Below are 72,089 nucleotides of genomic sequence, written 5' to 3'. Positions count from 1 at the left end.
ATCCTATTTTGCTTCATATCTGGTTGTGCCTCGTGATTCTTTGAGTGCTCATGTGTATGTGTCCACACCTGTGGGAGATTCTATTATTATAGTCTCCCTTGCCGGGATGTTGTTGCTCTTAATGTTATCTCCCTTGCCAGGATGTTGATGTTTTTTATATTGTTTCCCTTGCCGGGATAAGATTGTTGTACTATTGTTCCCTTGCAAGGATTTTATAGAGATTTTATTTATTTCCTTGCCCTTATAGTTTGTGATTGTTGCTTGGGTGAGGAAGAGTGTTAAAGCACGAAGGGTGATGTCGTGCATTGTTTTAGTGAGAGAGTGTTAAAGCACAAAGGGTGATGTCGTGCATGATATTTGTGAGAGAGTGTTAATGCAAGAAAGATGATGCCGTGCCGCACGATGTACCATTCCGTGCCTTTATATGAGCGATTATGCACGAAGGATCATTCCGTGCCATGATTATGTGAGGTAAAAGCACAAAGGGTGATGCCGTGCCGATTATATTGATATTTGGTGAGGATGAGAGTAAAAGCACGACGGGTGATGCCGTGCACTTGTTTGATTTCCTGGTATTTGTTGATATTTGAGTTACGGGTTCTTTATGGTTATCTATTTGTTACCTGTTGTTACTTAAGATATCCCCACAACATGTCTCCTTTCCCCCTTCTTACTTTCAAATAGTGGATTTCTGCTTTTATTTTCCACTGTATATGATTTAACTGCACAGGTTTATTTGGTAGTCTGGTCCTAGCCTCGTTACTACTTCGCCGAGGTTAGGCTAGGCACTTACCAGCATATGGGGTCGGTTGTGCTGATACTACACTCTGCACTCTTTTGTGCATATCCCAGTGCTGTAGCTTTTTGGACCGTAATGAGGTTGCTACTTCTAGTTCACCAGGCGACCCGAGGTAGTTCTGCAGGCGTCCGCAGGCCTTGGCGTCTCCTTCTACCTTTTATTCTGTTTCTTTCATGTATTTCCAGAGACAGTGTTGTATTACTTTTTCAGACCTTTATTTGTAGTACTCCTAGACCGTCTGTGAAGTTGTGACACCAGTCTTGGGTAGTTTTTGTATGGATTGGTATTGGCAGCTTTAATGATATATTATGTTTAGTCTTCCGCTTACTAAATTTTGCTGTGTTATTTAATGTTGGCTATAAATTGTTAAAGGGTTAAATGGGAAAAAAGTAAATAATTCAAATGGTTGGCTTGCCTGGCTTTCATTAGTAGGCGCCATCAAGACTCCCGAGGGTGGGAAATCCGGATCGTGACAAGTTGGTATCAGAGCTCTAGGTTACTTAGGTCTCACAATTCAAAGACAAGCTTGGTAGAGTCTGAGGGATCGGTACGGAGACGTCTGTATTTATCCCCTAGAGGTTACAGAGTTAGGAAATAACTTCACATATATTCTTTCCTGTCGTGCGGTTTGGTTTCTCAATGCTAATTGAATTTCTACTCTATTCTTTCGCAAATGCCGAGAACACACGCTTTCTCATCCACTGATCAACAGCCCGAGCCCCCAGAAGTAGCTCCCATGAGGGGCAGAGGGCGAGGTCGAGGCCGTGGACAGGGGCAGAGCTCAACCCGGGGCAGAGCTCAACCCGTGGCGGAGCCTCAGGTTGAGTTTGACGAGGAGGTTCCGACCCAGCCAGTTCCAGCAGGACCAGCTCAGGTTCTAGAGGGGTTCATTGCTACCCCAGTACTCCAGGATGATCTGGTCCGTCTAGTGGGCCTTATGGAGAGCGTCACCCAGGCAGGCTTGCTTCCAGTAGCACCAGCCGTCTCTCAGGCTGGAGGAGGAGCCCATACTCCTGCTACCCGCACTCCGGAGCAGATGGCTCCCTAGTTTCAGACTCCAGCAGCTCAGCTAGTTGGAGCAGTTCAGCCGGGTGTGGTAGCTCAGACCGGCGGTGATGGAGCAGCTATGTCTGTCGATGCCTTGTGGAGATTCGACAGGTTCACCAAGCTCTTCACTACCACTTTCAGCGGTGCATCTTCTGAGGATCCCCAGGATTATTTAGACAGTTGTCATGAGGTTCTCAGGAACATGGGGATAGTGGAGACCAACGGGGTCGACTTTGCTGCTTTCCGCTTATCTGGATCCGCCAAGACATGGTGGAGAGATTATTGTTTGGCCAGACCAGTTGGGTCACCAGCTCTGACATGGGACCAGTTTTCTCAGCTATTCTTGGAGAAGTTTCTTCCTGTCACTTAGAAGGAGAACTACCGGAGGCGGTTCGAGCGTCTCCAGCAAGGTTCTATGACTGTTACCCAGTACGAGAGCAGGTTTATTGATTTGGCCCGTCATGCTCTTCTTATACTTCCCACTGAGAGAGAGTGGGTGAGGAGGTTCATTGAGGGACTCATTCAGCCTATTCGACTTCAGATGGCTAAGGAGACGGGGAGTGAGATTTCCTTTCAAGAGGCGGCCAATGTGGCTAGGAGAGTTAAGATGGTTTTATCATAGGGGGGTGGTCATGGTCCTGACAAGAGGCCTCGTCATTCAGGCAGATTCAGTGGTGCCTCGTCTAAAGGCAGAGATTCTTTTGGTAGAGGCCATCCTCCTAGGCCTTTTCAGTCAGCACTTCGGGCTTCTCACGGTGTTCCAGGTGGCCGTGGTTCCCACATGCAGTATCCTGATCAGCAGTCCTATAGTGCACCACTAGCTCCTATCAGTGCACCGCCGCTTCAGAGTTTCCAGGGTGGTTATTCAGGTCGTCAGGGCCAGCAGTCATAGCAGCCGAGGGCTTGTTATACCTGTGGTGATACGGGTCATATTGCTAGATTTTGCCCTCGAGCATCGAGCAGCTCCCAGCATCAGGGTTCCTGTGCCATGGTTCAGGCACCTAGTGTTCCACAGCCCGCTCAGCCATCTAGGGGTAGAGGTAGAGGTGCTAGAGGTGAAGGTAGAGGTACTAGAGGTGGAGGTCAGGCCGCTAGAGGTGGAGGTCAGGCCGCTAGAGGTGGAGGCCAGCCAGCAGGAGGCCGTCCCAGAGATGTGATTCAGAGTGGTGGGGCCCAGCCCCAATGTTATGCTCTTCCAGCCTGGCCTGAGGCTGAGGCTTCCGATGCAGTCATCACAGGTACTGTTCTAGTTTGTAGTAGGGATGCTTCAGTGCTATTTGACCCAGGGTCTATATACTCCTATATGTCTTCTTATTTTGCACCGTATTTGATCATGCCTAGTGATTCTTTGAGTGCTCCTGTTTATATGTCTTCACCGGTGGGTGATTCTATTGTGGTAGATCGTGTTCATCGTTCTTGCGTAGTTGTGATTGGGCGTCTTGAGACGTGTAAATTTGTTACTGTTGGACATGGTTGATTTTGATATCATATTGGGGATGGACTGGTTATCACCTTACCACGATATCTTGGACTGTCATGCCAAGACTGTGACCTTAGCCTTACCGGGTTTACCTCGTCTAGATTGGAGAGGGACTCCTGATCATTCTACCCATAGGGTTATCTCATATATGAAGGCTCGGCGTATGGTTGATAAGGGATGTTTGGCCTATTTGGCGTATGTTCATGATTCTAGTGCCGAGGTTCCTTCTATGGATTCTGTGCCTATAGTTCGTGAGTTTCCTGAGGTATTTCCTTCAGACCTGCCGGGTATGCCACCCCACAGGGACATTGACTTCTGCATTGATTTGGCTCCGGGCACCCAGCCCATTTCTATTCCGCCGTATCGTATGGCCCCGCCTGAGTTGAAAGAGTTGAAGGAGCAGTTGCAAGACTTGCTTGAAAAAGGCTTCATTACACCTAGTGTCTCGCCTTGGGGTGCGCCGGTATTGTTCTTTAAGAAGAAGGACGGATCGATGAGAATGTGTATAGATTACCGGCAATTGAACAAGGTCACAATCAAGAATAAGTACCCATTGCCGAGGATTGATGATTTGTTTGACCAGCTTCAGGGTGCCCAAGTGTTTTCTAAGATCGACTTGAGATTTCGCTACCATCAGTTGAGGATTAGGGCATCCGATGTCCTTAAGATAGCTTTCCGCACTCAGTACGGGCATTATGAGTTCTTGGTGATGTCATTCAGATTGACAAATGCCCCAGCAACTTTCATGGATAGGCCTTACTTGGATTCGTTCGTGATAGTCTTCATTGATGATATTTTGATTTATTCCCGCAGCCGGGATGAGCATGAGCAGCATCTGAGAGTGGTTCTTCAGACTCTGAGAGATAGTTAGTTGTATGCTAAGTTTTCAAAGTGTGAGTTCTGGTTGAGTTCGGTTGTTTTCTTGGGTCATGTTGTTTCAGCTGAGGGTATCAGGTAGATCCGAAGAAGATAGAGGCAGTCAAGAACTGGCCTCGACCCACATCAGCTACAGAGATCCGGAGTTTCTTGGGTTTGGCAGGCTATTACCGCCGGTTTGTGGAGGGGTTTTCATCTATTGCAGCCCCGATGACCAGGTTAACCCATAAGGGTGCCCAGTTCAAGTGGTCGGACGAGTGTGAGGCAAGCTTTCAGAAGCTTAAGACAGCCTTGACTACGGCATCGGTGTTGGTTTTGCCCACAGGTTCAGGGCCATATACAGTTTATTGTGATGCATCTCGTATTGGACTTGGTGCGATGTTGATGCAGGATGGCAAGGTCATTGCCTATGCTTCACGGCAGTTGAAGATACATGAGAAGAATTATCCAGTTCATGATTTGGAGTTAGCAGCCATTGTTCACGCGCTGAAGATTTGGAGGCACTATTTATATGGCGTGTCATGTGAGGTGTTCACGGATCACAAGAGTTTGCAATACTTGTTCAAGCAAAAGGAGCTAAACTTGAGGCAGAGAAGGTGGTTGGAGCCATTGAAAAACTATGATATCACCATCTTATATCATCCGCGGAAGGCCAATGTGGTAGACGATGCCTTGAGTAGGAAGTCAGCTAGTATGGGCAGTCTTGCGTATATTCCGGTCGGTGAGAGACCGCTTGCTTTGGATATTCAGGCTTTGGCCAATCAGTTCGTGAGGTTGGATGTCTCTGAGCCCAGCCGTGTGTTAGCTTGCACAGTCGCTCGTTCTTCATTATTGGAGCGCATTCTAGATCGGCAGTATGATGATCCCCATTTGTGTGTCCTAAAGGACACGGTGCAGCACGGTGGTGCCAAGCAGGTCATAGTGGGAGATGATGGAGTTTTGAGGATGCAGGGTCGTATTTGTGTGCCTAATGTGGATGGACTTCAAGAGTTGATTATTGAGGAGGCCCATAGTTCCCGGTACTCTATTCATCCGGGCGCCGCTAAGATGTATCAAGATTTACGGCAGCATTATTGGTGGAGGAGGATGAAGATGGATATTGTTGCGTATGGAGCTCGGTGTTTGAATTGTCAGCAGGTTAAGTACGAGCATCAGAGACCTGGTGGTTTGTTTCAGAGGATTGAGCTTCCCGAGTGGAAGTGGGAGCGTATCACTATGGATTTTGTTGTTGGACTCCCACGGACTCGGAGGAAGTTCGATGCAGTGTGGGTTATTGTTGATAGGCTGACCAAGTCAGCGCATTTCATTCCTGTGGCAGTCTTCTATTCTTCTGAGAGGTTAGCCGAGATCTATATCCGGGAGATTGTTTGTCTCCATGGAGTGCTCGTGTCTATCATTTCTGATCGAGGTACGCAGTTTACCTCGTATTTCTGGAGGGCAGTTCAGCGTGAGTTGGGCACACGGGTTGAGTTGAGCACATCATTCCATCCTCAGACGGACGGGCAGTCCGAGCGTACTATTCAGATTTTGGAGGATATGCTCCGAGCTTGTGTTATTGACTTTGGAGGCTCGTGGGATCAGTTTTTGCCTTTAGCGGAGTTTGCCTACAACAACAGTTACCAGTCGAGCATTCAGATAGCTCCTTAGGAGGCTTTATATGGTAGGCGGTGTCAGTCGCCGGTTGGATGGTTTGAGCCTGGAGAGGCTCGGTTGTTGGGTACAGATCTAGTACAGGATGCCTTGGACAAGGTCAGGATCATTCAGGATAGGCTTCATGCAGCTCAGTCCAGGCAGAAGAGTTATGTCGACCATAAGGTTCGTGATTTGGCATTCATGGTCGGTGAGCGGGTGTTGCTTCGGGTGTTGCATATGAAGGGCGTGATGAGATTTGGGAAGAAGGGCAAGCTTAGCCCTAAATTTATTGGCCCGTTTGAGATTCTTGATAGAGTGGGAGAGGCGGCTTACAGACTTGTGTTGCCGCCGAGCTTATCAGTCGTGCATCCAGTGTTTCATGTGTCCATGCTTCGGAAGTATCACGGCGATCCATCCCAATTCAGCACTGTCCAGTTGGACAAGGACTTGTCCTATGAGGATGTGCTGGTAGCTATTCTAGACCGCCAGGTTCGTAAGTTGATATCAAAGAGTTTCCTTTCTGTTCGTGTTCAGTGGAGAGGTCAGCCTGCTAAGGCATCGACCTGGGATTCCAAGTCCGATATGCGGAGCCGATATCCCCATCTTTTCTCCGACTCAGGTACTTCTTTTCTGTGTTCGTTCGAGGACAAACGATTGTTTTAGAGGTGGAGGATGTGATGACCCAAAAGGTCATCGCTTGGTTTATAAGTAAATTCTGTGTTCCGAAGCCTTAGAAACCTCCTTACCTCACCTCGATTTGCGTGCGTGGTCCGGACGCATATCCGGAAAGCTTTTACGTGAAAATATGAGAAATAGAAATTTCTAGAGTTAAAATTTGATTATGGTTGACTTTGGTCAACATTTTGAGCAAACGGACCCTGATCTGTGTTCCGATGATCCCCGGAGGTCTGCATTAAAATATAGGACTTGGGCGTATGCCCGGAAATGAATTCCGAGGTCCCAAGCCTTAGAAATCAATTTTTGAAAAAAATTGTTTTGCTAAATTATTTATGAAATAAAGAAAAGAATTAATGTTTGAAACCATTGGTATCGGGCCCGTATTTTGGTTCCGGAGCCCGGTACAAACTTGTTATAGTATTTAAATGATAACTGTGAAATTTGGTGGAAAATGGAGTTTATTTGACGTGATTTGGACGTTCAGTTGAGAAATAATGGGCTTTAAGTGTTCTTGAGAAAAATGATGAGTTTTGATGATTAATTCATAGTTATTGATGTTATTTTGGTGATTTGATTGCACGAGCAAGTCCGTATGATGTTCTTAGGGTGGTGTGCATGTTTGGTTTGGAGCCCGAGGGCTCGGGTGAGTTTTGGATAGGCCACGGAGTGAATTTAGACTTAGAACATAGTTGTTGCAGGTTCAGAGAAGTTGCAGATCTCTGAACCAGATCATGCGGTCCGCAGTGGTTTCTTGCGGCCGCGGTGGGGACTTCGCGACCGCGGAGGGAATTATGCGGTCCGTGGTGGGGCAAGGCCTTACCTTTGCGGCCGCGCTCGATTTCTTGCGGTCCGCGGTGGAGCTCCGCGACCGCAATCCTATTTTGTGCGGTCCACGGTAAGGGTCTGAGATGAGTATATAAACGGGACTTTTCAGTTATTTTACCATTTTCAGAAACCTAAAACATAAAGGGCGACTTTCAAGCACTCTTTGTTTCCCCAAAACACAAGTAAGTGATTTTAAACTCCTTCCTTTCACTTCTTAACTTCTTTTTACAAGATTTCATCCTATAATCTAGGGTTTTCATGGTGGAATTGGGAATTTTGGGTAAAACCTAAGAATATTGAAATTTGAGGATTTAGACCTCAAATTGAGGTAATTCCAAGACCAATTATATGTCCGGGCTCGGGGGTGAATGGGTAATCGGGTTTTGGTCCGAATTTCGATTTGGACCAAGCGGGCCCGGGGTCTATTTTTGACTTTTTGGGGAAAACTTTATAAAACCTATTTTCATGCATTAGAATTGATTCATTTAGCATTTATTGATATAGTTAAGTGATTTGTGGTTAGATACAAGCGAATTGGTGGTGGAATCAAGAGGTAAAGCGGTAGTTGAGGCTTGAATTGTGTAATGACCCGGCCGGTCGTTTTTGGAATTTACGCCCTGATCCCCTATTAACTGCTTCCCCCAAGTTTATTTCTGCTATTTCGATTTGCTGGGATGTTCGGTTTTGAGTTTCGGAGAGCTTTGGAACACTTAGTTCCTAAATGAGAGCTTAAGTGTTGGAAAGTTGACCGTAGTCGGAACTTTGTGAAGACGGCCTCGGAATGGAAATCTGATGGTTCCGTTAGCTCCGTTCGGTGATTTCGGGTTTAGGGGCGTGGTCGGATTGTGTTTTGGAGGTCCGTAGCTAATTTAGGCTTGAAATGCCGAAAGGTCGAATTTTGAAGTTTCCAGTTCGATAGTGAGATCTTGATCTGAGGGTCGGAATGGAATTCCGAGAGTTTCAGTAGTTTCGTTATGTCATTTGGGATGTGTGTGCAAAATTTCAGATCATTCGGACGTGGTTTGGTTGGGTTTTTGATCAAAAGCGAAATTCGGAAGATTTTAGAAACTTAGGCTTGAATCCGATGTGTTTTGGTTATTTTGATATTGTTTGAAGTGTTTTGAAGATTGGTACAAGTTTGAATGAGGTATTAGGTGATGTTTGTGCTTTTGGTTGAGGTCCCGGGGGCCTCGGGGTGATTTCGGGTGGTTAACGAGAAATTTAGGAAAATGTTGCAGCTGCTGTATTTTTGCTGCTTCTGGTATTTTCGCATCTGCGGTTTGGGAACCGCAGATGCGGCGCCACAGAAGTGGCTAAGAAGACCGCAGAAGCGGATTTTTGGTTTTCCTTCAGGTTCCGCAGATGCGAAAGGAATACCGTAGAAGCGGTGGCGCATTTGCGGAAGGGAAACCGCATATGCGGTTTCTGGTCATTTAAATGAAAGTCGCAGATGCGACGCAATTTTTCGCAGAAGCGGGACCGCAGATGCGGCCCCAGGGCCGCAAATGCGGGAATCGCTGGGCAGAACCTATAATTAGTTGCCTTTGCGAAATTGAGGCATTCTTTCACCATTTTCATCCGGGTTTGAAGCTTTTGAGAGAGATTTTTGAGGAAAACAAAGGGGAATCGCTTGGAGGTAACGTCCTTGACTTGATAACTCGTTTCTATGTGATTAAAGACCTAATTAGTGATGAGAAATTTGGGGAAAATGGGTAATTAGGGCTTGAGTTTAAGAGGCCTTTAAATGAGGATTTGAGGGGTCATTTGGACTTCGATTTCAGTGTTCTTAGTATGTATGAATTCGTGAGAGTATGAGGATTCCGAAAATATAAATTTTACCCGATTCCGAGATGTGGGCCTGAGGGGCATTTTGGTCATTTTACCTAATTTCGTGTATTAGCTTAGAATTTAATTATACAATCAGTTATTTGAAGTGTTATTTACATTATGAAACTTCATTGAATAGATTTGGGCCATTTGGAGTCGGATACTCATGCTAGAGGCGTGGTTTCGGGTTGACTTGCACTTGTTCGAGGTAAGTGGCTTGTCTAACCTTGTGTGGGGGACCTTTCCCCTTAGGATTTATATTATGGTAACTGAAATGCCTCGTACGTGAGGTGACGAGCGCGTACTTGTGCTAATTGTTGGAAATCCGGTTTTTCATTAAAAATAGCCTTGAATTGTGTTCTTCCTTTTCTTGCTTACACTGTTTGAACATTAAACCTGCTGTAGCTTAGAGAAACATGTCTACTTGACTAAATTGCTCTATTTTCCTTAACGGCCTTAATTGTATTACGTGAACCATGCTAGGTTAGGATTACCTGCTTCACTTTGATATGAAATTGATTGGATTGAATTCTTGTTGTTGCTGTTTATTTACTTTGGGATTACGGAATGGTATTCCGGGAGATCCCCCCCCCCCCCCCCCCGCACTTTTACTTTGGGACTACGGGACGGTATCCCGGGAGCTCCCCTGTATGTTTACTTTGGGACTACGAAATTGCATTCCGGGAGATCCCCCTGCACATTTATGAGTTGGAAAGTTATGTGCATATGCCAAGCAGCATTTATATACTGTTTCTTTCAGTTATTCGGCTTTTGATTATTTATTTTGCAAGATTAGTTGTTTTCCGCATTTGTTAGGCTTACCTAGTCGTAAAGACTAGGTGCTGTCACGATAGTTCACGGAGGGCGAACTGGTGTCGTGACAAATTGTGTTCGTGGCTTCGAGGTAAGTGTTTGGTCTAACCTTAGCTTGAGGGATTAGGAGTCGTGTCCTATTTGCTATGTGATAATTGTTGAGTACGACGTATAGGCATGGTGACGAGTATCTATACGTTGGTGTGATACATGCCCGTGAGTCTTATACTATGATTGATGTGACTCCATTTTATATTGTTCATGCCTTATGTGATATTCCTAATGTTGAACAAGGCTTGTGGAAGTAGATTGGGTAATTGAACATTTAAGAGCGTTGGCTCAAGTTGTGAAATGATTTATGGAATTATTGTTGGCAATTGAACGTTATAGAGCATTGGCTCAAGTTGCGAAATGAGTTGTGAAGAAAATGTGAAAAAAGAAGAGGATTATGATATAGTCTCCCTTTCCGGGATGTTGTTGCTCTTAATGTTATCTCCCTTGTCGGGATGTTGATGTTTTTGATATTGTTTCCCTTGCTGGGATAAGATTGTTGTACTATTGTTCCCTTGCAAGGATTTTATTGAGATTTTATTTATTTCCTTGCCCTTATTGTTTGTGATTGTTGCTTGGGTGAGGAAGAGTGTTAAAGCACGAAGGGTGATGCCGTGCATTGTTTTGGTAAGAGAGTGTTAAAGCACGAAGGGTGATACCGTACATGATATTTGTGAGAGAGTGTTAATGCACGAAGGGTGATGTCGTGTCGCACGATGTACCATTCCGTGCCTTTATATGAGCTATTATGCACGAAGATCACTCCGTACCATGATTATGTGAGGTAAAAGTATGAAGGGTGATGCCGTGCCGATTATATTGATATTTGGTGAGGATGAGAGTAAAAGCACGACGGGTGATGCCGTGCACTTGTTTGATTTCCTGGTATTTGTTGATATTTGAGTTACGGGTTCTTTATGGTTATCTATTTGTTACCTGTTGTTACTTAAGATATCCCCACAACATGTCTCCTTTCCCCCTTCTTACTTTCAAATAGTGGATTTCTGCTTTTATTTTCCACTGTATATGATTTAACTGCACAGGTTTATTTGGTAGTATGGTCCTAGCCTCGTCACTACTTCGCCGAGGTTAGGCTAGGCACTTACCAGCATATGGGGTCGGTTGTGCTGATACTACACTCTGCACTCTTTTGTGCAGATCCCAGTGCTGTAGCTTTCGAACCGCAGTGAGGTTGCTACTTCTAGTTCACCAGGCGACCCGAGGTAGTCCTGCAGGCGTCCGCAGGCCTTGGCGTCTCCTTCTACCTTTAGTTCTGTTTCTTTCATGTATTTCCAGAGACAGTGTTGTATTACTTTTTCAAACCTTTATTTGTAGTACTCCTAGACCGTCTGTGAAGTTGTGACACCAGCCTTGGGTAGTTTACGTATGGATTGGTATTGGCAGCTTTAATGATGTATTATGTTTAGTCTTCCGATTATTAAATTTCACTGTGTTATTTAATGTTGGCTATAAATTGTTAAAGGGTTAAATGGGAAAAAGGTAAATAATTCAAATGGTTGGCTTGCCTGTCTTTCATTAGTAGGCGCCATCACGACTCCCGAGGGTGGGAAATCCGTGTTGTGACATTCATATCCTAAAATTTCAATTTATAAACTAAAAGTTCAATTCATAAACTAAAAGTTCAATTCATATCCAAAAGGTCCAATTCATATCCTAAAAGTTCAATTCATAAACTAAAAGTTCAATTCATATTCAAAAGTTCAATTCATAAACTAAAAATTCAATTCATATCCAAATGGTCCAATTCATATCCTAAAAGTTCAATTCGATTCACAAGAATAAATCCTAAACCCTAGATTCTAACTAAACTATTCAAGACAATACAAAGTTAATAATTCAATTCTAACTAAACTATTCAAGAATAATAAAACTAATTAACAAAACTAATTAAAACAAGACCTAAACCCTAGTCCTCAATAAAATACAATGTTCAAATAACTGAAACACTAATTGAAACAATAAAATACAATGTTCAAATAATTGAAACAAAACCTAGAAATAACAAATAAATGGGTTGTAATTCAAACATAGAATTTTTAGGCGGAGAAGGAGAGTGGCGGCAGTACAGTGGCAGTGGGCGGCGACGGCAGGCGACGGGCGGTGGCGACGCAGGGTGGGGAATGGGGTTTGCGTGAGGGAAATAGAGAAAGAGAGGGAAGGTATTGAGGGAGGAGTTAGGGTAAATTTGGGGAAGAAAGTAAGAGAAATGAGGGGGAAGGGGGGACCCGTTATTTCATTCTGTATTTCAGAATTACCGACCAACGTTGGTCGCTATTTCTAAAAAAAAAAACTAAATTCTTTTTTGGTTTTTAAATATTATAAGCTATAAAAAAAATTATTATTAGCTATAAATATTTGTTTTACTTAACTATAATTATTATAAATAATTACAAACTATAAGCATAATCTTTACAAAAAATTATATTAACTAGGTAATTACTTTTAACAGATTATAATAGCATCTATGTAAGTAAATTTTCTAACTTATATTTAAGTATATGAGTAATTTCACACACACACATACACTATATTGTAATTGATGATCAATCTTATACATTACTATGTACGAATAATATAATATTATTCTATTTTAGGTCGAGACGTTTTATTTTTTATATTAATCGATATAGGTCAAAACGTTTTGTTTTTAATATTCATCGATGCATCTGAATAAGTTATAAGTCGATGAATCAATTTACAAACATATATATTTGATGATAAATTATATATACTAATTAGGATTTTCACAAGTCTATCAATCCCTAAAAGAACCCGACCCTGGCAGGACTAATCAAACGAGGTAAGAACTAGTCAATACAAGCTCAAGAGTTCATATTCTAACTATTAAAGTAATTTCCCAACCCTAAATACAAGTTTCCTAAAATTTATCCCCGGGCCCACGTGCCCGGATTCCGGAAATTTTTGAAGAAAGTTGTTACCCATAAGCTAAGGATCAAGAATATATGATTTTTACTCCAATCCACAACAAATTTCGTGGTTAGATCTTGTTTTTATCAAACCCTAGGTTTTCACCTAAACCCTTGGATTTCCCTAATTTTTATATGTTAATCTACCCATAATCTATGAATTTAACTCATGTTGTATAGAAATTACTTACCTCAAAGTTCTAGGTGGAAACCCTCTTCCAAAAGCTCCAAAAATTGCCTAAGAGGATGAAGTGAAATGAAATAATGGCCTAAATCCCGCATTAAAAGAATTGGACACGGCCCTCTGATGTCGTATTTGCTACACCAGGTTCGCAAATGCGACAAAAGCCTCGCAAATGCGAAGCCTGGGCTTCAGCTGTTGGGATCGCAAATGCGACCACAAAGTCGCAAATGCGACGTCTGCTGGGATCGCAAATGCGGCAAAAGTGTCACAAATGCGAACACTGCCTGGGTCGGGCTTCATCCCAATTGCGAAGCCATCATCGCAAATGCGAGGTTCGCATTTGCGAACAATGTCTCACATTTGCGAGACATGCAACTGGTGCCAAGAACAGCAGAAAATCTGATGTGCTTTCAACTCCTCCCACACGTCCGAAACTCACCCGATCCCTCGGGGCTCCACACCGAATAGTCACACAAGTCTAACAACATCATACAAACTTTCTCGCGCGATCGGAATGCCGAAATAACATCAAAAACCACGAATTGGACGCCAAAACACATGAATTTACTCATGAACTCTAAGAACTTCTAAAAGACTTCCGCGCGTCCGATTCCTATCAAATCAACTCGGAATGACGTAAATCCAAACCCGATATCAAATAGTCCACCCTCGGTCAAACTTTCCAAAAACTTCAAGTTCTAACTTTTCGCCAAATGACTCCGCAACGACCTACAGACTTCCGAATCCACTTCTAGACGCGCTCCTAAGTCCAGAATCTTCATATGGAGCTATTCACAGGCTCAGATTCCCAAACGGACGCCTAGAATGTAAAAATCCACTTCAACCCAAACTTATGGAATTTGCTCAAATTTCCAACTTTCACTATTAGGCGCCGAAACGCCCCTGGTCATCCAAAACCCAATCAGATCATACGCCCGATTTCGAAATCATCATACGAACCTATTGGAACCGTCAAATCCTAATTCCGAGGTTGTTTACTCAAAATGTTAATCGAAGTCAAACTTGGCCTTTTATGCCGACCTTAAGGAACCAAGTATTCCGATTTCAACCCAAACTCTTCCTAATCCCGAACCAACCATTTCCGCAAGTTATAAATCAGTAAAAGCAAGTATGTGAAGTCTTTTTAGGGGAACATGGTTCTAGAAAGCAAAACGACCAGTCGGATCGTTACAAGCTACTCAACCAACCTCTGATGGAGATTTGATTCTCTATTTTTTTTAGAGGTTTATAACCTTATTATGATGGATTATTCGTGTATGCCATTTTTTGACCAGGTCGCATCTCTCTTATCTATCTTTATTGCCTATTAGTTTATAAGTTTGGAGTAGATGAATGTTCTCTAGCAGAACTTTAGTCAAGCTTATCTCGCCATTCAAGATTCTAATACCTTAAAAACTTATTGCAACTTCAAAGGTCTCATCAAGTATTAAATCAACATCACGGTGATAAGTACGAAATATTGATCTTCATGGCCTCGTCTTTTTAAGTTTGGAGTAGATCGATGGATGCTATATAGAAGAAATTTACTCAATCATATCTAATTGTTTAAGATTCTAATAACCTAAAAGTTGATGAAAACTTCAAAAGGTATCAAGCCTCAATCAACATCACAGAGGTAAGTTAGGAAGAGGATCTGGGTAAGGTGCACATATAGGGAAGGACTCCATCGCCAAATATTCACTACAGCCTCCCGTACTCCTCCTTGAACCTACATATTTTTCTCAAGCAAGTAAGATGGCATATTAAAGACATCATATGCAAGAGGAATAAATTGCATTCATTTTGTAATGCTTTCATCTAACTTGTACTTTGGTATCTTCCTCGGGGTGCTAAGCACCTTGTCGGGTGTAGGTGATCACTCCAAGTTGAAACTTAATGTCGATGGTTCCATGGAACGCTACAAAACGAGAGTTGCATCAAAGGATTTCAATCAAGAAGTTGGAGTGGACAATTAAGACTTAGTGCTGTTAAACCTACCACAATAAGAATTGTCCTCACTTTTTTTAGAAATGAAGAAGGGTCCATGTGGAAGCATTGACAAGACGAAAAAATCGATTGTGGTACTAACTTGTGGTTTAAGCTATAACAATGTGGGGAATTCTGAAAGGAGCAAAGGGAGATTATGGCAGGTGACACTAGAAGAGACACAATTATCAAAATCAGTAGGGAAGAAAATTTCGAGTTAGAACAAAACTTGGAGCTATTTTTCCATGGTTTGAGGAGGCATCAATGAAATGTGTTTAAATATGATATTATGATGATGAAAAGTGAGTCGTGAAGAGAATATAAATAGAAAAAGTTGAGAGATTAAAGAAATTTAGAGATACAAGTTATGATCCATAGCCCTATGGTGTTAGTTCAACAAAAAAGTATTACAATGCAGGATGTGTGTAAGGCACATGTCAAGAGTTTGAGTTTGAGTATGAATGAAGGATGATGTTTGGTGTTTAAGTGAATAATGATAGAAAAAAAGGGAGGCATCTAAACTAGGTAAAAGAGAAACGAACACATTTCTTATCTCAATTGGGTGAGAAGGAATTTTCTCTAAATTTCTCCTACTCAACTAGTATCACCCATTTATCCCAATTTATGTGAGAGTGTTTGACATGACACAAAGTTTAAAAGACAAAAATAATTTCTACACTTACCGATGGAATACTATTTTGTAAACTATAGTAGAAGGAGGTGAGCGATTAATTTCTGATCGGCCAGGAAATTGAAGCTGCTAAATGTTTGACGTAATATATAACACTTACATATAATTGGTCTTTAATTGACTTGATTTCACAATTTTTTTGCTATCCGTGGAAAACAACTCAAATAAAAATTAAGATGAATTATGTTAATATGCTATTTAAAAAAAATATGTACATCTTTTTAGATCATGTAAAAACGAATATGTCACAATTTTTTATAGTTAACCTTTTAAAAATAATACTGTAATCTATTCGTTCCAAAAAGGATAAACTTATTACTATTTGATGAGTCAAACAAAATTTTTTGATCATATTTTTCACATAGTTTTTAAATATTTTAAATTATTAACTATTGTGACTTATAGTACTTTTTGTATAGTTTTTAAATATATAAAATTTTATTTTCAAAAACATAAAAAATTCATGTCTGAATTTACACTGAAAATTAGTAACTTTTACTATCGTAACTCGAAAAGGTTCAAACAAATTGAAATTGAGGGAATATGAAAACTGTACTAGTTAAAAAATATACACTTCATCTGTTTTCTTTTTTGTTTTAGCAGTCTATATTTATAATTACGATCTTTTGAGTAAATTCTTAAATATATATATAAAAATTAGATTAAAATAAAATCAATACTCGCCTGATAGTTACAGACTCACAGTAAAGCATAAGAACACGGGCTTTCTCAATAAAATAAATAATCACCAGTTGGGCTACCTTGAAACAAACAGCAGCAGTCCCCAGAGAATCAAAAGGAATCCTCAAACAGGTTTCCTGAATCAAAATACACAAACCAAATCTAGTGAGGGCACCCCCACCACGCCCCGCCCCAATTTCTCTAGCCCCTGCCCCACTCTCTAGTCTCTACTCCGGGTTCACGCAGATATTTTTCATCCCCTCTCTATTCATTGTTCTCTCCTCTCTTTCCGTCTCCCTGAACTTAACTGGTGGGTAAATATATTCTCCCGTTTCTCTTTCTGCTGAAAAAGCCATTGAAATGACTTATTTTTCTTTCAATTCTCAGTGCATCTTCATTCATCTTCTCCTCAAATTGTCCGATTAGCTTTTCGATCACTCACAACACTATGAAATTGCAATTTTTTTGGCCATTAATGGCGGTGGTTCATTCACCGCTTTTCTGTTTTGTTTCTAAGTAATATAGAAAAAATCTTTTTTTAGTATCATATGCTAAACGCAATTTTCATCTTTGCTTATAGACTGACTACGTTTTGCGATACTTTTGCTATACGTTTCATGTTTTCTTTTCATCATAGGAGTATAATTTTGTTCAACTTGCTGATCAGAATCGTTTTTCGTTTTGCTTTTTCAATTTTCTTTTGGAACTTTTCTCAGATCATAAGTTTTTAGAAGATACAATATGTACTCACTCCCAGCATTGCGGAAATGCCGTTGCTTCGTGTTTCAGGTGCGTAATGCTGTTTCTATCATATTTATTACATATTTAAATTAAATATATGTTTCAATTAGTTTATTCTTTCTTCTTTGCAATTTTTTTGGTTCACAAAGCTTTTCCTTGCCGAGTTATTGGGTTTCGTTTCTTTAATTACGAGGTCCATAAGCATCTTATGTTGGTTTTAGTGTCACATTTGATGTACTGTTGCTAATTAATTTCGCTCTAGTATTTCATAGAAAGAATCACTTTAATGTTTCTCGGTTGAATCTGTGGTGGCTCCATATTTGTTATTGCATGTACCCTTTTTTTTTTGGGTTTCTGCTGCATTTTTTCTTTTGTGGCACTAATTCATCACAAGAAATAGATACTAGTAGTAACTTTTACCTTATGGCATGTGAAATATGCTTCCTGCCTGTGTGATATACTCTTAGTGCCGCTGTCTTATGGCTTCTCCTGGGAACTGTGTTATGATCTGCATTACGTTTTGCCTTCCTGTTAATGTTGTCATGAATTATGGTGTTATTGATCTAAAGTGTATCCATGCTACATCATTTAAAATACAGACCATTTTACCAGTATAATGGCCTACAGTAGAAGTTGAACTGAAATACCACTTGGCAATCTAAATAAAATCTAGTAACACCATGTTAATTTTTACCCATTACTCTAGGAAAATAATGTTCAACATTAACTAGCTTTGTTCCTCTAGAATTGCTTAGAGATCATATTCAAAGCGATTTTCCTCGTGAAATGGCTTGGCTACCTAACCTACTTTTTTGTATTTAAACACATGTACTAACATTAATTAAGGATTTTTGAAAGAAAATTAGGGTTTTCATTTTACAGTTCGAGGAGAGACCAATAAACTCATATTCCCTCCGTTCTACTTTATATTATCCTATTTTCGTTTTAGTCAATTCCAAAAAGACTGACCTCTTTCTAAATTAAATGTGACTTCTCATTTTGCCCTTTCTTAGAAGCTTTTGTAGCCACAAAAACGTTCCGGCATATTTAAGATCAAAAGTTTCAAAAGTATTATAGCCACACAAATGTTATGACATATTTACGATCAGAAGTTTAAAAAATCTTCTTTTCTTTCTTAAGTTCTGCGGTTGAAAAGGAGGAAGTATTTGACATGAGCCTATGAAAACAGAAGTGAGTAGTTGAGGAGCATATGGGAGAATTGAAGGGGCAAGTGAAAAAGGTTAAAGAGAGTAAAGTATGTAGAATGCAATATAAGTTATGATCCAAAAAGTATAAGTTTTTTATGCTAATTATGAAAATATTAGTTATGGATCCATGTGGGATGCATAGGGATGGGCTAATAGGAGAAGGAAGAGATAGATAGAGTCGGGTGAGAGGAGTGAATGCCTCAAGTATAAGGGGCATTATCAAGGTGGGGTTAAAGGAGAGATGTATGATTAGTGTGCTTGCAAGAAATAAAAACGAAAAAAATACCAAAGTTAATTATCATAAGTGTGTGAAAACATAAGAGTGAGAAGTGAAATGATATGCCTAGGAGGAGATAAGAAGGGATTGTGGTGTTATAAGACATGTCGATGTTGAAGTTTCGAGATGTGAGGAAGGAGATTCCACAATTTTTGTAATCTTTGAAAGTGTGGATAGTTCATTCGAGTGAGATTGATGGGTTGGCAAGTGAGGGGTCAAAATGGAGTTTTGAGAGGAGATCTCATTGGTGATGCTAGGATGGGGTAATGTGAGATAAATCGGGATTTCAATGCAATAAGACTCCCGGAGTAAAGAGAGGAATGTGAGGCCAGTATTTAAATTCCAACATAGGCAAAAATAGTAGGTGATTATTCTCCTATACATGTGCTTATAGGAGATGACTGAATGGCAGTTACTTGATGGATTAGTCGAGTGCATGCGAACTGGCTCGAACATTAACGTTTTAAAAGAAAAGAAAGAGGTGGTATGCCATTCCTTGGGCAATGGGAAATTCCCGATGTAATCAACTCTCTCCCATTTGTTGACTTTCCCATGGCAGCTGTTAAATTTATCTGGTCCACAACTGAAGAGTCAATCAAGGCTCGACAAGTTTCTCATACAACCGTCTGGGATGGGATGTTGCTAATATTCATCCAAATCGCTTCTTGTATGCTAATATTAAACCCTATATTGATTTTGTAGATTGTAGCAGAATAAGGAGTACCCTTCCTAACAATTAGAAGCGATCGGTGCTGGATGGATGGAGGTAGTACCATATCCAAAGGGATCCTCTTTTTGTCTGGCGAAGGAGTTGAAGCGGCCTAACAAATTATTTAAGGTGGACCAGAGAAGTACTTTAGAGGATAAAAATATAACAAGGGAACTGATGAATGAATTTGGACAATTGGAGAGTAAAGAGAGAGGGGGCTTAATTAAGAGGGAAAAATTAGGAAGTATGAGGTAAAAGAGTAATTAGCTAACATGACACTGACAGTCACTCAAGCATTAAATGGAGATAAAATATGAAGATATTGTGGTTGAAGAAGGGTGATTATTCTTTTTATCTGTTAGCAATTGCTAGTCGGATGAGGAATTTTATGGTCACAATAAAGGTGAAATAGGAAGAATATGGAGAAAAAGGAAGTAAGAGGAGTTATTGAGTGAAGATAATGTGGACATAAAACTCTAAAGAGAGTGGATTTTAGCAACATACGGAAAGAAGAGGCAATCAGTTGGAGAGGGAGTTCTTATTGTTGGACGTTTGGGGGATGTTGTTACTGTTCATGGAAGTGCTCATCAAAGCTAAAAATAGAGTTGTGATTGGGGGTTATCTAAGATCCTTGTAGCTAGCATGGAAGGCTGGACCAATGAAGGGATGTTTCATCTTCTTTTGCGGACAGTACTCTTGCATATTATGACCTCGAGGCGCATCAACTCCGCTACTTGAAAAGCACATAATTATCTAGGTAGCTTTTAGTCTGAAGATAGACATGAAAGAGTGTGAGATAAGTCTAGTGGGTAAGGAAGATAACACAGAGCAACCAAATGAGATCCTATTGTATGGTTGGTTCCCCTTCTGTCGACTAAATGCAGCTTATTATCTAGTTCTTATAGCCTTTCCATGGTGTAAATGGTAAAGTTACATGGGTATTGCTCGGTATTCTTTCTCCTTATCTTTATAGGATTAAAGCTTTGATTTGATGTGCTATTTTTTCTTTTTCATTGGACAGTTCTTTTTGGTCCTGATTATGTTGAACTGTCATATTTTCCTATCGTTAAACGTAGTCTTATCTTGAAATGGATTTTTACCATACATTTGGTGGCTAATGGGGTGTATTAGCATTTTGCTAAATGACAAGGCAGTTAGTACTTAGTTCTATTTGAGCTGGGCTGGATTCCATTCCATGGATAGTCCCGGATGTGATCGAAATCTTTAGTGCATTTGTTTAATCATATCCTTGAATAAAGTGCATCATACATGTTCCTAGTGATTTTAATTGAATAATTCCTCTGCTCTAGAGTACAACGGCTAAAGTACCTAATTCTTTGTGTGGATTTAAACATAGATTCTTCAAGTCTTTGAAATGAAATTTACATAGTTGGAAACTGCATAAAAGGTACTATAGGTCACAAAAGTTAATAATTCAATATATTTGAAAGGTTTTAAAAAAAAAGGGGGTTGTGGTCAAAGAACTCCCAAAATAGTAAAGTGGACCTTCCCCCCCCCCCCCCAAAAAAAAAAAGAAAAAGAAAAATGTGATAGAGAAAGTAATAGGTTTTAGAGGGATAGAAGAAATAAATTAGATACATTTTTTAGTTTTTACTGATATAATTTAGTTACAGTCATGCAACAAAAACTGACTTTTTACCACATATTCAATATAATAGATTTCATATCTTAACTGTGAAATATGATTCAAGAATAACCAAAATGGTTATGATAGACATCAAGATGACAAGATCATAATGCTATTGCTATACATTGTTTGTTTTATGCTTTTGAACAAATGAACGTGCATCAATGCACGTGCGGAGCTAGGGTGGCGAAAGGGGGTTCCCTTCGCCGGAAAATTACACTGCATATATATGGTCAAATTTTTTATGTAGATATATTAGGTATCGAATCCCCTTGGCCTCTCTGCATGTCTACTTTTTTGTTTTTTGAATCCCCTTGGCGGAAATCCTAGCTTCGCCACTTGTATTCGTAGCTCATACCAACATATCACCATAATACATTTTCTTTTCTCTTTCTTTTCTTTTTGTAGAGTATTTCTGCCTCTATTCGTTTGAGTCTGTGCCTCTTATATCAATATGGTTCAAGTCCCAACTCCTCCCCAATTGTACTTCACTCCCTTCTTTTTTCTGCCAATCTCCTTTTCTGTGGAAAAGGAGAGCTCGTTCACAATAAGCGTCAAGTTTTGGGAAGTAATAAGCTGGGCTAGCTTTCGGTCTCTGGTTCAACTACCTTGAGTAATGCCAATTTTTTGGAATGGTTGAAGTGGGTTAAAACATATATAAAGTTTAAAAAAATTTCTGAAGCTCATAAAGAAAGGGGAAACAAAGCTTGGTGATTTGACCTCATACTAAATTGTAATGGCGCCTCAAATTGAAACTTAAGGCAGTACAAATGAAGTTCAGGAATAAGGTTACTACACTATTTCCTTGCCTGTACCGTTAATAGAATAACATATTAATGTTATGGTCGTAACAGTGCATACTAGTATATGTACCTTTCTGTAGTTTTATTTACTTTTAGACCCTCTAAATAAGATTGCACATTTGTTATGTTGCTAAATTCTCATGATGACCTAAAAATTTTCATGATGACCTTCAGTTAAACCATGATAGAACTGAAAATGAAGGATTCAAGGGGCTTAACTTAGCTTACTATATAATATATATATAATTAAAAAAGGACAATTTGAAAGAACCTCAATATTGGCATCTCCAAGAGAGAACCATGCCATCTTACTGAAATATGGTGTATAGATCCTTGCTCTGTTCAAGGTCTATCCTTGTCCTGCCTGTCAGGGAATTCTTAATTTGTTGCTACATTGATGTAAAGTGTTATTTAGTTGAGATACTGCAGTAACACTAGATGGTCCATTCTTTTTCCTTGAGTCGTGTCAGTTTCCTCTGAATTTGTTCGATTCTGCATCTTTATGAACCTTACTAAACTAGCTGTCTTCATTTTTATCCAACTGCTAAGCCGATATGAAACCTTATCTATGCCTCTTTTGTTTCTATTTGTCTGGAACTGAGAATCTTTGGCTAAAAGAGATTGTTTAATTATGTTTTGTGTTCTCAGCGTTTGAAATTGCTGCTGCTGCCATTGACCTTTGGTTGTAATAAGTTTTCCAACCATTTTTGGTATTGGCATTGTAAAAGATGCTCAATCGTGCTGATTATTCCACTAAAAACTAAGAAGAAACTTCTCCTTTTTGTTTATTTTACACAATTTTCTGCAATTTCCCGAGCAGGTGGGATCATATTCTTTGGTAACATTGCATGCTTGCAGTTTTGCTGTTTGAAGAGAAATTCAAATTTCTAGTTTTAATTCCTTTACCTTGTATTGTAGTACCTGTACACACTAAATTTTGATAAGCTCCGTGTGAAGTTTTTGCTTCTTTTTTTTTCCAATTCCCTAGTTTCTTATTCACTACTCAATATTCCTTCATTCACGTTCATGTAAACTACATCCAGATAGCAGTTGAATAGTCTTTTGTGGTTAAGACTCTACACCTTTTAGATGACTGTCTTCTGCCTATATGTATTTCCTGAAGTAATACAGAAGACTTCTGTCTGAGATGAACTTTATGATCAGACAGTTCATGACCTAAGCACGAATGCTTTCTTGTTAATTTAAGTGTGCAATCCGTTGCTGTGCAAATAGATAATTTGGTGAGACTTTGTCTGGTGTAGTATAGAAATTGTTGTTGATTGCGCATGCCATTCATGTCGGTTTAGCATTGGGATCCTTGTGATCCAGAAATAACTTGTTTAAGAAGCATTTACTATATTTCTTATTTAAAAAAAAAGCTCTTACTGTATTTGGCAGCAAAGAATGTAGTACTCAAAATTGTGAAGCATGTTTCATATATTGTTTCCTGATATAATTCTTTCTATACATATTTAGTCTTCAAGCTCAAGATCATTCATTCTGAAATTCCTGGGAAGAGCATTACTAATGTAAATTCGTAACGTGTATTTTTCTTTTCCAGTTGAATGCTGAAATTTGACATTGGTTTGTAATGAACTTAGTTTGTCCTTTCTGAAGACTATTGCATGCAAAGCATATTGATGCAACTTTGAGGTATGTCTTAATGTATTAAGTTGCTTAGCTCAGATCTGTACCGTTTGCATGTGGTGTGTTTCTCAAGGAATTTCTATGAGAAGCTACTGTTTTGTAAAACCTTTTCTGCTTACATCTCTTCGCTATTGCTCCTGTTTTAAGTTGTCAACTATTTACAATTATTTCAAAAGTGTCAAATCAATTATAATCCTAGCATATATGCATACACATCATAAGCATCAAGTGTCAGAAAGATAAAGAACTTAGAGATACTGTGCCAATGTATTCTTTTATTTGTTGTTATTTTGACTTAAGTAGCTGTGCTAAGGATTACCTCACACTTGTCAAACTTGCTGACATTAACCATATGAAGGGAAGATTTTTTCCTGACATCCCTGGTTCTATACCACTACTACCATTACTAATTAAAACATAGCTTTCTAAGCACGGACTGCTTCTTCAACATGAGAACTCAAAACTCTACGAGTCTGGATTTCCCGCTAATGCAGCTGTAGCCTGCAGCATGTTCCAGTTAGATGATAGTCAATGATCAAGGTAGTGAGCTACCATTATGCTTCCAGATAAAGTATATGAATAAGAAATTACCCCAATTCGGTAGTTCCTGATGTGTCATAGTTTTGTTGCTGTGGCTGGCTAAGCTGGAGATGTACAGGAGCGTGGGGGTCTTCATTAATGCTTAAACTGTTCGGAGCAAGGGCATTTCCGCCCACTCCATTTGCATCTCTATTTCCATAAACCTGAAGTTCAACACAAAATGTACACACAATTTGCTAGAGTTCTAAGTAGAATGGTGAAACTTTTTTACATGGTATATGAATACGGAAGGAAATAATTGTTCTTGAAGCGCAGTGAAAGCTCTTAGTGATGTACATGGATACCTTTTTATACAATTCCATATTTTCTTGACGAATTAGGTTCACCTTCTTATATAGTTCCATGTTTTCTTGATGGATGAGGTTTCCCTGCAAGGAAAAAAAGTAAATTTAGCTTCTTTAATAGTTATCCTTTTTAGAACAAATTGAAAATAGAAGTCACTGCATTTTATGTTGATTGACCTTTCGGTTTAGTTCTTGTATCTCATCAATCAGAATTTCATCCTGTAGCAATGAAGGTTGAGTTAGTTCTTTCTTAGTTCATATAAGATGGTGCACATTTGATGGATCTGGAAGTTCGTACTTTTCTCACACGAACACCACGGAGACTCATTTCCAGTTGGTTCTCCAAGTTCTGTAAATCTTTGACGCTCAGACCAGAAAGCTCTTCACCCATCATTTGTCTATAGTGCATAAATAAACTGTTAACAAACATGCGACTTCAACAGAAAAATTGATACCTGACTGACTAATTTAGATATACATCCCATTTCTAACAACCGTTACTTCTCGCTTCTTGTTTTTTTTTTTTTTTTTTTAATGTTAAACAGCTTGAGGGTTTGGGCTTTTGCAGAAATCGATAACACCATTTGAGATGGGCTTATTATTGGCTTTTGCACTCCAACATTGAGAGGTTTCTGAGTTTATCTAGTGTAAACACCTCTACAGAATCGTTCAGTAAATTGCATGATTCACTGCAGTATATTTTGCAAAATGTAGTATGCTTTAGAAGCCCATGCTAATACTTCTAATCATAAGAGACAAGAGATACTGAGTGCTGCTTGATACTTTAACGCCTTGATGTGAGGGATAATGGTAAAGATATTGTAAGGATTATGCTCACGGAATGCCTCATCATTTTGATTGGAATACCACTAACCTCAAATAATCTGAGTGTCCTTTCTGTTAGCACTTACAGATATAACCTTCTTATGGAGGATCTAGAGCGGATATCTCTGTATCATCTGCTATTTTGAAAACTGAAAATGCTACCAGCTATCTAGTGGCACTTCCTAGCAAGGTGGCTGATAATTTAACCCTTAATTTCTTGCACAACAAAAGCTTTTTTAGGGAAATTGGTGATTATCCTAGGGTTTGCCTAAAGCAATAAAAAACAGAAATGAGAAAAAGGAACGACAAGTTAACTTTTTTAACAATAAAAAAGCAAGTCAACTATTTCATTAGCTTAACTATAAACTAAATGAAATGACAACAAACATTTAGAATTAGTCAACTATTAACTAATTCAAATGAAAACTTGACTTCTGGGCTCCAAAATGACGAAATAAGTTGAAATGGAAAGGTCTTCAACATATAATTTAGGAGGCAAAGTACTAATAGAACTATAGGATTGAAAGATAGATAGAAATGACAGGAAAGAAGAGTACAACAACAACATACAACATACGCAGTGTAGTCCCACAAGTGGGGTCTAGGGAGGGTAATGTGCACGCAGACCTTACCCCTACCTTTAAGAAGGCATAGAGGTTGTTTCCGGTAGACCGTCGGCTCATGAAAGATAAAGAGAAGGTGCAATAACAAGCAAACCAATCGGAAAGCCGAAGCGAAAATACAAAACTAATACTAGGTAATGCAATCAGATAGCCAAAGCGAAGGTAATAAGTAATAACAGAAGTCTTGGAAGACGAAAATACACGGAAGGCACTAAATGATGTACTAGAGCTACCGTAACAAACAAGGACAACGTTTGACTACCTAACCTTTTACCTTTATTTTCAACCTCTACGCCTTCCTATCCATGGTCATGTCTTCAGTAAGCTGGAGCAACGCCATACCTTGCCTAATTAACTATTCCAATACTTCTTCGGCCTGCCTATACCTTTTTGTTGGCCCTCCAATGGCAACCTCTCACACCTCCTCATCGGTGCACCTGTGTCTCTCCTCTTCACATGCCCGAATCATCTAAGTCTCGCGTCCCGCTTCTTATCTTCCACAGGGGCCACGCCCACCTTGTCCTGGATAACCTTATTTCTAATTATATCTAACCTGTATGCCCGTGCATCCATCTCAACATCCTCATTTCAGTCACCTTCATCTTTTGGACATGAGACATCTTGACTGGCCAACACTCCGCTCTTTACAACATAATCGGTCTGACCGCCGCTTTATAGAACTTATCTTTAAGTCTTGGTGGCACATTTTTATCATACAAAACACCGGAAGCGAGCCTCCATTTCATCCACCCCTCCCCCCCCCCCCCAAACCCCAATACGATGTGTGACATCCTCGTTGATCTCCCCATTCCCTTGTATAACTGACCAAAGGTACCTGAAACTTTCTCTCCTAGGATGACTTGTTAATCAAGCCTCACGTCTTCGTCCACTGCCTGAGTTGCACCACTGAACTTGCACTCCAAGTATTCTGCTTTGGCTCTGCTCAACTTGAAACCTTTAGACTCCAGGGTCTGCCTCCAAATCTCTAACCTCTCGTTTACACCACCTCGCGTTTTGTATACAATGTCATCTGCAAATAACATGCATCACGACACCTCCTTTGAATGTGGCCCGTCAGTGCGTCAATCGCCAGGTTAAATAGAAATGGGCTGACCCCTGGTGCAACTCCATCACAACTGGGAAGTGTTCCGAGTCCCCTCCCAGTGTCCTCACACGAGTTTTAGCTCCATCACACATGTCCTTAATAGCCCTAATGTATGCAACAGGAATATGTCTAGTCTCCAAACATCTCCACAGAACCTCCCTCAGCACTTTATCGTAAGCCTTCTCTAAGTCTATGAACACCATATGTAAACAGAGGAAAGAAGAACAGGTAATTTTTTTTTTTTTGCTCGGAATGTGTTTTTAGGAATAGGAACGGAGGAAGGAAGAGGTAGTTAAGTTCGTTAAAACACAATGTTCTGTCCAAAAGTGGGTGAAACAAAGAAAAACAGGAAATGCCGTAGTGAAACTTTTGTAGCATTAAAAGAAGTCTCAGGATTATGAACAAAATAAACTATTAAAGGAATTAGTGTCAATTAATACACATTCTTTTTGTATTTCCTCACTCCACCAATTTGAAGACAGAAAAATAACACTCTGCTCTCCTTTTCTTTCTTTTTCTCTACATCATCTCCATTCTTCTCTTTTCCCTTTTCTCAATCCAAAGATCAGTGTTAAATAGTTTAAGTAGAGTAATGGAGGAAATAATTCATTTAGCCTAGTTACTTTGTTGATGAATTCAATAATATACTGATATTATGGGCAGATTCCCATATGTATCCAAATCCCCGGAAAGAGCATTTGGTCATCAATACTGTTTGAGATACCATACATTCTCTAAAAACAACACATCCCTTATGTAAATACCATAACCTGTCCAAGTTTTAATGGGTTTGGGCTAGAACAATTTTGAAAATGGACTGTTTTGGGCTAGCCCAAGTAACCCATCAAAAATCATCAGCCCAAATGGACCCATGATGATGCCCAACCTTGATCTTAGAGTTTTACCTTGACCCATGTTTTGGAAAATATTTTCTAATTTTCCTATGTTTGGTTAGTTTAAGTGTTTGAAAAACATTTTCTTTATGTATTTATTTTTCTCCAATTGGAGGAAAATGTTTTCCCTATCAAGAGAAGGAAAAATATTTTCCAAAACTCTTTTTCAACCTTCCCCATCTCCACCAACCCTCACCACCCCGCCCCACCCGAATCCCCACTCTCACCCAACCCTACCCCTACCCCTACCCCCGACCCCACCCAAAATATATGAAATATTATTTAGAGTACTTTTTTTCATGATGTAGATAAAGTAATTGCTTTCATTTCAATAAAATGAATATTTTCTTTTCGTGACGTAGAAAAAGTATTTTACAAAATGAATACTTTCTTTTCATGATGTCAAATGATTTATTTAACTAATTGTTGTTGACAAAAATTATCATCAAACATGAAAAAATCTGAAAACAAAGAAGAAACACATTATCACAACAGAAAAAACAACAAATAAAATTTATTCAATAAAATAAAGGACGGGTACTGAGCTATTTTTTTAGGTATCACAATAAAATAAAGAAAGTACTCATTTTATTGAAATGAAAGAAAATATTTTTTCTACAACATGAAAAGAAAATATTATTTTTGTTGAAATAAAAGAAAATACTTTTTCTGCATCATGAAAAGCAAATACTCTTTTTGTTGAAACAAAAGAAAAATACTTTTTTTACAACATAAAAAGAAAGTACTCTTTTTGTGAAAAATAAAGTACTTTTTCTACATCCTGAAAAGAAAGCTTTTATTTTATTGAAAGGAAAGAAAATACTTTTCTACATCATAAAAAGAAAAGGCAGAATAGCCTAATAGACACTCATACTTGCATCGTTTTGACATCCCGGTCCTTCTACTTTACGAGTTTTCATCTAGACACCTCTACTTGATTAAAGTCAACTCTTTAAACGTCTCTGACCGTTGACCGAGCTTATGTGGCTTTGATATGGTTGAGATGGACAAATTGTGTGTAATTCACACGTGCAAAGAGAGTGATACTGCTAATTTTGATTATTACAAAAGGGTTAAAATCAAAAAAGAAGAAGAAGAAGAAATAGTTGAGAAATTAATCAAAAATAAATTTTGACAACCCAATCTCCTCCCCCATTTTCTGTTCTTCCTCAATTTCTCTCCCCCCCCCCCCATGTCGTTCCAAACCCCTTGTCCCCCTCCCTCTTTTTTCCTCGACACCACCAAAAACAATGGCTAAGGCTTCAAAACTCCAAAATCAGATAGAAATATATTATCTTTCTCTGTATTTTATCAAATTTTTTTATTTCTTGTTTCATTTTCTATATAATAAAATCCAATTGATTTCTCCATTTAACTTCTAGAAGTACCTTTGTATTCTTCTTCCTTTTTCTGTCAACTCAAAACCAAACTTTACTAAAAACAATGACGGAGGCAACGAAATTCCAATTAATTAGTTCTTCAGGTGATTTCGAAATGTTGGAGGTCCGTTTTGGGTTTTCCTTTTTCTTTTTTTCAAGGGAGGAAGATGAGATGGGGGATTTTATGGTGATTCCGACGGGTGGTTTTTAGAGGAAGGTGGTGGCTAATTTTTTTTTTTGTGTGGTTACCAGTGGTAACATTGGGGAGAAGTTAATGGGTGAGGATGTACTTATGGATGAAGAAGCGTTCTGGTGAGATTTGGAAGGACGATCTTCGGTGGGGGTTATGGAATGGTTCACGTGGTTCACGGTAGTGAGAAAAGAATGAGGTGTACTACGGTATGGTTCTTTGTTGGTGAAGGAGTCGTTTGGGATTTTTCTTCTTTTCTGTATAAAGAAAATATTTGCTGAGAAAATAAATGATGTGGCATAGTCTTTTTCTGATGTGGATGCTAATGTGTTATCCACTCGGCGCGATTGAGGGACACACTCGGTTAGATATGTTTAAAGGATTGACTTTGATCAAGTGGAGGTGTCTAGATGAAAACTCGTAAAGTATGAGGACCGGGATGTCAAAACGATGCAAGTATGAGTGTCTATTAGGCTATTATGCCAAAAGAAAATATTCATTTTGTTGAAATGAAAAAGAAAATACTCAATTGACAACATTAAAAGAAAATACTTTTTCTACAGCAGGAAAAGAAAGTACTCATTTTTGTGAAGAAGAAAAAAGTACTTTTTTGACATCATGAAAAGAAACTACTTATTTTATTGAAATGAAAGGAAATACCTTTTCCATATCATAAAAAGAAAATATTCATTTTGCTGAAATGAAAAGAAATTACTCTATCTAAAACATTAAAAGAAAGTACTCTAAATAATATTTTTATTTAGGTTAGGGTGGTGGGAGGTAGGTGGGAAGTTCTAATTTTCTAAGTTGCTCAGACTCGGGTGCGGGTATCCGATACAGGGACGGATCCGAGTATCGGATTCGGCAAAATCTAAATTTTAAGATTCGGGGGTGCGAATCCGAATATGGATACAGGTGCGGGAGTTCGGCTAATAAAAAATAGAGCTATAAAAATATTGTAAATTTTGAGAGATATTCTGTGAAAAACTTACATGAATATTGTAGAATTCAATCTTTCATTCTCCTAAATTTGTTTTATTTTTGATTTTGAGAATTCAAAATCTCAATTTCTCTCCCAAATTTGTCGATGGACTCGTGTCAAAGTGTCCGAAGTCAGTTGACCGAATCGGGGATGTATCCCGCTCCCGCTGCCGTCCCCGTCTTGTATCGGGACGGGGACGACACCAAAATCAAAAAATCCGCGCAACTTAGCTAATTTTACTAGTTTTTTATTATTCTGATCTTTGTTAGTATTATAAGACGAAGAACTGTTAAATAAAATTCTAAATCCAAATTGAGGAAAGAAATGATTTGGCATGAATTGACATTATGCCAAAATATAAGATAATTTTTATATATATGCTTGTTAAAAAGTTGAGAATATTGCAAAGATTTTGGGTCAATTTGGGCGTTGCTCAAATATCTCAAAAGCTACCGTGGGCTGACATGAGTTCAATTTAAGAAAATATGTGAATTGCTTCACACGCAAAAACATCCTTATTTTTATTCTATTGGTCATTGAACAAGTTATTAGTAGAAAGAAGAAATATATGTGATAGAGAACAAGAAAGTTTACCGATGATTCTCTTGCAAGTTTTGTAGTTGTTGCCTCATCATTGCCGCTTCCCTTTGCCAAAACTGCTAAGAAGAAAACATATTTCTTACATTTTGGATTATCAAGAACAAGAATAACATGCCTAGTGTGATCCCACATGTGGGGTTTGGAGAGTGTAGGGTGTACGCAGACCTTATCCCTACCTTGTGTGAGGGAGAAGTTGTTTTCGATACACCCTTGGCTCAAGAAAAAAATTTTCAGAACAGGTTCGAAAAATACAAGAGTAAAAAAGCTATGATGAAAGTACTGAAGAAAAGAAAAGTATTGCCAGCAAAATAATAAAGATAATCGAAATAAAAACACTAGTTGTATAAAATTGAAGAATAAGATAATAATAATAATACACGAATAAAGAGAACAGGGTGCTCTAAACTAGAACCACTACTCTCCCGCAAAAAAGAGAGAAATCGCTTGACTACCTACTAATATTCTACTCTAATCCTCGGCCTCCAAGCTCTCCTATCTAGGGTTGTCTTCAGTGGGCTGAAAATGTCTCATGTCCTGTCTAATCACATCTCCCCAGTTCTTCCTCGGTCTACCTCTACCTCTCCTAAGACCTATCACTGCTAACCTTTCGCACCTCCTCATTAGGGCATCTGTGCTCCTCCTCTTCACATGCCCGAACCATCTTATCTACTAAGAATCTTCATTTCCGCTACATGCATCTTCTGAACGTGTGAGTTCTTGACTGGTCAACACCCTGCTCCGCATTTTGGATTATCATAGGAGAAATTAATGGATATTGCTGCATGCTTCGAAAACTAGGTGCGATATCAATAGGAAACAAAGCTTTGATGTAATGGGTTCAATTTAGAGTAATGTATAGCCGTTCCCTTCTTTGCAGTCCAAGAATTAGATCCATGTATACCCTCAAGATTGTGTATCTTTAATTTATGAGCCTTTCAAATTAGGGTGAAAAACAAAATGAGCTAGGGTTACTTTCTTGAGTTTGTGTCCTGTCAATGATGAAAAAAAGAAGGAAAAATGAAATACACTAGCTTATGGTTCCGCTCTCCTCTATTTCACTACAACAACAACAACAAGAAGCCTAGTGAAATCACACAGGTGGGGTCGGGGGAGGGTAAAGTGTACGCAGACACTACCCCTACCTAATGAAGGTAGAGGGGCTGCTTCCGAAAGACCCTCGGCTAAAAAAAATATCATTGTTATCCCAAGGATTGGAGATCTGGTTAAGAATCCTTGTATACCCTGCTTGAATCAGTCTTAGTACATTGTTTATTGTTTCCTTTTCAATCCTACTATGCCTTTGTAGTTGTTGGCAATGATGTGTTTGGTACTCCTTATGAATGTCACTTCTCTTTTATAAGATGAAAAGGGAAAAGGAAGAACTTGAATTCTTTTGATTTCAGTGTTAAATGTGGAGACACTTGTTGTGGTTAATTTCTTTTATTTCAAAAGAAGAATCTGGTATAAATTAGGCAAATTCAAAATAATAGATGCATCAAATGTGATTAGAGGACGTAGGATATGAAACCTTATTGATCTACTTTGGCTTAGAGACAATTATATCTTAAAAAAGACTCTGTCGACATGCTGTCACTTCTTGTTTCTTGATTGCCTCATTGATAGGTTTCTCCTCTTTTCTCTTACATTGATGAAATGGTAGTGTTGTTTTTTATAAATAAAACATGAACTTTTTTTTTTTTGCGCTAGTTCAGATTAGGATTTTGGAAGTTCTCTGGTTCAGGCGCAAAGTTCGACAATTGGGAATTGAATGGGGATTCAAGTCTCAAACATTAGTAGATAACGTTACAGAGTCAAAAATACACTGACAAAGAGAACATTGTTGCTGTGTCTGTGAATCATCTGCTTTCTAGAATGAATCTTTGACCGTTTTCTTCTGTATCTCCTCACATTGATGAAAATGGGTGTTACCATAAAATTTCATTGTTTTTTCAGTTAGGTTTGGGGGGGGGGGGGGGATGAGATTTCTACTTTTGGTACAAAGGTCGACATGTAGGAAAGAGAAGAGGATTTGAGTCTTAACATGACTAGGACACATCAAGGTGTTGACCATGCAACCAAGCCAGATTGAATTCAATTTTTCTCATTTTTGTGGAAGACATATTGTAGATTTAGCTACATGACTTCTATTGTATATCACTAACAATTTGACGCATCTCTTACAAATTTAGCATGGACCCTACCATTGACTGGTTTCCTGATCAATACAATGCCTTAATATGGATTTGCTGTAGAGTGGCTTGAGTGATGTTAATTAACAGCTCCTCTTGATATTTTGTGGTATATTACTCCTACAAACTTGTGAAGAATTCTTCAAACCAATGTGTTTAAATGACATTTCAAAGGAGATTCAAACTTGAAGTAAAAGAGATAGCTACAAGGCATCTTTTTTATATTTGTTGCTTCCTACCTTCAAAAGTTTTGCTCCACAATATGCCATCAGCCATAGAAATATAAGTTATAGTTGTTTTGGGAGCCTTGAAGTTGATGGCCATAAACTCTGGTGTGTGGTACAGCACGGAGGATGCAAATTAAGCCTTCTGTTTGGTAAATGTGTAATTACAGTTGCCGCATAGTTACTCTATGTTATACTATCATATGTTATTCACACCTCGGTCCTAATTGTGCTATAATTTATTTGTAACTTCCTTCTATGTTTTGCACCATATGTGGGATTTTTACAACTGGATCTAGCTTAATTGACTGAGAGATAATCCTACTGAATAAATGAAATAGGACTCCACCATCTAATAGGTGCACAAGACTGATTTTCCCCTCTTTGCATGTAGTTTTTAGTTCACAGGAAGAGTTTGTCCCTTCATTTACCATCTCCTCTTGTACCTTTTACTATCAAAGTGAAATATGTGAAAGAAGAAGAAAAGATTTGATGTCTAATGTTATTGACGGTTTTCACTAGTATTGGTTATGTTGAGTCCGACCTAGACCAGCATAATGTAATGGTACTCACTCTTCGTCTATCCGTATCTACGTTGAAGATCTAATCTAATCTTAAATATTAGGCTTGTTATTTTATTTTTCCAGCTACATTTTTTTATTAGAAAACTTACAAAAGTAAGACTCTTGATTTTGTGTTCTAGTATGATTTCATTCTGACGCTTTTGAGATACCTCATGAAGTTTATTCTCCTGCTTGCTTCTGAAGATGAGTTGAACACAAGCCTATAACATGATCTAGGTTTCATGGTTTTGGACTTCAGCTTTGGAACTCCTATTTTTTTTTAATTGACATTTGATAGACTTATGGTAATTGAGAGGAGTTGAAAGTTATGTCAAATGCTAAGAGGGCCATGTTAAGGTGCCATTTGACTTAGGTGAGGAAAATTAGAAAACTATTCTGCATGTCTTTAGTATTTTGGCATTAACATGATGTAATACTGTTGAATTTGTTATCTCTTGTATTTCGATGTTGTATTTTATGAGGATGTAAAGATGGATGTGTGTGTGTACTAGGAGAGATAAAATTAGGAATGAAGTTATTCGGAACAAAGTGGTAGTGGTCTCCGTAGAGGACAAGATGCAGGAGTCGAGGATGAGATGGTTTGGGCATGTTAAGAGAAGAAGTATTGACGCTCCTGTTAAGAGGTGTGAGAGGTTGACCATGGCGGGTTTGAAAAAAGGTCGAGGCAGACCTAAGAAGTAATAGGGAGAGGTGATCAGACAGGAGTGGCGCGACTTCAGCTCACTGAGGACGTGACCTTTGATAGGAGGGTGTGGAGGTCGAGGATTAGGGTAGAAGGGTAGTAGGTAGTTGAGAGTTCCCCCCCTTTCTTACCAGTAGTACCGGTAGCACGCATGTACTTTCCTATTTCTCAGATTTATGTTACATCATCATGTTGCTTAGATTGTTTCAGTTATCGTATTCTCCTGTGGTTACTATTTTGGTAATACTTATTCTTTTCGCCCCCCTTTCTCCCCTCTCTTTATTTCTTTTTCTTCTTTTCCTCCCTCTGCTTCTTCTTATTCTTCTTCCTCTTTTCCTCCTCCCTACCTTTCTGAGCCGAGGGTCTATTGGAAACAACTTCTCTACCTTCACTAGGTAGGGGTATGGTTTGCGTACTCATTATCCTCTCCAGACCCCACATGTGAGAATATACTGGGTATGTTGTTGTTGTTGTATTTCAATATTGTATTTCAGGGGATTCTGCTGAACTTATCCCATGCATTTATTCATGAAGAGTTAAGACCGTAATTTCTCTACAATAGAGTTAAAGCACAAGGATAGACAAGTATGTGATCAGCACTTTGTTGATATCTATGTAGAATTTACATGCTTCAAATGATCTTTGTCTTGTTTCCCAACTTGCAATGAAGCTAATGGTAGACGACCGCTCCTATATGTTGATGGTGGTATTATGCAGAGAGAGGCTACATCTCATCCCACCGATGTTATAATAGTTGGTAGTGCTTGAGAACTTGAAAGTTTAGCATTAGCACTTTTGACAAAAGGTAAGCAAAAGGTATATATATATATATGTGTGTGTGTGTGTGTGTGTGATAAGTGAAGAGCTTATCTGCAAATGGAAAGAAATCATCTAGAGTAGGATTGAACAGAGATATTGGGTCTCTTTGAGGTGGCAAAACTGAATGGATACCATTGTCCCTCTCTATGGTAGCTGAGGCTTCTATTTGAGGTTTCATGACATTTAGGCAACTATGGCTTTTGTTAAGAATAATACATAAGTTAGTGTCGTTTAGATGCATGTTGGGGAGGAAGGATATTCGTCAGATTATTATTTAGGCTCTTTAGTCGTTGGTCATATTCAGTTTGCTTCATTTTTGTAGAGTGATAGTATGGCATGGGATGAAAATTAGTTTGTAGAATGGATTTCTTCTGGTCAGAGGTAACTATATAGAGTCTAACCACATCTAAGGCGGAAGGTTTCTCTGGTTATAGTTCTTCAATGTTATAGCCATATCCTTGGTTCTTATGTTCCTGTATTTGCATAATAAGTATTGCTTAGGTTTAGGGGCGGCAAACGGGCGGGTCAGATCGGATATGGGCAGGTCGAAAACCGGAATGCAAAAATGGATAAATTATCCGACCTAACCCATATTTAATACGGATAGAAAATGGGTTAACCGGCGTATAATGTGGATATTTATATTATCCATGGCTTCTTGAATATGATCACTTTGGGAGAATTTCTAATCTCCGAAATTTGGGGAACCCTCAATTTGAATCTTTACAAATGTAAAAGTTAAACCCATTAGTTATCTATTGGTTATCCATTTTCTAAGTGGATAATATGGTTCTCTTATCCATATTTGACCCGTTTTTAAAAAGTTCATTATCCAACCCATTTTTAATGGATAATATGGATGGATAACTGTTTTTTAATCCATTTTGCCACCACTACTTAGGTTCATGACATATGAGCAACATTTTTTTTACTTGTGCAGTAAGAAATTAGACGTGCCCCAGTTGGAGATTATAACATAGCTCTAGATGAGATCTTATGTTCTTGGATTTTGTGTACCGTAGGAAGTGTGTGCTGTGAGCATGAGTGCAGTATGTCATGATGGCAGTATTAACCCCTCAGCAGAATGCTTAATTATGTCCTAAACTATGTTAACCTATGCAGTCTTATTATTAAAAGGAGTCAAGTTCTGCTTCCATGATCAATCTTACGAGAAATTACCTTCCAATACCATATCCAAAGTTCCTTGCTGCACCTGAACTGATATGGCTCTCTGTGATGAAGATCCCCTGAATGGTAGACTAATCTACACTGCTTCAGTTTCACAGTAGTATCAGGGTGTGTGATTTCTGAACACAGGAAGGCCCAATGTTTCTCCTGTTTCACTTCCCATCACATTTCGTTTTCCTATGTGCCTGAACTGCATAATTCCTGTAATACTGATGTGTGAAAAATGAACTATTTTTTAATGGGAATTTTTATTCCTTTGCAGCATCTTGAAGACATGAAGCATAGTGTCCGACTTCTGTTTTTCCCTTCTGCAATTGCAAAGAAGGATTAGAGATTGATCTCCAAATTCTGAACAGATGACATGACAAAGACAGGTTATAGAGTTGGATACCTTGAGTGAAGCAGTGGTACCTAGAACCTAGTGCTATCCATGAATGTCATTATCTGCTTAATAACAACAAGAGGGACTGTGTAGAAATAAGAAGATAAGGTGCAGATTAACACCAACTGTCATCTTGGTAGAAAGTTTAGGACCGCTATCGTCTTCTCTTTTTTCAAAAAAGGTTTGACTCGTCTACAAAATAGTACCACATTCAAGTTTGACAAGTTAGGAGATGAGTGTGCCCTAGCTGACCATCATCAAGAAATGGACTTCACTGGAAGGAAATCATTATTCCCTCTACCACAAATTGAATCTCCTTGTTGAGTTGGCATGAAAATTCTGAAGATTTTGTTTGAGATTTTGTGGATACTGGTGGTTATAAGGGGGCCTGGGGGGATAAGCAATCTTTGAAGTCCGTCATACTAGAAGTTTTCCCACTATAAAGAACCTTTACACTGTAAAAGTAATTTAAAAGATGGCCAAACTTTCCTGTACAACAGAATTTGACAGGTTGCTAAATCCTTGAAGTTGATCTATTAATGGCGATCGTCGGTGAAAAGGTAGCATGTGGCCTTTATTCTAATCATGTGGCCTGTCAGTACCCTCAAGAGCTTGAAAAGGACAGTTCTATCCCTAACTATGATTTGATTCTAGACAAATGGGAGTCATAGTCCCCTATGTTGCTCAGACTCTCCAAAAATATTGCCGGGTGCGTGTTAGATCCTCCAAAAGTAGTGTATTTTTGGAGAATCCGACACGGGTGCGACATTATTTTGGAAAGTCCGCACAACATAGATAGTCCCTGATCTATTCTTTTATGTGACCTCTCTCCAGTTAAATCATGAATAGCTGAAGTTGCAGTACGTTCATACAATAGGTAGCTTTTCATGCCGCATCGTAATAATGGAATACTTAGTTCCTGTTCTCTGTCAATGTGTTGGATTGCCACTGGCTTATCGTGTCTTTTATAAAACACTTTGGAGAAATATTGCTATTGTCTTGTAAGATATCTTCGTTCCGTTTAAACCGTGTCTTCAACTTTAGCCTTCAGTCCAGCATCTTCAACGGTACATCTGACTGTAACTATGAGAATCTGTATGCTTCCTTCTTGCAGCATTTTGTTTATGTTTTTTTTGCTTTTGCCCCATTATCCTGCTCTCCATCTCCTAATTCTGATTAATTTGCTAAAATTTGCGGATAGGTGCTAATATCTTTTAAATCCTTTTCACACAGAGCTGTAAACAACAATGGCCCCAGGGCTTTGTTCTAGTGGTAAGAGCACAACCGATGATGTGTGGATTAGGCACCCGTCGCAGGTTCGAATCTTGCCTCAGACAAAGCCTGATATTTAAGTGGAGAAGGGTAGAGAGGCGGGCCCATCATATGCCGAGTTTTTAACCGTTTGGCCACCGAGGATCTCTCGGTAGTCAGGAAAAAGTGTAAACAATAATACACCACAATTTATGCATGTTGTAAAAAGAGGAAAGAGGAGAGAAACTCTTACTGAACTTCTCTTGTTAGAAAAGCTCTCGTGTCTTACTGAACATTTTTGGGTTAACATATAAGAGGGCTCTTTTTAATGGATTGAAGAATCCTAATTATTGGGGTTTTCAATTATGATATACTAGTTAATAGTTCTCTTAATAATGGCAGAGCATTAGGAGTAATTCTCACTAAGATCATTATGACACACTTTTAGACTAAATAGACTCCTTGTATCTTGGATAGGAGTTGAGCCAAAACTTTAGTACAGGTTCAACTCCTGATTGTTGCCGGAACAGTGGTCATCACCGAAAGGTCGTACTCACGGACTGCTATCGACACAGACAGAGAAACGCGCCTTGCAGCACATGGGAAAAATCATTTTTATTTAGCGGAAAGAGATTCTGGTGACACCAAATCTCTATTAAATCATGTAAGCTTGAATTAAAGTTGAAGGATAACAAGAAATTAATGGGGTTATTGCTGGCAAAGCCAGAGAAAAGTGACCGGAAGAGACGATGCCATCAGGATGGTTGGCTGAAAGAGATCAGCGTGGTGCCTCAAATGTTCTCTGGAAAGAAATGTGGAGCCTGAAAAGGCACAATGCTGCCTAAATGATGGCTGGAAATAAGAATAGTGCTGCCTAGAATGGTTATCAGAAAGAGGCAAGAGTAGTACTTAGATTTCCACAAATATCGTAGAAGCATAATATGCCTAATACCACATGGAAGGAGAGAGAGGAAGAGAAACTCTTGTTGGAACTGGTTGATAACATCAAGAGGGCTCCTTGTGGAAAAGTTTTGAACTATATATGAGATAAGGAAGTTTCATGTTCCTAAGGTTTCGTATTTACTACATGATATAATCACTAAGGATATTTTCCATATTATTCTTATTGATCCTTGTAACTTTCATTGATAATATAATCATTACCAAATTCTCTACTATTTAATTATTCTGTTAACTTTGAACATCTTTTTTTTCTTATTATAGTGGTGTCCGGGTCAATTTGCTCGCACCTTGACTATCCCACCGAAAAGCCTGCTGCAGCCCACCGTATACGTGTCGCGAAATCAGCTCACCATGGTGGGGCAGATAGGCTTATACCGAGTGTTATAGCTTAGCTTTGGACCTGAGATCTCAGGTTGTTACTAATGTGTCTCAACTACTCAACCATTTCCTTGTTCAACGACATGAAGTGGCTATGGTAGAAACCTTAGCATGCATATTTTTCTTTGACTAGTTGACTACTAATTAACCAGTGAAACTTACCCTAACCTCAGAAGTTGGAGTTGCCAGTTGGTGATTCTCCTCCTTTGTTTTGTTGTATCTTTCAATCACCGGCTTCATGCTGTCAAAGTAAATATATTCAGAATTGTCTACGTTGTACTGATTGAGCAAATATTTTGGAGTGTATCACAAAGTTGTTCTGCTTGTTTCTAGTCTAGCCTCTACATACGTAATAGTTAAATTGTGTTGATTTCCCTTGTCAAAACAAATTGTGTTGTCTCCATACTAGGTCATTGTAATTAAATACTGTTTTATCTAATAAGAAAGGACTCGAATAAAACAGGGCTAATAATATCTTTTGCGGCCTCTTATTAACACGATGGCTGCAGGTCTGGCATTTTCTTTTCTCTCTTTGTTTTTCAGTTGAATGGAGTTGAGAGTGATGGCTCGCAAAACCTTTACAAAGTGAATGGTACTGTCTTTATGGTAGGTCTCTGAAGTTTGTTTTGCTCCTTTTACTCTAATTTCATGTACCAATCATCAAGGTATGGATCTAATGAGCATAAGAAAGCTTGTTATCTTGAACACAAGTTATTTCTGTAGGCATTCTCTGTGCTGCTTCTTAATTCTATACTAGTTATTGAATGTTGATGAAGTGATAAGGAATTGTCTAGACATACAACCTGAATTCAGATAAAGAATATAACATGGGGATATTTCAAATGATAACCCAAATGCATGACAACCGTGTATTTTGTGGTCCAATGTTCAAGTTTTTCCTTACTAAGGATTGTATAGTCTATCCAAATTCTATTCTATTAAACCTTTTCAGTTTTCAATACAAGATTTCTTGGAATACCTTCAAGTAAACGCCCCCTCATAAAAAAGAGAAAGGAAGAGAATTTCCTAAAACATAACTAGCATAATGTAAATGCATGCAAGAGATGCATAATGATAACTGCAACGGTAGTTAAGGAACTATCTGTAGGTTTGTGGGTGAAATAAGGTAAGTATTGGGATCCCGAATATGATATAAAGAAAAGAGGTCCAGTCTCTCGGGTCAAACTTTCCTTGCCTTTCTCTTCTGTTTAACATATCTTTATTTCTGTTTAAGTCTCCTTTTCTGTTTGTCGGTCTGTCTGTCTGATGGAGTATTTCTGAAGCATTCATGACATTGAAAGCAATTGTTTAGTGGTAGAATGGTAATAGATAGAATAATTCTAACAACAACAACAACACATAAGCAATAGTAATTTGTCAGCCAGTAGGGTAATGGGGGTGTTATGGTATACTTTATGAATAGTTTTAGTGACTCAATGAGAAATGCTTAGTGAAATCATGATATAGATATATTTAGCTAGAATAGAAATGCTGGCAATCAGAAGATAGCACGAAATGATTGGAACAACAAATTTATTGGGCCATTTGTTATTTCAGACTTCTTTCTGTACTATGGAGGACTGTATTGGTCCACCCCTGTTTTGGGACGTTGAGTACATATATTCTTTTTTTGGAAGTCTCCTCAGTGGCCGTCTCTAATTTCCTCTGTTATTTGGGTTTGAAATCCAACATTGTTGACATAGAAATTGGAAATGGCTAGAAGTCAAGCCAAATTGTAGTTCTAGTGCCATGATGATAGTTTTGCAAACAAAATGTGACACGGCTTCTTAAGTCTGTTTTGCACTAGAACATGCAATGCATCCCTTTCCTCTGTATGTATGTCATACGGTCTATGCTTGAATGTAGGGGTGTTCAAACCGAACCGGAAAACCGCACCAAACCGAAAAACCAAACCAAACCGATTAAAAAACCCGACTAGGTTTGGTTTGACTTGGTTTGGTATTGAGTAAAAAAACCCGAACCAAACCAACATATAAATATATAAATTTTATTCATATTTTTAAGACTTTGTAGTGATTTTTCTTTAGAAAATGTAGAAATATTTGGGATCCTCTCATGTATTAACCTTGAAAGCGTAAATTAACGAAAAATTATTGTTAGACAGACTAAGAAAATAACTATCATGTGTTACTAAAAAATTTCTCCCATTAGAATATTTTAATAGATCATATGTTTGTCAATTTTTTCCATATTTACTAAACATATATTCACTTATCAAAGCTTTATCTATAATTTTAATAACGTAAGATTGAAATAATATTCATGTAACAAAAAAACCCGAAAACCCGACAAAACCGAACCAATCCAAACCGATATAATTGGTTTGGTTTGGTTTTGATAGAAATCGAACCAACCCGGTCCATGTACACCCCTGCTTGAATGTTATCAAAACCAGAAGCACAACGAAAAAGGAACACATTCATGCATGAGACACAGAATTGCTTGATGTTCCGGAATAATAGTAAGAACAAGATACTAGAGTAGTTATTTCAGAGAGGAGTGATGAGAAAAACTTAAGCATATATATTCTCATTCTGGAGTCCTAACGGAAAAACGATCGTCATCTAGAGTTCGTCACTCATGTAACTGCTGGTGTAACTAGTTCTATTGTCAGAAAGCAGCACCGGGAAATAGTATCATCTGCATTGAAATACCGGGCTTCGTAATACATGCCTTTGTAACCCTTGTAGCAGAGTTCTAATATCATCTGTATTTCTGCTGGTTTCCACTTTTCAATGTTCCTCCTATATTTTCTTGTGCAATATATTCAGACTCGTCTCCGACTGTTAAATTATATGATTAAATGAGGAATCTACCATGATTATAAGTTGAGCTATATGGTGTGACTGCTATTCAGATAGTGTTCTAGTGAAGTTCTCATAATAATTTTGTGGTTAAAGATGTTCTATTTTTTTGGGGTAATTAAACATTTATTAATCACCAAGGTAGATCTGTTCAAAGCCATAGTTAGTTAAACTCGACTAACCATCTAAAAACAAGAAATTATCAATTCCTCTATCTACCATCCTAGGAAATTTAAAACGAACAAGATTGAAATTAACTCCTAGTTCTAAGAAGTGATCTAGCACAACACATGTAAGCTATCTATTTTGCAATGGTGACCCAATCTTTACTCTTATGTTCAAAGATCCTTTGGTTCCTTTCTATCCATATAGCTTGCACTATTTCTGTATATAGCAACTTGGAAATCTAGGCAGCTGGTGATTTTCCTTTGGCATTCTCAATAGTCCACTGTTGATATTGCATCCATGCAGTTGGAAAAGCTGTATTTTTCTTCTTCCCCCGTAGCAGTACCCTGTCCCATATCTTCCTTGAGAGTCTACATTGGACAAAGAGATGTCCATTTGTCTCATTGTGTTCTTGGCATAGGCTACACTTTAGTTCCACATTGAGTCCCCATTTTACTAGCCTATCGGCAATGAGTAATCTTTCATGCAAGTGAAGCCACATGGTAAATCGTGCTGTAGGTCTAGCATTATTGAAGAACATTAGGCATTTCCATGGTATTCTTGGTAGGTCTCCTTGGTGCAGGTTGGTCCAGTAGTTGCATCATGGTAATTCTTGCATCAAAGATCTTCCAAACCATCCAGCATGCACATTGTGGCACCTTCACGTTAGCAAATTGCTGACCATTGATGTAATAATTATGAATCCATCGGTTCCATAACTTGTCAGTTTTATGTGCTAAGTCCCAACACAATTGCTGCTCTATTCCATAACCTTAAGATCATGTGGTTGAGCCCAACTGTAGATTTAGGGGAGCAAACCTTTTCCCATGCAATCAAAGCCTTCTTACTTATAGTGTTGACTCCTGGCCAAACATAACTACGACAATATGCATCTATGATATCCAATACCTTGGCAGGGATCATGAAGAAGAGTCGAGACTAATAGGCTTGGATGCCAAATATACTGATTTGACCAGTTGTATCCTCTCAGCATAGGACAGTTTTATAGCAATCCATGACGAGATTCTTTTAACTATATTCTGAACAAGAGGCTGCCATTGTTCTGTGGTCAACTTCTTAGTTGACAAAGGTATGCCCAGGTATCTGAATAGTAGATCCCCATAGGTGTATCGCAGCAGCTATAATATTTTATCCTTTTCTTCATGTATCACTCGTCCGCAGTATAATGAACTTTTGCCTAGGTTAGCTTGTAAGCCTAAGCCAGAGCAAAATTGATGAAAGCACTGATGAAGGTGATATACAGACCCCACATCTCCATGAGCAAAGAGCAAGAGGTCGTTTGCAAAGGACAAACATGTAATCCCAGCTTAGCACATTTGGGGTGAAATCTGAAGGCCTTCTCATCTTTCAAATTGTTCAATTGCCTGCTAAAATATTCCATTACTATGGTAAAAAGGAAAGGGGATATTGGATCCCCTTGTCTCAGCCACTTGCAACATCAAATGGTTCAGTTGGCTCATCATTGATCAAGATAGAGTAGTTGACTGTTCTAAGGCATTCCATAATCCATTCAATGAATTTTCTAGGAAAAGCCGATTCCTCCAAAACCTGTTCCGGATAGCATCATTCAACTGTGTCATAAGCTTTTTGGAGATCAATCTTGGTCATACACCTAGGAGATACATGCTTCCTAATGTAAGCCTGGACTAGCTCAGCCAAGATGATGTTATTTGTTATTTTCCTTCCTAGTATGAAGCCTGCTTGTGCTTCACAGATAATGTCAGGTATTACCTTTTGTAATCTTGATGCTAAGATTCTTGAGATAATTTTATATAGAACAGTGCATCAGGCAATTGGTTTATATTCTTTCACTATGAGAGGATTCTCAGACTTAGGGATCATTGTGAGTGTAATGCAATTAAGAGCTCTGTATAGATTTCCTGTTGTGAAGAATGCTAAAACAACATGGTCCACTTCTTCCTTAATTATATGCTAGGTCTTTTTAAACAAGACTGCATTGTACCCATCAACCCACGTGCCTTGTCATCTCCAATCGAGCATAGGCTATCATAAATCTCAGCAGTGTTAACAGCCTCACACAATGCCAATTGTTATTGATGATTTAACTTTGGTCCTTTCTGCATGATCAACCTGTTTGTTGCAGGTAGTTCCTTGGCTGAGGTCCCCATGAGGCTTTCTAAAAAGTGATGATTTCCTTCTTATAGCCTTTGGATCAGTGATCTTATTTCCTGCTATTATATTGAGTTCCATTATTTGTTTCCTGACTGTTCTCTCCTTGATTACTGTTGCGAAGTACTTGGTGTTTGAATCACCTAATTTGATCCATCTAATTCTAGATTTCTATCTCATCACATTCTCCTATATTAAAGACCATTTTTCCAAGGCTTGAGCTGTCTCTTTCTCCTGTATCACCAGCTCATCTGTATACTGCTGAGCTATTTGCTCCTGTACAAGATTAAGCTGCTGTCTACTGATGTTAATCTTCTGTGAGATGTAGCTAAATTCTTCTTTATTGAGCTTCTTGCACAAACCTTCAGCATTTCAGCTTCATCCATATATTCTTCATGGGGTTGCTATCCAACTGTTTTTGCCACACCTCCTTGACAAGTGATTCAAACTATGTTCAGTCCAAATGTTAAAGAACGTGAAAGGAGTCTTGGGTGATTTGGATGCAGATTTTAGGTGTAGTAATACTGGAGAATGATTAGAAATGAGTGGAATATCATATTCCACATTGATATGGCCCCAACACATCATCCAATCTCCATTACCCAAGGCTCTATCAATTTTACTACACACTTTTTCGTTACCATACTGCTTGTTTGACCATGATAGTACTGTCCACTCCAGTGTAGCTCATCAAGGCCTAGGTTGAGTATAAAATCTTCAAAGTCTTTGATCTTAGAGGCACTAATAAGGTTGCCTCCTAATTTGTCTATGGGATACAATACAACATTAAAGTCCCAACCCACCAACCAATGGAGGTTGATTGAAGGGCCCAATGTAGTCAATGCAGGCCATAAGGATAACCTGGATAACCTCTGCTCCATAGTGTTAAAACCATAGATAATTGTCACCACTTGTTGAGTTGCAGTAGTTCTATCTGTAACTTTACAGTGAATCAGTTGGGCTGATACAACTAATAAGTTTACAAAAAACCTGTTATCATCCCAGATTAGGCATATTCTTCCATTGTCTGCTTCCTGATAGTTATTGTGAAATCCCCGGCTAGGGGCAATGTTGTTAAGTATCTTTATAGCATTGTGTTGCTTGACTCTTGTCTCCACTAATCCTGCTAAGTTGATTTTGCCAGATCTGACGTAGTTCCTTAGTTCTTTTGCTTATACCTCTTATTAATGCCCCTCACATTCCATATACACCAGGTCACTGAGAGAGGTACTTGGACCCTCCCCTTTATTAGGAGGCATTATGTTTTCACTTCTCTGTTCCTCAACTCTGAGTATCTCAAAGGTGTTTCTGAGTAGAGTAGTCCATTGTAAAGGAAAATTACTATAGTCCAGTGGAGGCCTTTGTGGCATTGGGGCCTTTCCTTAACACTTTGTAGTTACAATCACTTGATCCTCTTTGGTTGTTTGGGCACTTTCATCTTGCATGATAACATGTTGCCGAGTATGCACCATTTGATCAGCTTGTGGTTGCACACTGTTGCCTTGTATGCCTTGGGCTTGCTTATGTTGCATCTGCACATTTCCTTCAGTAGGTTTATCACTTGGATTCTTAGTTCTCCATACCTGTTCCACTCTTTTTGGACCTCTCTTTTTTCTCTGAACTTCTGGTAGTTGCTGGCCAGTTTGTGATTGGGTTTTACATGAGTGACCTACTTGGAGACATGGATCATAGAACTCAGGTTCCCAGTCATGAGTAACTCTCTGTTGGATAACCTCCCTATTTGGCTCCATCACAGCCACCTCTTCAGGGAGTGCCTTTGTGGCATTCACCTCTATCAGCATCCTAGCAAATGAAATCTGTGTTTGTTTGGAGGTGCACTCATCTCCATATATTGAAGTACCAATGAGACTTGCAATTCTACTGAGAGAATCACTATTCCAACATCTTATAGGAAGTTTTGGAAATTTGACCCATAAATGAATGTTTGTGAGGAATTCCTTATTAAAATCAAAGTTCTGTGTTCAAACTTTCAGGATCAAGGGTCTATTGTTAATGGTAAAGGGCCCTGCAAAGAATATTTCCTTCATTTCCTCTACACTGTGGAATTTCACCACATAGTAGCCCTCCTCATGCAGAAACAAGTCAGGTGTAGCAACACTCGACCAATTTTTTCCTGTGTATCGACTCATCATATTGAAACACTCTTCCATTTCTTCCTTATCAACTTCTGATTTAACTAGTTGAGCCATAGGTTGTCCATTCACTTTCTGAGGTGGAATATAAAAAAGAGACATACCATTAGTAGCCCATATATTTTTAGCAAATAGGCTTGTTCATGGTGCCTTCGCTGGAGGATTCTCTTCAGGATTTGTACTTGTTCTTTCTAGATCCTGGGTTTCTTGTTGTGATTGCCCGAAATTGGTCTCCTTTGAGTTGTTGCCTCCATCAAAGTCCCCACCGGAGAACTCACTCCCACTAGGGTTACTGTTCCATTGGATTTCTCCATTAGGGTTACAATGCTCGTGGTCAACTCCATTGGTTTTGCTGTTGCATTTTCCTTTAGATCTAATTGCGTGTTGATTCCGTTTGTTAAGATGTCAATCATATCTCGTCCGGTGCTTGCATGGTCAAAATGGTCCTCCTATTTAATTTGAGCTTTTGCTTGGGAGGTCTCAAACTGCATCCTTGCACCACCCGCGCTTCCAAAGGAAACAACAACAACAACAACAACAACCCAATATAATCCCACAAGTGGGGTTTGGGGAGGGTAGTGTGTACGCAGACCTTACCTCTACCCCGATAGGGTACAGAGGCTGTTTTCGATAGACCCTCGGCTCAAGAAGACGAAAAGAGACTATATCAGTACCATCAACAAAAAACCATGGAAATAATATCATAAGAACCAGTGAATAGATGGAAAGCATAAATAATAACCGGTAAATAAGGCCCGACACTATGAAAATGAAAGAGTAGTGTAAACACAAAACTAAGCAGTCTAAGACTAAATCCTATCAGCCTAGCCTCACACTAGTAGACTAAATATGCTCAACTACCTCCTAACATACAACCTTAATGCTCGACCTCCACAGCTTCCTATCGAGTGCCATGTCCTCGAAGATCTGAAGCCTCGCCATATCCCACCTGATCACCTCTCCCCAATACTTCTTAGGCCGCCCTCTATCTCTCCTCGTATCCATCAACGCCAACCGCTCGCACCTCCTTACCGGGGCATCCAAGCTCCTCCTTTGTATGTGCTCGAACCATCTAGCCTCACTTCCCGCATCTTGTCATCAATAGAAGTCACGCCCACCTTCTCCCGAATATCTTCATTCCTAACTTATCCATCCTAGTTTGCCGCACATCCACCTCAACGTCCTCATTTCTACTACTTTCATCTTCTGGATATGTAAGTTCTTAACTAGCCAACACTCAGCCCCATACAACATGGCCTGCCTAACCACCGCTCTATAAAACTTACCTTTGAGTAGCGGTGGCACTTTCTTGTCACTCAGGACAAAAGAGGGATGCAACACGAGGACTTCCGAGGGGGTCACCCATCCTAATACTACTCTCGCACAAGCACGCTTAACTTCGGAGTTCTGATGGGATCCAGTGTGTTAGTGCTGGTATGATCGCATCCAAAATGAAATAATTGGTAGTTTTTTTTTCGTCGACCCCTTCCCCGTCTTCTGCCTCTTCCAGGCTCCGTGGTATTCACAGAGGTGAGAAGGTTAAAGATGTTTTTACGCCATAGCATATTCGATCTACTGCAAAAGTGGTTGTGATCAATGTAAGGTATTCTGTGCAAGTTCACAAAAATCACTATTCGAACAAGGCTCTCCATATATATATATATCTATACTGAAGAAGAACTTCCGTTCCCATACAAGTATATAAATTTTAATTCGAAATGAAAGGGAAATTTGATCCTATCCCTATTGAAGTGTCCTCTTGCTTCCCTTGTTAGCTCTAGTTTTACATTTTCACATATTCCTCAACTTTCCCGACTTCCTGCAGTTGAACTGCAGTGATCTACTCTTCCCGAATTACACAGTCTTCAATCAATCACCAAAGCTGAAAGGGAGAGAAATACTTTCTCCAGTTGAAATCAGACCAATTTTGAATATCAAACATCGGTGAGCAAGGTAACTGATATTTACCCATCATCCTTGGACAAAATTCATCAAAGTAAATTGAACTTATTGTTATGAAGTACATTATCAGTAGGCAATATCGTCCTTCATGTCCTTGGTAATAGGCATAAACTAAGTTTATCCATGGCACAAACTTCTACATTATTCTAACATTATTCATGATTGCAGGTAGGGGTGTACAAAGAAAACCTACAAACCGCACCAAACCGATAATCCGAATCAAATCGAGAAAAAAAAACCCTACTATGGTTTGGTTTAATTTGGTTTGGTGTTGGGAAAAATACCCCGACCATAATTGGTTTGATTTGGTTTTAATTAAAAAGAATCAAACCGAACCAAACCAACCTGACATTACATGTATAGAAGTTTTAAATATATTTACTACATAAAAATATTCATTGTAGTGTAGTTTATCAATATTTCATAAACTTTTTCATAATTTTATCTTTAAACGTATTATTTCAAACTTGGACTTATAATTTTTGAATGCTCTAATAAATTTTATAGTCCATAAATGTTAGTATCAAATAAATCCCAAACCAAAATCAAATCGGTATTAGTGCTAACAAAAGACATTCAACTCAATCGTACTAGGAATGACAATAGTGTTAGGATTTTTTTTATATAGTTTTTCCATGGTTTAGATAAAATGTATAACTTATTTTTTTGGTATTTAGTCATGTAAATAATAGTACTTGTTAGTCGTACTTATTTAGCAACTTAGTAATATTAGATTATGTTTATTTTCATTATGGCTTATTAATAATATTTATTTTATGCGATTTTATTATCTTTATTGCTGAATATTTAAATACAATGCCATGGCTCATCTCATATTTTATGTTATTTTCTTGAAAAATACCTTATATAGTTATGTCTTACTAGGATTAAAGAAATATTTAGAGCACAAATTATATGTTTTGTGCTATGAAGACTTTATTCAAAAAGCCAAAAAATCCGAAAAACCTGAGAATAACCGAGATAAAAAAAAACCCGACTTGTGTTGGTTTGGAAAGTCTTTATATTTAATAAGACGACATAATTAATTTGGTTTTGTAATTAGAAAACTCGAACCAACTCGACTTATGTACACCCCTAATTGCAGGCAAGCTCGACCAGCTAGGGAGAACCTTTGATGAATACAAACTACAAGGAGCAAAACAAGGTGGCGGATCAACTAACAAAGGGTTGATAAATTCAACCATTTTTAGCAAATTTAATTTTGTTATATTGTGTATTTATTCTTTTCATTTATTCATTTTGAATATATGTTTAGTTGTTTTATTGTTCTATCTTTACATTCTGTATGTTATATACAAATTTTACGCATTTTTTCGGCTACCGAATTTAAATAGTTTCTGGTGCAGGCTAAAAGTGAAAAAGCCCGATTTCTATAGCTGAGGAAGACAAGAGCACACTTCATTATGTGCAAAAATTGTGTGGGGTAGCCACTTTTTAAAGTGGTATTTATTTTTTATCCAGCATTTTCAATGCTTAGCAATAGTAGCCACTAGTCTATTAAAATTAATATGAAAAGACTGTGTTACGCTTTCTTCTATCTCTTTCATGTTACGGAGAAGAATTGTATTGAACGGGAGTGGAATGCTTTCAGAAATACAACGGGAATGAACTTTGCTCAAGTTCAGGCGCCACTATTGGCCAATACATTTGCACCTGCATTTACAATTGTACTTGATCAATTCCCTTTTGATGTAACTCTGATTCAAACATATACTTGACTTACGAATGAATATCAATGTTAGAACGTTGTTCTTTATTTATTAAAAGAAGATTTCGTTCCTTTCTGGCATTTAACCTTTTACTTTTTTTGTTTAATCATCCGTTATTTGAAGTCTAATGACGCGACTATTCGAATTCGCCTTATGTAAGCTTACAAGGGAATAAACATGTATTGTGAATCTGAGAGTAATCAAAGAGAATTTTGGTTTCATTCTCTAGAAAACAAATCGTCGTCACTTGTATTTTCACCAGACTAGTAATGAAAAGGTTATGTAGATTTGTCTTATCAATGTTGCATCCAAGCCGAATCTGACATCAATCTTATATGTAAATTGCAATTATTAGTATTATTATTATTATTATTTTGTGAAAAGATACAAATAACGTTTGGTTTTCTGCTACGTTATGGATCCTGAACTTACAGTTACAAGTTCAAAAGTTAAGGACACTTGGTCCTGAACTTCGAGTTCCAAGTTCAAAAGTTAAGGACACTTGGTCCTGAACTTACAGTTACAAGTTCAAAAGTTAAGGACAATAGGTCCTGAATTCCTGAACTTAGGCTAAGAAGCCCAAAAGTTGAGGACAATAGGTCCTGAACTTAGACTAACAAGCTCAAAAGTTAAGGACAATAGGTCCTGAACTTAGACTAACAAGCTCAAAAGTTAAGGACACTTGGTCCTGAACTTACAGTTACAAGTTCAAAAGTTAAGGACAATAGGTCCTGAACTTAGACTTACAAGTTCAAAAGTTAAGGACAAGTAGTCCTTAACTTAGAGTTACAAGCACAGAAATTAAGGACAGGTGGTCCTGAACTTCAAGTTCCAAGTTCAAAAGTTAAGGACATGTAGTCCTGAAGTCCTGAACTTAGAGTTGCAAGTTCAAAAAGTTAAGGAGAGTTGCAAGTTCAAAAGTTAAGGACACTTAGTCCTGAACTTTATGAGCAGAAGGGTGTTTTCGTCCGGGTAGGTAAAGTTTATTAAATCAGTGGCTAAAGACTAAACACATTTTAAACAGTGGCTTAAAAGTAAATACATGTGTTATTAGTGGCTAACCGTGCACTTCCCCCTCATTATGTTGGGTTAAGTCCAACTACACTATATAACTTGTGTAAACAATTAGGAGTTTTATCTAATTTACGTTGCAACTGGCAAAATATTGACCCCAAGAAGAAAAACTAAGATAGAAAATACACAAGAAAGATCATAGGTAAACCACACGGGTCGTGCCATCTCCCTAAATATGATCGGCTGCCTATTTAAGTCAAGAATGCGCTCGTGCAAACACTGAGAGCATCCGCTTAAACTTATGGTTGACTTGAGTGCTCCTCAATTTCACTATTCTATATGCGTGCTCTGAGTTGCTGACTTCTGTGTGCATATGGATTGTATTGCAGAGGACAGAAAGGAATTCGGCATTTGTTAAGTTAAATTGATGATTCCAAGAGGAGTTGATTTTCTTTAATAGGTATATTGGTGTGAATATACATATTATGGATTTTAGAGTTGTAGAAAAGTCGTCATACAACACGAACACTTGAGTACAATACTATCATGCCTTCATTCTGATGTGCGAGAATTTGCTGGTTAGGTAAGAGTTTAACAGTCTCACGACAAATAATACACATGCAAAATCAAAAAAAGAAGAAGATAGATTTCTAGAATAAGACGCTATCAGTTGGATAGGAAATAGATAATTGTATGGGTCAAAATCTGACCACACGTGGATTAGCGTTAACAGGAATGGTAAGAGGTTAACTAAGCCGTGGTCGTACCCACAAGATATAATAACCACGAATACCTCGGCCACTGCCGGGATCGAGTGATCAAAAAGCCTGTATGGCGAAGAAAATGTCATGGTAGCTGAGGGAGACGACGTGAAGTACAGTCAAGGGATGAAGGCACTCTGGTTAAGGACGGATGGACAAAAGGAAATAATGACAATATATATAGGAGGTGAGAAGACAAGAGAGAGGGGGGCTTCTTCTCTCTCAAAAGGAGAAGAAGAGAAGAAAACCATGAAAGAGGTTTAGATAGGGAAGACAAATCTTTGTAATCATGTTTGTGAATCAATAAAGTTAGATCTCATCATCATCTATGGCATTCCATCTTTTCTGTCTCAATCGCTACATCAGGGGATAATATATCAAGAATGTAAGCCTATCATTTACATTTGATATCTTATAAAGTTTATAAGCTTGATTATATCTATTCTCTTATTCAATGTGCTTAGATGTAGAATCATCCCTGGCTAAGATTTATCCTTTACTTCATCATTAATTAGTTTAACAAAAGGTTTAACACTTTTTGGTCAAACAATTTGGCGCCGTCTGTGGGGATTTCTTAGCCAAATTATTAGTTTCCTTTAGATCTAAAACCAGCCAAGTATCACTTCCAGGCTATCATAGCCTCACCATCTCAGTGCAAACACCAACTCGAACAAGTGATAGATAAGCTTTTAAGATAACCGAATCAATCTAGGTCAAATCTCTATATGAAATTGAAATTATGTCAGATGCCTATGAAAAACCCACGCATCATCTGTAGCGATGGGTTTAGCACGTCATAGGCATGTTTAAAGTAGGGTCACAACGTACTCAACATGACCGCAATCCTATTTGACGCACACCTTACATACCTGCCCGTACTTCCCACCTCTCAGGGAGGGATGATGGCCTACCGCGGGATTCTTTGAAATAACGGGCATATCCCGCCTTATCTTCGTGCCCACACGCACTATGTGATTTATGAACAAAGTATGACATGTTTCTCTTGTTATTTGCGCATATCGGACAGGATCGGATTGGGACTCGGTCCCGATATCCCAACGGGCAAGGTAAGTCCAACCCACGAGAAGCTTAGACGCGACTAAGAACGAAGACAAGCACGGCTGCCAAATTTGAAAACGTCACTCGAGCACGGGGCGAAGCGAGTGATCCTACAACGCCTTTCCCCCTTTCACCGACTTACCAGGCCAAGGTAACAGACAATTTTGTTTGGGTTTAACTTGTCATGCTCTCTTTTTGGTTCAGAACAGGAACACGAGCATTCTCACAGGTACACGAGCAAGGAGTGAATCCCCACCAAACATACCAGGAAAATGTTCCATACCATACCATCTCGCAAACAATTACCGAGCAAAGCCCTCTAGGCCGTACCGTACTACAAACGACAGAGACGGCTCAGAACGAGTCGACATTATTAAGAAACAATCTCCGAAATTGGGGAATGGGCGATGGGCCCATGAAACGCACAGTATTCTCCAATAAAAGCTATGTTGAACAGACCGTGACTCAACCCGATGCACAATATTCTCCAATAAAAGCTAAGTTGAACGGATCGGGACTCACCCCGATGCACGATATTCTCCAATGAAGGCAAAATTAAGCAAACCGAGGCTCGACTCAACGCACGCATAAACAATACGGCAGCGAGTAATGTTCTCCAATAAAAGTAATACAACGGGTTACTTTCGACCTCGCTCGAATTAACACCCTTACGGCCATCGGCCATCGCCTAACGAAAGGAAAGTTCGACCTCGCTCGAATTTACAACGGGTTACAATTTCGACCTCGCTCGAATTAACATCCTCACGGCCATCGGCCATCGCCAAGCGAAAGGAAAGTTCGATCTTGCTCGAATTTACGACAGGTTACAATTTCAACCTTGCTCGAATTAACACCCTTACGGCCATCGGCCATCGCCAAACGAAAGGAAAGTTCGATCTCGAATTTATAACGGGTTACGATTTCTACCTCGCTCGAATTAACACCCTTACGGCCATCGGGTAACGAAAGGAAAGTTCGAACTCGCTCGAATTTACAACGAGTTACGATTTCGACCTCACTCGAATTAACACCCTCACGGCTATCGGCCATCGCCAAGAGAAAGGAAAGTTCGATCTCGCTCGAAGTTACGACAGGTTACAATTTCGACCTTGCTCGAATTAACACCCTTACGGCCGTTGACCATCACCAAGTTGAAGTAAAAATTCGCCCACCCGAATCAGAAAATCAAAGCTTGACCCCGTCGGACTCATAACGGGTCATAGTTCGATCTCACGCGAGCTCACCCCCTGCCATCGCTAAACTCGCCACAAAAGATTAACTTCGCCTAAATTGGCAAGACTAAATTCGACCTCGTTCGAATATACAAGTCAAAATAACTTCGCCCAAGTTGGCAAGACTAAATTCGACCTCGTTCGAATATACAAGTCAAGATTGACTCCCAAGGTGGAAATTCTAAGTTCGACCTCACTCGAATGTACAAGTCAAAATTGACTTCATTCGAGTTGGCAAGTCGATTCGACCTCATTCGAACATACAAATGAAGGTTGACTCTGCCCAAGTTGGAAATCAAAAGTCAACCTCGTCCGAACTTGCAGGTCCGAAATGACTTCATTTGAACTAACACAGCGAAATCTGACTTTGCTCGGATCAAGCAAGCTAGATCCGCCATCGTTCGAATTCCCAATTAAAAGTTTTAGGGACCCGTCGCAGAGAAATCCGAAGATCTTCTCCTAAAAAAAAACACAAAGAAGCGGGAGAGAGAGAGAGATAGAGAGAGAAAAAAAAAAGCCAAAAAATACACAAACAAAGGCGAAGCAACTATTTTATTAAAATATACGTGCGCAATAGCCACACCTTACAAAAGGACAAAACAGGCCCTCAAGAAAAAGATGAAAATACACAACAAAAGAACAAAAAAAATTAACTAAGTACGAAAGCTGCAACAAAGTTTCACTCGGCGTCATCCCCACCGCCGTTCTCCCCATCATCATCATCATCATCATCAGAAGGAAGTCCGTCCTCAATATCAATGCCCTCACCGGCCTCCAGTGTCGCAGGGTCGTAACCGCAGGCAGTACGAGCCTCACGTGCCTTCGCTCGAGCATCTTCAAAGGAGGCCTCGGAATGGTCCCCGCCTCCCACAAACCCTTGTATATATCACGTTGGGCCTCAGCATGGACCCATAGCTCATACAAGTGGCGGGGAACAGTAGCCGATGCAGACTCTTGAGGGGGAGCTTGAGTCAATAACTACTCCTTCTCAGCTTCAAGAGCCGCAACTCGGTCTCCCAAGCTCGAAGCATCCCGGTAAAGTTCACAATCTGCTCCTCTAGCCGTGCCTCCCTCAGCGTGGCCATCGCCCTCTCAGATTCCTACTCGGATTTAAGGACGCAGATAGTGTCTTCTTGTGCCGGCACTCTTGCTAAGCCGACACTCGAGCACCATCGGCTCTCTCCAACTCGACCACTTTCTTTTCCAGCTCGTTCACCTTCTCCGCCCATTCTGCACTGAGAGCGTCAACTCTAGTGGCGCTTTGCTCAAGTTCAGCTCGTAAAGATAGAACCTTCGCCTGAAGGTCCTTGCATTCCGCGCGAACTCCTTTACACACCTCGAGCTCCTCGTCCTTGGCATAAAGTAGCCCCTCAAACTCACTACATCTGCGGATAGACCGCATCAACTCTTCATCTCTTTTCTCCAATTCCTCCCTAATGGACTAGGTGCTAGCGCCCGTTCTGAGCTGCTCGTGCATCTCACGGCACCTATTGTGATACTGCCGGTACTTCTCGACCATCTTCAGAAAAATCTCGACCCGCGTCTCAGCCCTACGAGCACTCTCGATCTCTAGCATGTAAGTCTATAAAAAGAAAAAAGAAGAAAGGAAAGAACAAGTCAATGTAATAACGCAAGTCACAAAACAAAACAAAAAATCAAAGGGGGACTCACCCTTAACGCCATCGCGGCCACGCTGCGTGACAGCCCAGAATCACTGACTTCTTGAAGGGATTCGCTTTCAGTGGTGGAGCACAAAAGATCAAACTGTGGCACCAAGTCCACCGTATCTTGCAACAGGTTGAGATCCCTCGAAATTTCAAGTATACGAGAAGGGCCTTCCGCCCTTACCACAATTTGGGTAAAACCCTCCTCGAACATCCTGACGTCTTCAGGATCGATATCGAATTCGGATTCATAATCCTCGGCCATGATGCCTTTTCCCCTGTCACTGGCTGAAGCCGGGGTGCGGTTCGGCTGAGATGACGATGGTCTGCTCGGAACAATAACAACAGCCTCAGAACTCTGTCCCTCCATCGCAATAGCCTCCTGAATGCTCGCTACAAGCGTCGCCTCCGCATCCAAATTGGCACCACCGCCGGTCTCGGGTGCCATTGAAATAAGGTTGCCCCCGAAGGTATTTTGGTTAAGGGAGCTCCTTCAAACACTACCCTTCGCCTCTTCGATGGAGCCTCTCCACTACCGACGCTGGAGGATTCGCCCGTTAAATGGACTGCGGGATCCAGAGTCTCCGATTGGGGAGCGACCTCCAAATGTACGGATTTGGCCGCAGGTGCGGTTAGATGAGCGACTGAACCCTCTATGCCCTTGGCGACAGAAGCTCTTGGTGCGGGCCGGGTAGGGGGTGCCGATTGACGGAACGCGAGCGGAGGAGCCCTCGTCCTTCTCACTCCTCTCTAACCTGTCAGTAAGAAAGGATTTTATTACATAGCGACAAAGTAAAAAAAACCAGGAAGAGAATAGAGCGAAACCTTAATGAACAAACTCACCAGTAAGCGACTTGCGTCCAAACTTCTCATGAAAAGACGCCTGCGCACGGATCCCCACTGTGTAGGGAAGAATTGCGCTCACCCGCTCGCGGGTATCGACAACTAGCGGAGGAGGCAGTCTCTCGGCTACAAAAGCAAAAGCAAATCCTCAGCAAAGTCGTTAAAGGGATACGACTAACGACCATCTTAAGGAAAATTGCACGAAGTAAACGGAAAGAAGAACTTACGGGCGAAACCACGTCTCAGGAAACCCTGCCTGGTTCGATACGACATGTTTTGTCCGGAAATAGAAGTAATTTTCACAGAAGCGACGGTTAGTCTTGTCATCCATCTTCACCACCAAGCTCTTGGTTCCTCGATGACGCATATGAATCATTGTACCCCGAAGAAAATGGGGGGCGAAGAGGTGGAGCATGTGCCTTGGCGAATCTCCTCGGCCGGCCAGCTCTGCGTACTTGATGAGCATGAGGAAAAGCTTATATGCGTACGGAGAGAGTTGAGCCGGGCACACCTCATAAAAGCGTCAGAAATCAACTACCAAGGAAGGAAGAGGAAGGTTGTACCCGATGACAAAAGGATATGCGTAAAACGCGCAGTAGCCCGGGCGATGTAAGTGCACTATATCCGTATTCGCGGGCGCCATTTCAATTCGATCGAGGATCCCCCATTTGGCTTTGAACGCCGTGATCGCCGCAGTATCCATCGTGGAAGGAACGGGCTTCGGTTCGTCTCCGGCAGGGCTATTAAAATTGGTCCTCGCCTTCCTTGGGCGGGGAACTATCTCATCCACTGTCGGAAACCCCTCATCTTCCACCACTTCCACTCCCTCTTCGAGTAAGGGTACGTCATTCTCCGGCACCGGAGCACCTACAGCTTTATCAGAGTGGGAAGAAGTACAAGCCATTTGTTTTTTTGATCGAAAGAAGCAACAATGATGAATGAAAAGGACAATGGTTACTTCAAATCCTAGCGGAAGCAGAGATATGACAGACTAAGGAAAGAGGAGAAGACTTGTGAAATTCTCTCTTAAGCAATTGAAAAACTTAACATTCAAATGAGGAGCTCCCCCCTTATTTATAGGGATATAAATGCCCTAAGCGGGAAAACAAAGAGCAGCCAGTTAGAAAACGAAAAGGGCACGGGAAACGACAAAATACCTGGAAAACGTGCGCCATAATGATGCATGAGGAATATTAATGACACCTTGAATTGACATGACGGTCCAATATTGAACTGACGTGATGGTTCCATGCGTTCCCCGAAGCATCACGCCGCTACCTCGCCATGAGGTTCTCGCCCTCGCATAAAGCATTCATATTTTTCCATTTTGGAATCAACAGGGTCCGCCCATCGAGCTCGCCAATAGGCGACCCCAAAGGGCGGAGGGACTAACTGTATGGGTCAAAATCTGACCACACATGGATTAGCGTTAACAAGAATGGTAAAAGGTTAACTAAGCCGTGGTCGTACCCACAAGATATAATAACAACGAATACCTCGGCCACTGCCGAGATCGAGTGATCAAAAAGGCTGTATGGCAAAGAAAATGTCATGGTAGCTGAGGGAGACGACGTGAAGTACAGTCAAGGTATGAAGGCACTCTAGTTAAGGATCGATGGACAAAAGGGAATAATGACAATATATATAGGAGGTGAGAAGACAAGAGAGAGGGGGGCTTCTTCTCTCTCAGAAGGAGAAGAAGAGAAGAAAACCATGAAAGGGGTTTAGATAGGGAAGACAAATCTCTGTAATCATGTTTGTGAATCAATAAAGTTAGATCTCATCATCATCTATGGCATTCCATCTTTTCTGTCTCAATCGCTACATCAGGGGATAATATGTCAAGAATGTAAGCCTATAATTTACATTTGATATCTTATAAAGTTTATAAGCTTGATTATATCTTATTCTCTTATTCAACGTGCTTAGATCTAGAATAATCCCTTGCTAAGATATATCCTTTACTTCATCATTAATTAGTTTAATAAAAAGTTTGACATTTTTTGGTCAAACAATAATAATAGCAAAAAATTCGAGTGCTTGAAGTGAAGCAGCTACTTTGAAGAGACGAAAAGAGAAAGCAAGAATTGGAGTAGGTAGGTCAAAGTAAAAATAAAGGAATCTTCGCTTATTTTTTTAAAAGAAAAATATATTGCCAATTTTAGTAAAAGCTAGTCATACTATGATCATAGCATGATATGGTTGGTCAAGCAAGCCCCGTCATCTAAAGGTTTGATTCACACCCAGTAATTCTGGGTGGAGATATTATCGCACCAAAAATTACACATGAGTTCGGACTAGGCCTATCCCTTACAAGTTGCTATGTAGGTCACCCCATTCCTACCACTTTTCTACTACATCTCTTATGAAAATAGCTAGAGTAACAATATACACTTGCCCAGTAACCCCCTAATCATGCTATATAACAATTAATTAACTTGCAAAAAAAGTTTTTGATTTGTTATATTAAGACCTCATTTGTTTGCAAGGTCTGAATCTTAATTATTCAGATCTTAATTTTAATCATTAAGTCTGTTTGTTTTTTCAATTTTACAACCACTTAATGGGTCTAAATAGATTTTAACGACTAAGATCTATATCATAGTCTTGATATCATTAAGATGTTACACAGTCAAGAATTTATATAAAAATAATATTTTATTATTACTCCTACACTTTCACCACTAATTACCATTACCACGGTTATCGTTGCCTCCCCATCATTATAGACTACCACCACCCACTACCAACCACCCATTACCACCATCCTCGGCCACATTCACCAGCGTTGCCAAGCACGAATGTTAGTTGTCACTATCACTATCCATCATTTACAACCATCACCACCAACCATCATTACCGTAACAATTACTGATTATCACTATCAACCACCACTATATGTCACCCATCACTATTATTGGTCACCGACACCATCAACTAGCACCATTAACTACTAGTGTCATCCACCATTTACTACCCATAATCACCACTATCAACCAACACCACCACCAACCACTACCCAGTCGGCACCCACAACCACCACTGTTAGCAATCATCACCACCAACTTCCATATAATTTCTTAAAAATATTTTATTAATATAGTATTAGATTAATTAGTACTATTTGATTTGAATTTATACTTATTAATTCAAGTTTTACACATTCAAATGTAGATAAAACAAACAAATCTTAATTATTTAGTATTCAGATCTTAATAGAATATCTTAATATTCAAATGTATATTTAGATTCAAACGTTTTAATCTTAATACACAAATTAATATTAAGATGTGTATTCAGATTCAAACGTCTTAATCTTAACAAAAATAAATGAGACCTAAATCCTGAACATTAACTTGGTAACTGCTATCTGTCCATCTGATGAGGCCCCATAGGGGTTGTTGATAGATCGTAGTTGTAATTGTGCCTTGCATACTTAGATAACCAGAAGCTACTTGATTAGCTTCCATGTAACAATGAAGAACCTCCACATTAGCTTGGCATATACTATAGTGTCTTTTACACTGGCCTTCATCGTCTTATTATTTGTTCCTTTTTCTTAAGTAATTAGTAACAGTATATGAGTGAGTCCAATCCAGTACAATATCCTTTATTATTGTTGGATGCACCATAATAATTCAAACTTAACTGCAGAAATCTCAGCCGTATAATTATTGTTACACTATATAGGAACTAAGAAAGTAAAAGCAAATCTCTCTACGCATTCATCACTACTCCATCAATCCCTCCTTTCCATTAGTATGCAAAAAACTACCATCTGTGTTCAGTTTAATCCACCCAGGGGAAGGTTTGATCCACTGCACTTGCTTTCACCTTGGAACTGCCTCAACTTTTTCACTACCTCACCTCTTCTTTGTCCATTTTAAATCCATCTCACAACTAGGAAGGACATCCTCAAAGTTGCTTTCAGGAACCAAAAAATACGAAATCCATTATATTATAAGTAAAAAATTATTCCCATATTTACATAAACATCCGCACTTTGAAAATTTCAATAGGTTACTTGTTGATGACATTACTTTAATTTTGGTTCTAACAGTACTTGTAGATGTGTTTGTTGCAAGGCCCCTACAGAGGAGTTTTTAGATAACCTATTTGCTTCAGGTGAAACAACAAAAAAGGATTGGAGGAATATTTCAGCTCCACTTGGCATCAAACCAGGAGGAATGAACATCCTCAATAACCTTAACAGGTGGTGTAATACTCAAGCAAAGAATGTGGCTTACAAGTTTCTCCTCCATAATACTCCTATAATAGTATTCTAGGCAATATGGAACTCCGGATGTGATAAAAATATGGTAATAAACCTATTTCTATCTTTAGTATTTGTCAACAGGTGTTGTTTCAGGTAAAAGTAGCCTTGAGCCAGAAATACAGCTCTGTAGATTGGAAATGGTCTTGGAACAAGTTATGCCAAGTGGTGGAGAACTACATAACTCAATTGACAAGCACCATGGTTATTTGAGAGTTCCCACGAGATAGCGCCCGGAAGCTTAATACTGATGGGAGCTACCAAGCAAACCAAGGAGAAGCGGGAGCGGGTGGCGTTGTTAGAAATAGAAATGGTTAAATGGTCATGGCCTTTGCCTCACCTATCCCGTTCTTCACTAACAATTATTCAGAAGCTCAAGCGGCTCTTCAAGGAATAACATGGTGCTGTCATAACCAATATCAAGATCTCACATTAGAAAGTGATACACTTCTCCTCTCCTAGTGAACATGATTCTGGGAAAATACAAAATTCCCTGGAGGTTCCAAGAAGAGATTTCTCAAATTCAAGCCAAAGTCCACCAACATTCAATCAAAGTCAAGCATTGCTTTAGGGAAGGCAATGAGGTCGCAGACTTTTTGTCGAAACATACCACTTCTATAACTGAGAAACGAATTTACTAGAATGAAGTCAATCTTCCGATTGATGTTAAGGGTGATCTTAGGATGGATAAATTACATCTCCCAGCCTTTAGAATAAAGCCCAAGAAAAATTCAGGGTGGTTTTACGAACCTCCATGAATCTTCATGGAAGAGCTACTACCATAGGTCCTCAATAATAACAGTTCTTCCAATTTTTGATTTTGCTTGCTCTGTGTTTCTCAAACATGAGGCAAGCTTCTGTTGTTTTTATAGCACTTCTGGAGGTTTTTTGGTTTATGTCCGCCTTCTCTTATGATATTGATATATCAATACACGGGGTAAGGGTCAAGCCGACCTCCCCTCCCCCCTCCCCCAACAATCCACGACATGCTAGCCTGGGTGATTGGCATAAGAAAAAACATATGACGGTGGTACAATTTGAAGTAACGGCTTGTGGACCTAGTTTTTTATTTTTACCCCACCATGTCCTGAAGATCCTTCTTATGGACAAGAACTAGTGTTGAATGATCAGTGATCCTCCATAATAATTTTTTATATAATGTGCAGCCTCACTTACAACAAAGACTTGCGGAACGGTTTCACACTTGAAGACTTTACAACAGTTACACTTGGGCACAATTTGATTACCAAATGTTGAAATTATTTCATCAAAAGGCAGACTTATGGTAATGGTCTCCAATTAAGAAACGAGATCTTAAAAAGGATGTCTTTATGCCACACCTTGTGGATAAAGTCACCTCCCGACCAAATACTCAACTTTCTGCCATGTCGAACTATTAGAATAATGACCATCAATGGGGTATCCAAATAGCATAGCCAGGAAGGTTTTGGATCAAAAATTCCAATTTTCGGTATGTATTGCACCAAGTGGTAATGGAGAACTTCATAGAGCTTCCAGAAATCCCATGTCCTACCCTCCATAAATCGTTCTATTAACATATTTGATGATGATGATGGGCAACATTCTGCCAAATCACACCTATCCAATTATCCTACCAAAAATGCTATTACCTTTCCTTATATGCCATACTATACTGGCATCTTCTTTTTACTTGAACTCCATAAGTTTTCTCTATGAATGTGACTGCCCTATGCACTTTTTCCTAGCCACGGGTTGTACCCTTGTGCAATACTTAGCTCTTAGAAAATCTGCCCAATGAGAGTGTCTATTCTAAAGTTCCATAATCTCTTTGTGGAAAAAGTACCCTCAATATCCTCCATTTTCCTAATGTCAATTCCACCCTCTTATTTAGATCTTAACTTATTCCAAGAACCCCAATGATATTTAGATTTCTCTGAATCAGCTCCCTAGAAAAATCTCGCAAAATGCTTTTCCATTAGGCTAAAGGTGCTCTTTTGCAGGTTCATAGCCGCTAATGTATACTTTGGAATGGCATGGGGCACATGTTTGATAAGAATATATCTGCCTCCATATGAGAGCGGCGTCCCTTTCCATCCATTTAACCTCTCAATAATCTTGGTAATTAAGCATATCATCAAAGTGTGACAACCTTTTCCTTCCAACATTCACATGGCACCCCAAATATATGAATGTAAATTCCTAATTTATTTAATCAAATGTGTTCCTCATTCCATTGGTAATGAATTAGAGGTTTTAGGATTTATGAGGAAGAAGCTCTTCTTCATGTTTGCAGTTTGGCCTGATGATCTTTCATATCTTCTCACTTGTTTCATAACAAGCCTTATAGACTTGCTATTTCCACCACTGAAAATCATTAGCATAAGCTAATGAGCTAATGATTCGCCTTATGGCCATTACAGTTCATGGAGAAAAAAATGTATCTGTCTAATTGGTTTAGCTTGTTGAGAAGTTTGGACAGAACTTTAGAGCCCAGTATGAATAGAGAAAGGGAAAGGAGATCCAGCTTGACGGAGAACAACCCTTGTTTGGATCCATTATATTAATGAAAATGGAGTACCAAACATTAGATATAGCTCTCTATACCATGTCAACAAATCCCTCTGAAAACCCAAATCTCCTTAACACAGAAGTAAGGAAAAGCAAAGAGATCCTGTGATAGGGTTTGGCCATATCCACTTTAATAACTATGTTGCCACCTTTGTTTGGTTCTGACATGTCTTGAACTATCCCCTCTTGTGCCAATAGTACATTTTCTTCTAGGGGTCTATGTTGCCACCTTTGATTGATTGTGAAATGTCTTGAACTATCCTCTTGGCGAATAGTATATTTTCTGTTATGGATCCGCCTTGAACAAATCAAATGTAATTCTCACATATCAACTTAATTAGGCACTATGGGTTTAAGCCTTTTAGGTAGTATTCTTGATGATTACCTTTCATGTGAAATTGCAGAGTCTGATGGACCGCATCTCAGCAAAACGAGTAAGACATCTACCCCTTTTGATGCTCTTTTTACATAAAGATGGATATAAGCAAGATCTACCTAATATTTGAAACACGAAGAAACACAATTAGAGGTATGTAATTAATGGATAAATAAATTAAGATGTCGAAAATGGGAGTTAGGTGGTCTTGCTACTCGTAAAGATTCTGCCTTGGAGAAAGATGTTTTAATCAATGAAAAAGTACTACTGATATTAATTAATATCTATTATGTACTCGAGTCTTATTGTGCATATCACGTCTAACCGAATAATTTAAGGCAACCTTTAATTTTCACAAAATCCGGATCCTGTTAAGTCCAATGCAGCACTTCTTGGATACTTATTCATGTAGATATAGGTTGTAACAATGGGAGTTCAACTGTGCATCAAAATGCAAGCAAGAAGAGTGTACCTTTTGCATTATCCTTTATGAATATTTTTGCTTTTTTAGAGTCAATTTGACTTTGTTCATGTTCGTTATTTCATGAATACTTGTAGCTATAGCATATTTAACTAGTAGGCGTGGCTATATTACTAGTAGAAGTTTCACCAATTTTACAAGTCCAGCTAACCTCAAATCCTATATTATTCTGGAAGTCAATAAAACTAAGCTCCTCAATAGTAAGCTAATAAACATTAAAAGGAAGGTTCAAGTAGCAATGGTATACTCTCTCAAAGCATTACTGACACAACTACTTCCATTATCCACATTAAACAGCCACAATCTCTTAATCACACAAGTCACTTAGCTTAAGCTAGCTCTTCACTCACTATCCGCACATTTTCCTACAGATTGAGATCCTACAAGACAGTCATTAAACAAACTAACTGACATTATAACAAACAGAAAGCGTGCAATAAAAGGAATTAAGCATCATATCTAAACAAAGCATTTTGAACCATAAACTCTTGGATTATGAGCTCATCCTACTAATTAGATTTGAACTTCACTCGCTATTTGAATTTAATAGTAACTGTATAAGTATTAAACTGTTTATTATGCCACATTATCCAGGTCAAACACACTAGTAAGATGCAAAATTGGAAGGTGAAAACTATTTAGCACCCAGATCTTGTTAATCTACATACATTAAAAATGAAACTAAAAATTCTGAAAATTTAATAAATTAAATTAGTAAATTTGATAAAATAAAAAAAAAAGGAGATAGTGAAAAGCACCTGGTGCTAGAATATTCGTAGAGTCTGGCAGTGCTGGAGAAGATGATGACTCCGACCTCCGCATCGCAAAGGATCGCTAACTCCTTCGCCTTCTTCAACAATCCATTCCTCCTCTTCGAGAACGTTACTTGCCTGCTCGTCGAATTGTCAATCCTTCTTATCACTATCTTTCCTCTCCCCATCGCCGATCTCGCTCTCTGTCTCTCTACTTTCTCTCTCTACAAATACACACAGTACAATTACACACCTATACGTACACATTACGAGCCATATATTCAATTTTTCACGTAGGCGAAAAAACAAAAAAGTATGTTTCCTATGAAGACTTACCAGAGAAATTGAATTCACGAGAAGAAGCAAAAGACGGCGAAGACGAAATCAGTGTTTAGATATGAGGAAAAAGGAGAGAATTATCCGAAGAAAAAGGAAGAGAAAGTAAGAAAGGAAAAATTGCGGTTAATGGAGACAAAAGGAGGCTTCACAATCCTCGCTTTGGGTCAGTCTTCTGATTGAATTTGCCTATATAAGGAAAGTGTTTCTATATATGAAAATGGCGAGGGCGGAGGGGTGGGTAGGTCTAAAGGGGTGGGGCGTTAGGGCGTCTCCCAAAAACCGCTATTCTCGTTGGGTTTTGTAAAAACGATATTGGTTTTGTGTGCCTGGATGCCACGTGGAGAAATTATATTGGCCAATTGATTTATTATAGGTCAGACTCGTACCAAAAGTTTCCTCATTCGTATAGATTGCTGACGCGTGTGGCCTTGCAATTAAAAATTAACTTCCCACTTTAGGAAATTGCCTTTTCGAACTAGTGGTTGCATACTGACGGATTTGCCCTTTCTGGCTTTGGGTGACTAATTTGGGTGAAGATGAATTTAGGATATTTTAGAAAATTTAAAAATTTCAAAATTTTCACTCCATTTCACTCACAAAAATTAAACAGCCCAAAATTATATTCATGTCTAAACACAACTCTAATTTTTAAATATCATTTTTACTTGATAAAAAAAATTATTTTTTTTTCCAAAATTTTACAATTCTTATGTCCAAACACCCACATAGTGCAAAGTGATTTCCTGGGCGTAGATAGACAATCCACAAGTTCACATGATATATGTACTTCTAGGCTAGATAATGGCGTAATTTAAGCAGTGGTGGAGCTAGAAATCATACAAGGGGATTCAAAAATAATAAAATGTCATACCAAAAAAACCCCTTGCCACTGAAATAAAAAATATTCCTATGTTTACGAGATTCAACAATTTATATGTAACAAAAGAAAAAATTTATCTATATGTTTATGAACATAATTTTCCGGCAAAAGGATTCAATTGAACCACTTGCCACAAGCTAGCTTTGCCGCTGAGTCCAAAGATAAATCCGTGAGATTTATTGAATTAAAGCGAATAATAAGTGGCATCAATATTGGGTTGTGACAACCTTAGGATCATCTAATCGATCAAGGGATAGGGGGTATAGTAAAAGAAACAAAAGTTCTGAAAATAATTATCTTATTTGTTCATGTATTTGTTAGTATATTGTATTTATAAAATAATTCTAGAAATATAAATGAATTTAAACAGAAATAACAGAAAACCAATTCGAGCCTACTGAATTCACAGTGTTTCCTTAAGGAATTTAATCCCCTCCTAGTACCCAAGGTTATGGATTATTTCCTCCCAGGATAGAACGAATTACACACTGGTGTAGTGGTACTTCAAACCCCAGTGTTTCAGCGAACACAAAGCTCGGTAGCAAATCACACTTATTTTTGCTTTGATTGATGCTAAAAGTATGCAGAAGAAGGAGAAGAAACTCATAAATTCGTAGTCAAATTCTGAGCAGAATAGCGTTGTATTTATAGCCAAAGTTGGGCTAAAATCTGAAGAGGTGCAACTCTTCAGAATAGCTGTTTATGCAAAACGGCCACAGCATAAATGCCATTACATAAATGAGCATTTACTCAACAATAAAGAAGGAAAATAAAGAGGGAAAATTGAAGAGGGTAGTTAATTTTCTGTTACCAAAACAGAAAAACGGATTGGATTTAATATTAATATTCTATTATTAAAACAAATATTTAATAATATTTCTATTAATATTTTACTATTAACAAATAAATTTGGTCCAAAAAGTTAATCAATCAATCGATCATTTGACCAAATCCGAATCCGAATCCGAATCCGAATCCGAATCCGAATCCGAATCCGAATCCGAATCCGAATTCGAATCCGAAGCCGAAGCCGAAGCCGAAGCCGAACCGAGCCGAGCGAGCGAGCGAGCGACGACGACGACAACGGCGCGAGGTTTGCCTTCTTCTCAACTCTTTAAGAGCTAGAAGAAGAGCAATTGCTTATATACCCATAAAAAACCTCTTCCTCTTCCAATATGGGACAATGTCCATTTACCAAGGGGGGAAACTTAAAATTTCACTCAAAAATTTTATTTCCCTCCATTTCCCATTCACTCTCTTTTAAGTATTTAATATATTAATTAAATACATAAAAAACCCAACAATCCCCCACATGAATGGGGAGTGGCTATATCACGGAAGTATGCATGAAAAACTGTGTGATTCGCAAGTAAGGATTAATTGCATCTGGATAAGTAGGTTTCCCTTTGAGCTTTCCGTAGTGAACTTATGTCGGATATACTCGATCAATCGGTAGATTTGATATCTTTGAACCGTCGAACTTTGGTGTATACCTAGACAACCACAAGTCACACAACCAACCCTTAACCGTCTTTGGTTCTCATTATTGTGTGTGTTTCAGCCATGAACACCGCTTGGTTTCATAAGTGCGTAGAGAACTGGCCTTACAAAGTTCTCCTTGAAGCGGCTAACACTTCACACTTACATAGGTGATTTCTAGACGTGTCATCCCGTAGATACACTATTTGATATACCCCGTATCAAAATTAGAAATCATTAAAAAACCTTAATGTTTTATCCTTGGTACTGAACATTGTCTCATCACGAGAATGGACCAAAAATTTAGTTGACAATGTTGAACCGTCATTAATGACTTTGTTTGATCTCCATGAACCTAGATCTTGGGATCTCCAGTCTTCTAGGTAGAGTTACCGCCAATATGACTTGTTCTCGGCCACAGTCCCATTCCCCTGGATGACTTCTCAACTACCTCTCTAGTTAGGCCTTTTGTAAGTAGATCCGACACATTATCACTTGACTTTACATAGTCAATCGTGATAATTCCTCTAGAGAGTAATTGTCTAATGGTTTTATGTCTTCGTCGTATATGACGAGATTTACCGTTATACATAACGCTCCCAGCCCTTCCAATTACCGCTTGACTATCACAATGTATGCATATTGGTGCCAACGATTTGGGCCAAAATGGAATATCTTCCAAGAAATTCCGGAGCCATTCAGGTTCTTCACAGGCTTTATCCAAGGCTATGAACTCAGCCTCCATTGTAGAGCGGGCAATACAAGTTTGTTTGGACGATTTCCAAGATACCGCTCCTCCACCAATAGTGAATATATATCCACTTGTGGACTTGGAATCAGTTGATCCGGTGATCCAATTTGCATCACAATATCCCTCAATGACCGTAGGATATTTACTGTAGTGCAAAGCAAAGTCCTGGGTATGTACTAAATACCCCAAAACTCATTTCATGGCCATCCAATGAGATTGACCTAGATTGCTCGAATATCGACTCAATTTACTTATAGCACAAGCTATATCTGGTCGTGTACAATTCATGATGTACATTAAGCAACCCAACACACGAGCATAATCCAATTGTGATATGCTTTTGCCTTTGTTCTTTGCTAATGCAAGATTCACGTCAATTGGAGTCTTTGCAACTTTAAAGCCCAAGTGCTTGAATTTTTCAAGTACTGTCTTAATATAATGAGATTGTGACAACGCCGGACCTTGAGAAGTCTTATGGATCTTAATTCCCAGAATTAAATCAGCAACTCCCAAGTCTTTCATATCAAACTTGCTAGTTAGCATACGCTTAGTAGCATTTATGTTGGCAATGTCATTACTCATTATGAGCATATCATCCACATATAAGCAAACAATGACTATGTGATTTGGAACATTTTTAATGTACACACATTTATCACATTCATTTATCTTAAATCCATTTGACAACATTGTTTGGTCAAATTTCGCATGCCATTGTTTGGGTGCTTGTTTTAGTCCGTAAAGGGACTTAACAAGTCTACAGACCTTCCTTTCTTTACCTGGAACCACAAACCCTTCAGGTTGTTCCATGTATATTTCTTCCTCCAACTCTCCATTTAAGAAGGTCGTCTTAACATCCATTTGATGAATTTCAAGACCATAAACTGCAGCTAATGCTACTAACATTCGTATGGACGTAATTCTTGTAACTGGAGTGTATATATCAAAATAGTCAAGACCTTCTCGTTGTCTATACCCTTTGACCACAAGTCTTGCCTTATATTTGTCAATAGTGCCATCATCTTTCATTTTCCTCTTAAAGATCTATTTAGAACCCAACGGTTTATTTCCAGGAGGAAGATCAACCAATTCCCATGTATGGTTGTTCAAGATGGATTCTATTTCACTATTGACTGCCTCTTTCCATAACAATGATTCCGAAGAAGACATAGCCTCTTTAAAAGTTTGAGGCTCATTTTCCAATAAGAGAGTCACAAAATCTGGTCCAAATGAAGTAGACGTTCTTTGACGTTTACTATGTCTTGGATCCTCATGGTTAAGTGTACTTTCTTTTGTTTCTTCCCGAGGTCGTTTAGATCCTTCACCAATCGACTCACATTCCTTTTTATACGGATATATATTTTCAAAGAACTCAGCATTATCTGATTCTATAACCGTATTATTATGAATGTCGGGATTTTTTAATTTATGAACCAGAAATCGATATGCTTTACTATTAGTCGCATATCCTATGAAAACACAATCAACGGTTTTCGATCCTATTTTTACCCTTTTGGGTTTAGAAACTTGCACTTTTGCCAAACACCCCCTCACTTTAAAATAATTCAATTTGNAAACCCCAGTGTTTCAGCGAACACAAAGTTCGGTAGCAAATCACACTTACTGTTGCTTTTTTTTTGAAGTTAAAACAATGCAGAAGGAGGAGGAGAAACTCAGAAAATCGTATGGAAATTCTGAGAGAATGGACTTGTACTTATAGCCAATGTTGGGCTGAAATCTGAAGAGGTGCAACTCTTTAGAATGGCTGTTTATGCAGAACTGCCACAGCATAAATGCCATAACATAAATGGCTATTTACTCAATAATAAAGAGGGAAAATTGAAGAGGGTAATTAATTTTCTGTTACCAAAACAGAAAATGGAAAAATGGAAACGTTTGGATTTTAATATTAATATTCTTGGATTTAATATTAATATTTTGTTACTAAAACGGATATTTAATAATATTTCTGTTAATATTTACTATTGACAAACAAATTTGGTCCAAAAAATTAATCAATCAATCGATCATTTGACCGAATCCGAAGCCGAAGCCGAAGCCGAGCGAGCGACGACGACGACGGCGCGAGGCTTGCCTTATTCTCAACTCTTTAAGAGCTAGAAGAAGAGCAATTGCTTATATACCCATTAAAAACCTCTTCCTCTTCCAATATGGGACAATGTTCCTTCATCAGGGGGGGAGGGGGGGGGGAACTTAAAATTTCACTTAAAAATTTCATTTCCCTCCATTTCCCATTCACCCTATTTTAAGCCTCATTAATGCTTAAAACCCCAACACCAGATTCCTGCCATGTCCCCAAGATCATGGCGCAAATCCCGGAACAGGATTGTACGATTCCGTACTAGGCGATTAGACAGCTGTATCAAGATTATTCCTTACTGTAAATAGAAATATACCTTATTTAGGGTTCCCCTATTATATAACGGGGACCCCAATCACTTGTAACATCATCTCATCATTAGCAAGAATATACTATCCTACCTTTTTCTCTTACTGTTCATCAGAATTGTTATTTACTGTACTTTATTGCTCTTAGTCCATCTCGAGGTCACTAAGCTCGAGGTCACCACTGCTGAGTAACATTGGTTTGATTCACTTATTCCTTTCATTTCTATTTCACATTTCTTGAATACTAATTGGTATTAAATTTAATCACATATCTTTAAAACCACAAATCAAATTTAACTGTTACTCGTATTTTCGGGATAAACAGTTTGGCGCCCATTGTGGGGCTAAAGATAATAGTGATTGTTTCTTTACTGATTCTCATTACACACGTTATTTTTACACTTTTTCTTGTCAAGAATTTTTTATTCTCAGGCTGAAACATGTAGCTCACAAAATGCGCTTGTTCATAACAACGAAGGTCTTGGTGAAAACAACAATATAGGGGTCGGTGTACCACCAGTAAACCCCGGGGAAGTGCCAAACATGGA

General features: G+C 38.9%; 1 protein-coding gene and 1 long non-coding RNA gene across 3 annotated transcripts; one reads left to right on the top strand and one right to left on the bottom strand.

Moving 5' to 3' along the window:
- The first annotated feature begins 16,603 nt into the window (after positions 1 to 16,603).
- Positions 16,604 to 39,553, top strand: LOC109205348. Of its 2 annotated transcripts, XR_002064654.1 has the most exons (5): positions 16,604 to 16,828; positions 17,235 to 17,307; positions 23,466 to 23,557; positions 36,981 to 38,195; positions 38,334 to 39,553. It is a non-coding gene; the product is annotated as an uncharacterized LOC109205348 (long non-coding RNA). The 2 variants fall into 2 exon arrangements; XR_002064653.1 differs by having other exon boundaries at positions 36,981 to 39,553.
- LOC109205347 (MADS-box transcription factor 23-like) lies at positions 23,692 to 66,284 on the bottom strand. The gene is made up of 9 exons (XM_019368062.1): positions 66,020 to 66,284; positions 65,690 to 65,907; positions 39,855 to 39,933; positions 31,027 to 31,088; positions 24,734 to 24,833; positions 24,613 to 24,654; positions 24,436 to 24,519; positions 24,143 to 24,294; positions 23,692 to 24,052 (listed from the first exon to the last, which is right to left on the bottom strand). The coding sequence occupies exons 2-9, from the start codon at positions 65,869 to 65,871 to the stop codon at positions 24,037 to 24,039; spliced, it is 717 nt and encodes a 238-aa protein (XP_019223607.1). The 5' UTR covers positions 65,872 to 65,907; positions 66,020 to 66,284; the 3' UTR covers positions 23,692 to 24,036.
- Between the last annotated feature and the right edge of the window lie 5,805 nt (positions 66,285 to 72,089).

The sequence above is a fragment of the Nicotiana attenuata genome, unplaced genomic scaffold, assembly GCF_001879085.1.
Source record: "Nicotiana attenuata strain UT unplaced genomic scaffold, NIATTr2, whole genome shotgun sequence".
NCBI lineage: Eukaryota > Viridiplantae > Streptophyta > Magnoliopsida > Solanales > Solanaceae > Nicotiana > Nicotiana attenuata.
This window is presented reverse-complemented; position numbering and strand designations above follow the sequence as displayed.

Excerpts from the sequence above, each read along its gene's own strand:
- LOC109205347 (XM_019368062.1), bottom strand. The coding sequence starts at position 65,871 with ATGGGGAGAGGAAAGATAGTGATAAGAAGGATTGACAATTCGACGAGC. Across the intron at positions 24,834-31,026 it reads AACTTGCAAGAGAATCATCG|ACAAATGATGGGTGAAGAGC; the intron begins GTAAACTTTCTT and ends TATGCACTATAG. Across the intron at positions 24,295-24,435 it reads ATATGGAATTGTATAAAAAG|GTTTATGGAAATAGAGATGC; the intron begins GTATCCATGTAC and ends GTTGAACTTCAG.